Below are 72,089 nucleotides of genomic sequence, written 5' to 3' on the forward strand. Positions count from 1 at the left end.
TCAAAATTATTTTGGAGTGTTTATGTATATAAATATAGGAATATAGCAGGCACATGACCGTGTTTATATTGAAAGTGTGTATGACAGCTAAACTGCACACAAAGTGAAAATTAAAAAACGTTTACAATAATGATCTTTATATAGTCTCGTGTACCTAAGCCAAGCAGCATTTTATACTCCCATGATTATTATTCTTGGTCTCAATTCTACAGAAACATATTTCAGGGTATATACAGCTGTGAGAGGCCGTTTAACCCAAACTCAAGATCAGGCAAATGAACCCTAAAGTCTGGTCCAATTATTCACCAAGCCAGGGAGTAAAAGTGATTTGGAAGAAACATTCCTTGTGTGTAAACTTGCTACTTTTTATGGGAACTGCCCTGCATTTGATTGCACAAAAGAAATCAACAGAAAGTGGAAACTCATTATTCAGTGTCAAGTGATTTTCTCTTAATAGCAACTCATGCTGCAGTTAAGGAGTGAGTGCTTGGCTTGTGTGTTGATTTTGCGGTGGACATTTTTAATTCTTCAACACTGGGCATTCAACCACAGAGATTCATGTAATGATTTTTCCATGGCAATAATTGGTGTTGTAATGGGAAGGTGTTTTATCCTATCTGTCACAGTGCTTAGAAGCTCTGATTAACATGTAGTATGTCTGATTCCCCTATGTTGAATGAATAATTGGAGGGAGCAAGTAGACCGTTTTCACAGATGCGCTCAACTGCTCAGTATGGCTTTGCAAGTACTTAGTGGATTTTAAACAATATTACATCCAAAACTGGTCAGTGGAGTAAACCATTCATTGATTAGCAAGACAGCAGGTGGAAGTGATGTCGGTTGGCAAAACTCAAAGATATCTGTCTGTTTTTTAAGGTAAAGTTTTTAAGGTTAATGCTGTATCGAGTTTTAAATAAACAAAAACCTACCTCTCAAGAATGTCCATAATTTTAAAGGTAAAAGACTGTAAAAATGCTACAGTAAAAAAAAAAAAAAAAAGTGAATTGGTTAATGGGTAGTTACCCTAACATATACGGTTAAAATAATTATATATTTAACAAGACAATACATGTAATTTTACAGTAAAATATAAAAAATAAAAATAAAAAAATAGATGAAAAACGTATGATTTTACCGTATATTAAATGGTAAAAATGTATATATGTTTAACAAGAGAACAATACATTTTACGGTGCTCTTTTACGCACTTTTGCACTTTTAATGCACTTTTTTACGGTAAACTATTGTTAAAATTACAGTGATAAACAATAATCAAGCATTCAGGACCCTATTTTAAGGGCGCTAGCACTAAGTGCTTGCTATGCAAAATCAGTGGGCATGGCCATGAAGTTATCGAATTTTTGAGCAAGCATGCACTAAGTCTTGGCGCAAGTGGGTTTGGTGAAATTGCATGCGCAAAATGCTAATGGGCTGGGTCAAGTGCAATTTAATTTGGAGGTTTTTCTCAGGTTATTGTACCATCTGCATCCTATTATATAGTCCAATCCCTCTCAGGCACCAGTGATATAAACAAAGACAGCGCATTAGTAAGAAGTTGTTAGTGTAAATGGACTGTATTCAATGAATTAGAAGAATAGAAATATGGACTTACATTCTTTTGTGCATTAACTGTGTCCTTGTTAAATGCCAGGCATATATGTATGACAGTGACACACTCTTTTTATATGCATGGAAAATGTGATTCTCATAAGGATTTGGATGTAGGCTCCATTAAATTATAGAGAATGTAAGTATTATCATTTTCATCTACCAACACATTGTTAATGGCTAGTATAATTGATTGTGTATAATATAATATAAGTGATTGTATCGACCTTCCAGGTTAGGCTGAGGATCGAGTGATTTTTGCATGCACTTCACTTCTACTGGTCAATTTTGATTTTGAAAAATGAAATTCATATGTTGAAACACTGAACAATCAACAAAAATATTTCTCAGTACAAATTACATTTTAAACTTAACGAAAATATAATCAAAATAATGAAGTGGTCAAAAAAATCATACCAAATCAAAACATTCTCCTCTCTCCTACTTCTTCCACCTCCCTTATACAATGACTTATAAATCACTCTAGGACAACAGGTAGAAAAATACCAGTATAAATTAGACCATGAATACAATTGTAAATATGAACATAAAATGAATAATAATTGAAAAATAAACCATAACCTAAAGATAGTTCACAAATCTCATAAATGTTTTTTCATAAAATGGCTACAATAGTGATTGTCAGGGACATTATTTGATGTTCCCATATTTTCAGAGTTTAGACATGAACTTTATTACCATATGCTGGTGGAAAACACAACCTGCAAATGCAGGAACTGAGTTTAAATTTTGGGCTGAAAACAGAAACGTCTTTCTGAAACGTCTTTACATATTTCTCAGAAAAATAGCAAATTGCGCTTCGCACCACTTAATTTACATACAATATGTGCACTTGGCACGGTCAAAAAAACAGAGCCCCCTGTGTGACCTATCACATTTTGTCATACTTTATATGCATAGTTATGTTTCTTCTAATTTTTAATGTAAGTTATGCACATTGAGGTAGGGCTGGGCGATTAATCAAATTCATTTTCAATTATGATTTTGGCTTCCAACGATTATGAAAACAAGATAATCGAGATAAAATATGATTATTGTGCCGCATTCCGTTTCGCAATGAAACACCCCGGTGTTATATCTTTAAAGCATCCTTTATTAAAGTTCAAATAATAAGGAAGCGAATTATGAAAAAAAAACTCAGAATCTGGCATTTCTCTGTGCAGTCAGCGTCGCGTCTATGAGTTGCGTGTAGTGACTGGGGAAGAGACTGAATCTTCTCCTGGCTGATGCACACTCTGGCGTGGGGACGCTCATCACTCATGCGCGTTTGCTGCAGCTAGATTATAACATGATGGCTTGCGACATAGTGAATCATAATATATGTGTCACGTTCACTGTGTGTATCTTATCATGAAGAAAATATGCGATATGCAGCTTTATTAAGAAGAGAAAGTTTTTTGTTTTTTTTGTGAGTTAAAGATGGATCAAAGTGAACAAAGGTGAGAGAGTGTAGTCTTAGCTCATTATACACAGAAACAAAATACGTTTTTGATTAGTCTTTTCTGGCTTCTTTCCAAAATAATATCTAAAACTCCTTTAAAACAATGTATATTTAGCAATACTGCAGAAGAAAAAATTATCACCTGAGAATGTTGAATACAATATTTAATCAGGGCTTGACATTAATTCTTGTCCGCTTGTCTGGGACAAGTGGATTTTTGAAGGGGCAAGTGAAAGAGAATTTTACTTACCCGACCGGACAAGCAGACTGATTAAAACATCAATAACGAAAACCTAACAGGCTATAATTGTGATAGCCTAGGCCTGAGTCACTTATTAGAAAGTTCATATTCTTATTCTGCTGTTGAGAGTAATCCAGAGCACGTAATTTTATAATTCACTATCGATCTAGTAACAGCTGTGTGTGTACTGAACATGCTCGTGCTAATGCGCGCTTGAACGGTCAAATACATTTCAAAATTCTGCCAAAATGCCAAAAAGTCTTGGTGAGGTATTCATGTAAACAGAGAGTGATGTCTAAAGTGAACATAAACAACAGAGAAAAAAGTGGATTTGTATTAAAATGTCAGACTTGTAAGTATAAATGTAAGCTAATAGACCTGTTGCTGTCTAGTGTGTCATTATAATAATCAAACAATCATATCAAGAAAACACTCACTGCTCTTAACTGGGTAACTTTAGTAGCTTTAAAAAGTATTCATGTATTATAATCATACAGTAAAGACCAGTAGTAGTTTTATGTTGCATTTCATTCTGAATGTTTACTTGAAACTGCTGTTAAAAACTTTTATGCTGTTGAAAAAAGCACTGAATTATTTGTAATTTCTATATTTGTTCTATTATTTTTAATCTGTTTCTATTCATTGCTGTTTTTTATTGTTATTTTATTACTGACTGTTTATTGGTCTTGAATAATTACTCAAGAACTTGAAACCATTCTTCCATAATTAACATATTAGTTAGTGTTATTACTTGTTGTGGTATTGAAGCTGATATTGAGAATCGTAAAATTTCACTACCGACTACTGAAATTTTGGTATTGTGATAATGTATAGCCTTTATTGTTCATGGCAGATCTTGCTGCAATAACATGATGAAAATATAAATCTCATTCCATAGATGTGTGAGCACCCCTGCTGTTAATGATGGCGATGGAGGCTTTCCTTATTTGTCTAGCATATTTAACAAAATAATTATCATATGACAATAGCCTCCTCCCATACCCAGTGCAGTTTACATTTCAAGTTCAAGGAAATCCACTGTTAAAAAGACATATTTTTTTTTTTTTTTTTAAGTTCAATAAATGCCTGATAAATAGGCATCAGAATTACATCCAGTAAGGCCTGAAACATGGTAGCTGTATTTTTAAACAAAATTTTTGGTAACCACAGCTGCCAGTGTTTTACCATAAATGTAACCTTTTTTTGTACTTACCGTAAACCTTAAACCTAAACCTAACGGATAGTGTCATAAAAATACTGAATCAACCACGTAATTTTATTATTTTTATATGGCACTCATGTGTTGAGTTGCATACTGTTCAGGACTCGTACCCTGATCCTTTGCAACACAATTGCAATGCCCTATTAGTTCAGCTACCATACAATTTTTTCATGGTTGAACAAGCTTGTAAATGTAGTTTGATTATGTGATGCAAACGTTGAAATGTATCACTTTTTTTAAGTCATGCATAGTCAGAAGTCATAGTAAAAGTGTTATGATGTCATAAGATAATTCTTTATGAACTGATAATCTATCGTATTACTCATGATTTGTGTGAAAGGGAATAAAAGTCATTGTTGTTTTAGCACCTCTAGTGTTCATTTAACCAGGAAACTGCCATGATATGTACAATGAGCCACATAAAATTATTTAGAAACAAATTTAGGTTTATTAGCATTCTATAAGACCAGGGTGGAGGTCTTTCAGTTTGTTGATCATAAATAAGGTGTATTTGGTTCAAAATAAATGTTTCAATGTATAAAATCTTTAAAAAAAAAAAAAAAAAAAAAAAAAAGTTCAGATATTAATTCTTTTAAAACTACAAACATTCAATAACACGACTATGTTTATAACACAGAGCAAAGCGGTAATGTAATGTTATCAAGATGTTTGAACAAATGTACTCTTTTAATATTTATTTCCATCAGCATTTGCATTGTATTTTAATACAGGGATTTGAATACATAATCTGTTTGTGCTCATTTTCAAAGACAATAGCTCATTCTTATCTTTCATTGTCATGTTTTTGTGTCACACTTTGTTTCTTGAACTATAAATCACAAAAAATCCAGGTTTTTACATATATTATTTAATGCACAGCACGTGTACTAACCTTCAAAACAACCATGCATATTATGCTAGAAGTCAGTTCTTCAACACATTTAGACTGCTTCACACTCTCCCTAAAAGGGCCTCTCTCTCCTCTCTTCGCATACTTAGGGGTATTTCAGATGCTTTTAAAATAAAAACATAAGTGTGGACATGCCCTGAAGGCACTGACATGCCAGCAGGTTCCAATGATACCCCTGTTTCTCATTTTGGATAAATACAGCCATTCTGAACACCAACATATGGTTCACATTTGAGGAGCACATATGTTTCAAGACTTGTTGAGGCAATTGCCCCACCAAAGCTCTTCAAAACAATAGTTTTTCATGGTGTTTTTATTTTTTTTAAATAATGTGCTGATATAAGAAAAGTATGTGTTTGCTCTGGGAATACTAGTTTTGTGATCAGAAGCAGTGAGGTGTAAAGTCCAATGTTTAAGAAGATTTAGAAGTTTACAGGCACCAGAGATTTGATGTGAGATGTCACATGTGAAGTTCTCTCAGTTGAGGTTTTTTCCTCAGTGATGGAAAATCCCAAGAAAGCCAGGGCTTTTTGCAAGCAGGTGCTGGGTTTCTTATCCACACTAGGAATTAATTGGGCTTCTAGACCTACATCTCGCATCTGACTCATTCAAATAAGTCTAAAGATTCGAGAAAATGGCTTTGAAGTTTCAAATAGTTCGGGAGTGGGCTTCCTGAGGATTAATTTCAGTTTTTGATTTTGTCTCAGCTGATGGTTACAGTAGATCCTAAAAGAGGGTGTGAAAATCCACAAAGAGAATAATGCAAACTGAACATCTGTTTTATATTTGGTGTAGCCAAGGAAGGCTAGATTAAAGACTCTGCAGCAACTCTGTATCAGTGTCAATACTGCAGAAGTCTTGCAAACTAGACTTTTTTTTTTACTATTAACATAATGTTCTGTACTATGCATATTTGAACTTTTCTCTGTCCCAGAACTACCTACTTAGACAGGAAGGTGCCATGTGACAGTTGAAGTGAAGTTTATTGCTATAAATGCCACTTCAGATGCCGCTTCTGTGCCACCTTTGCAGTGTAAAGATGGCTTTACTCATTATTTACCACAATAATAGAATAATATAACGTCATTCGTTCGAATAAATAAATATTTTCCCAAATGTGAAGATGTGCTTCTCTGAGAATTTGTCGAGCTTTATGAGTGCTATTTGGCTCTGGATCTTATTACTTATCGGATTTTCAATCAATTCATATTTTTTCCTGCCTGGAAGCCTTCTCTATTTGATGATTTATCAAGCTCTTCAAAGGGTGAGACTAGGCATGTCACGATTATACAGTTTCATTATTAACCGCAATTTAAAAATGTCATGGTTATTTTAACCATAAGAATTTAGAATCTACAGATCAAAATCATGAAATATTTTATTTACATGTGGCAAAAATATTGTATATTTATATTAAATAAATATACAGTGGGTGGTTAGAGCAGCTGTTACTATAGTTACAGATGAGTCTGAATGAAACTTGACCAGGTATCGTGGACTGAAATTAACATTTCAATTAATGTAAAACTGGGGCTACACACAAACTCCCAACTATAACAGAGGATTTCGATCTACCAGACTCATATCTCCCCAAAAAGCTACTTAAATCAGCTGTTTGGGAGCATTTGAATGACCAAGGGTTACTGAAGACGGTGGATGAAAAACATGCAGACAGAAGTTATTTAAAAGTACAATTTCTACACTCCCACTTTCACTAACTGTCCAACAACAAACAAGTGAGGTTAATATTTTGGTCCCACTTTGTATAAGGTGTCTTAAATTACAGTTTACTAACATTAAAATATATACAATACAATGTACTTTTTGTGTAAGTACATGCTGTTCTGCAAAATTCTCACAAGATTCACATTTGCTGCTTCAGAGGTTGAGGTAAGTGTAGGTTTAGGGGTAGGGTTAGGGTTTAGGCCAGGGTTGGGCAAGGTTTAGGATTGGGGTAAGGTTAACAGTCTAACTACAGATGTAATTAATTGCAGGTACTTTAAATGTAAGTACACCCTAACTGTATGTTTTACCCTATGTTGGAGCATCTCTTATTATATACCTCCTAATTAATTGTTGTGTATTTATCAGATTTCCTTTTCCATATATCCCTTATACATCCCCTAACATGTTCAGTTGTGTTATGATTAGGGTTTTCGATTTAACGCATTAATTCAGTGCGATTAATTATATGAAAAATAACACAATAAATAATATTAATTGAGCTGACTCAAGATGGCGTCGAGTATGGCTGCTGCGTTGCGAGCTCCGACACAACATAGTAGTGTTTTGTTTGTTTTGTTCACAATTCTTATGTTTTTTGTCTTGGATGTTGTCTGCCTTATTGTCTACGACAGACAAACACTTTTGGACATTGGTTCAGCAATTTCACACCGTAAACCGGACTTCAAATTTCTCAATGCCGACCCGCTGTTTACAAACACGCAAGCGGAGCCCTTTGTCTGGGCAACACGGCCGCGGAAACGCAAAAGGAAAAGGGGAAACAGAGCCGGCGTTCTCATCAGAGTAAGACGCCGCGCAAATCGACCCCCGCTACCCACTATTCTACTGGCAAATGTTCAGTCTCTGGATAAAAAGCTCTGCAAGCTGAAAGTGTGGATATCTTTCCAACGAGATACAAGGGACTGCCGCATTATCTGCCTTACGGAAACTTGGATGTCTGTGGAGATTCCAGACTCAGCCATTGAACCCGCAGGGTTCTCCATGCACCGAGCGGACAGAGCGAAAGACCTCTCAGGTAAAAGCAGAGGAGGTGTTGTATGTTTTATGATCAACAAATCCTGGTGTGATCAGAGGAATGTACATTCTATCAAGTCTTTCTGCTCTCCTGATCTGGAATTTCTTATGCTTCTATGTCGACCATTCTGGCTACCGAGGGAATTCACAGCGGTCATTATCACAGCTGTGTACATTCCCCCACAAGCTGACACAGACCGGGCACTCAAGGAACTGTATGGGAGTATAATTGAGCAAGAAACCACGCACCCTGAGGCCGCGTTCATTGTGACCGGGGACTTTAATAAAGCCAGTTTAAAATCAGTCACACCAAAATACCACCAGCACATTAGTTTCAACACACGAGGGGACTGGGTTTTGGACCATTGCTACTCTCCCTTCCGGGATGGCTACAAATTCCTCCCCCGCCCACCATTTGGCAAATCGGACCACTCTTCCATTCTGCTTCTGCCCGCTTACAGGCAGAAACTGAAACAGGAAGCACCCACCCTCAGAACGATCCAGTGCTGGTCGGACCAATCAGATTCCATGCTACAAGACTATTTTGATCACACGGACTGGGAGATGTTCCAGTCCGCCTCTGATGATGACATCGAGCTTTACGCTGATAGCGTAATGTGCTTCATCAAAAAGTGCGTGGAGGACGTGGTTCCGACCAGAAAAATACAGATCTATCCGAATCAGAAACCATGGATAAATAACGATGTTCGCGCGGCACTTAATGTGCGGACCTCCGGGAACGTGGAGGAGCATAAACAAGCCAGTTATGCCCGCAAAACTCCAGTACAGGAGCAAGATTGAAGGACAGTTTAACACCACCAACTCTAGAAGCATGTGGCAGGGAATTAACATCATCACGGACTTTAAAGGGAATAAAAACTCTGCCATGAACACCGCTGCCTCTCTCCCGGATGAGCTAAATACTTTTTATGCTCGTTTTGAGGGAAATAACACCGCCCTTGCAGTGAGAGCTCTCGCGGCTGAAGCTACAGAGGTTAGTTCACTCTCCGTCTCTGTAGCGGATGTAACCCGATCCTTCCAACGGGTGAATATCCGCAAAGCCGTGGGCCCAGACGGCATTCCAGGCCGCGTCATCAGAGTGTGCGCGAACCAGCTGGCTGGTGTTTTTACGGACATTTTCAACCTTTCCCTCTCTTTTTCTGTAGTCCCCACATGCTTTAAAACATCCACCATTGTGCCTGTTCCAAAACAATCAAAAATAACTTGCTTAAATGACTGGCGTCCTGTTGCTCTGACCCCCATCATCAGCAAATGCTTTGAGAGACTAATCAGAGATTACATCTGCTCTGTGCTGCCTCTCTCTCTTGACCTACTGCGGTTTGCTTACCGCAACAACCGCTCCACTGATGATGCCATTGCATCTACAATACACACTACTCTCTCCCACCTGGCTTATCAGCGCCTCTTCTTTCTGAGATGGCTGAGGAAGTTTGGAATGAACCGCCACATCCTCACACGGTTCTACACCTGCACTGTAGAGAGCATCCTGACTGGCTGCATCTCCACCTGGTACGGCAATAGCACCGCCCACAACCGCAAAGCACTGCAAAGGGTGGTGCGAACTGCCAGACACATCATCGGAGGTGAGCTTCCCTCCCTCCAGGAAATATATACAAGGCGGTGTGTGAAAAAAGCTCGGAGGATCATCAGAGACTCCAGCCACCTGAGCCATGGGCTGTTCTCACTGCTACCATCAGGTAGGTGGTATCGCAGCATCAGGACTCGCACCAGCCGACTCCATGATAGCTTCTTCCCCCAAGCAATCAGATTTCTGAACTCTTGATCTCCCACGATCAAAATACATCAGCACTGCACTTTATTACCCTTACTCTTATATCTCACACCGGACTGTCATAAATTATATTATTATTATATTATATTCTCTCTTAACAACTGACTATCAACTGACAGCCTGAATGTCAATACAGTACAATACTGTACATTCTTTATTTACTACTATATATACTTTATTATATATTTTAATTTTTTTATTTTATTGAATAATGTGTATCTATATAGTGCGTATTGTATACTGTACAGTGTATGTTATTATTTGTATATTGTTGAGTGTAATTATGTGTATATCAGATGTTTAAATTGTGCTGTGTTAATTTGATGTTAATGTAAATTGTTACTGTCTCATCACTGTCATGACTGCTATGTTGATTGGAACTGCACCCAAGAATTTCACACACCATTGCACTTGTGTATATGGCTGTGTGACAATAAAGTGATTTGATTTGATTTGATTTGATCCCCTAACCGTAATAAGGAATATTCTTACCAAGGGAGCAATTCAAGCTTGTAGTACCACATGTTTTCTCCAGGGGGCAGTAAGCAAAAACTCAGACTGTATAGCAGGGGTCGGCAACCTATGGCGCGCGTGCCAGCATTGGCACGCGGAGGGGTAATCACTGGCATGCCAGCAATAGTGAGAGAGAAGTAGACTATTTTATTTATATAAATTCCGCACGTGCATTCCAAACTACATCTTGATGTAATCCTTCTCATGATCACGCAGCATGTTTTCATGAGCTGAATGGGAGGCTAAACAAAAAGTAAAAATGTTAAAACACGTTACGTGTGTAAGCCATTCGCGCATCACGAGCCGGCAGTGCTTCACGTTCGGTTAATCGCATGAGTAAACGCGCGCCCACTTTGCTCTGGTCAGTCTGCGTGGATGACAGCCTACATTCCGTGTTTCATTTGTTTCTTTTTGCTTTCAGAGCAACACATCATGTAATAAGGAAAACACCACTATTAATCCTTGAGATTTCCAACCCAGCATACAGGTACAGCCTCCTTAAACCATAGTCACACTCAAAACTACATTAGACGATCCCACATTTTGGATTCAAAAAACATACATGGCAAAATATAAATTATTCAAAATATAAATTAAACCTGGAAATAAAGTTTTAGGATTTTATAGATGCGGCACGTCGGCACAGCCATTGACCAGGAAAAAAAACAAAAATGGCACTCCACGTCAAAAAGGTTGCTGACCCCTACTGAATAGGCAACACGCAGTTTATACAGAGAACAAACCACACTCACTGACAGCAGACAACACAAGATGAGAGCACGATCTTGCGCTTAAACACAGCTTGATGGAGCACAAATCCAAACGCATTAGGTAACTATGGTTAACTTGACACAGCCACCTAAAAATGGCATGTTTATGATGCAATGCATCCACAGTTAGACTCTCAAATGCGTCTGTCTGATACAGGTGTACATGGAGGTGTCCTTAGAAAAGCCCTTATAATAAATCTACCTCGGACAGATTGATGAATTCAATTACAAAATGGATTGCTGTAAACTGTAGGCCAATAATAGGCTTATGTTCAATAATATGAAAAAATAAAATAATTTATTGGATTCTAAAGCCACTTTTTGTATCGTCTTATCAATGCTTTACTCGTCTGTCTCAATAATGTTTTGCATTTAAATTATCTGAATTATATTTTTTTTAATAATATATACGTATATACAGTATATTTTATTTATAATTATTTAAATATAACTGTTTATAAATATTTAATCATGATATATAATTATTTAAATATAACTATTTCTAATTAATTAATCATTATATAATGAATTATTGTTATTTGCTTTCTCGGAAAATATTTACATATGTGATTTAATTCCGATTAGTTTGATTAATTAATCGGCATACCATGTAATTAATTTGATTAAAAAAAGTATTGATTGACAGCCCTATGATATTACTTTTTTGCCTCACAGCTGTTGCATAATAAGAAAATTTGCAAATAATCAAATAAATGCTTAACCATGCTTTTTTTCTCAGACGGAAATATAACCATCAAAAACTCACACTGTTGCATCCCTTGATGAAACTTTGCAACAAATACCAATAATTGAAATGGTGACATGTGATTGACAGCTTATGGAATGTAAAAGCATCGCTGTCGAACACAGTGTGTTTGGCGTTCGGAGATACACACAGTTATTTGCAATCTGACATGACACATTTATTTCAGCTTTCACAATCGGATATTTTGCCTATTTTGTGGCAAAAACAGTTTTCAGCTCAGTTCATTTTTTTATTTTTTTTATTTTTTTTTAAGAAATTCTACTGTTTGAGCTTAGATCTGTTTGATCCACCAACGTGGGGTTACTATAGGTGTCTTGTTCAAGGGCTCAGTGGGTATTGTTCATAAATCAACCATTGCTGGGTTTGAACCAACAGCCTTTCAGTTACCAGCCCAGAAATTTAACCTCTTGAAACACCACCCCTTATATCTTAGATGCTTACTATTAACTGCATCAAACAAAACTTTTGGAAGTTTTTAAAATATCAAATACCATAAACTAAAAAAGGAAGTCACTTGTCAAACAAACTGGAACTGCTTCCCTTTTCCTGCAGGGATGGTGGCGAGCTCGTACAACCCCTGTCACACCCCGTCTCATAATTCACAATGTAAGTTTAGAGTAGCTGGACCAAAACATGTGCCTAGGGGGTGTTCTGACCCACTCAGACTCCATGGGTGCAGAGAAATTGGAAGACCAGCGAGGAGGTCTCTTCTTTGAATCAACAAACATGCTATCTCCCCTCTGCGAGCAGTGGACTAACATGAACTCTATAGAGTATTGTTTTAAATTTCTTCAGTGCTTGGATTTCTGGGTCACTAGATCAGGTGGAAATTGAGACCTTTATTTGGCCTTGGAAAACTGATACATTGGGAGGGACTCTCTGGATCACTCAGTCCAGTGATTTTTTATTTTATTTGTTGAGGCAAATATGTCTGCCTCAATAAATTACTCAGTAACTGTTAAGTACTTAAAAAGTCCACCTGGTCTCAAAGAGTCATGCTACTATACCTACATTTTTGCAAAATGATTTTTAAGTGGCTTGTTGTACATATCACAACAGTTTCCTGCTAGTATAATGAACACTAGAGGCACTATAACAACAATTACTTTTATTTCCTTTTACACAAATTAAAGAGCAGATTATAAATTCATCAACACTTTTCGCACTAAACGTTTGCAATACATTACTAACTACATTTACAAGTTTCTTAAAATGTGATTACATTTTGTGGTAGCTCAACTGATAGAGCATTGCACTTACCATGCAAAGGCCCGAGGTATGAGTCCTGAAGAGCATGCAAGTCGACATATGAGCCAAAAGTGTCATATGTGTTTACCATGGAGACCATAAGTGGACAGCTCATCTTTTAGTCTATGCTTGACTTAAAAAAGCAATTACAATTGGGATTTAATAACTATGCATTTCAGAATTTGATACTATGCACCTATTATGTACTTATATTATATACCGATATGGAAATTCTTGGGCCGAAACGATAACCGATAATTCACAGATCATGCCAAAATTAGGCAATAAACAACATGTAACGAACATTAAACAACAAAACACACAATACAAACACTAATCTCTGCATACATGGTTTAATACACTGCCTGGACAAATAAATAAATAAAAAACATTTGCCATTTGGATTTAAATAAGCAGATACTTATATACTTAAGATACTATGATTGGATCATTATTGCAGTGATTAATATGTTTCAGCTGGCAACAATTCTTTTAACCCTAACTGATGCAGTGTGCATCTTCTCATTTCTTAAACAACCATTTCGGGAGACGTATCCCATGTTCGTGGAAAAGATGTTACTGTGTTTCAGAAGGGACAAATTATTGGCCTTCATCAAGCAAAGAAAACAACTAAGGAGATTGCTGAAATCACTGAAATTGGGTTAAGAACTGTCCAACGCATTATTAAAACCTGGAAGGATAGTGGTCGGGGTAAAATCTTGAATGATCGTGATCGGAGATCACTAAAACGCTTGGTGAAGTCACATCACAAAAAATCAATAGTGGAACTCGTGGCTGTTTAATATAGAAAATAAGAGCATTTCCACATGCACAGTACGACGAGAACTTACAGGACTAGGACTAAACAGCTGTGTGGCCACTAGAAAGCCACTTGTTAGTGAGGCTAATCGGAAAAAAATTACTTCAATTTGCTAGCGAGCATAAAGATTATACTGTGGAGCAATAGGAAAAGGTCATGTGGTTGGATGAGTCCAGATTGACCCTATTCCAAAGCAATGGACGTGTCAGGGTAAGAATGGAAGCGCATGAAGCGATGCACCTGTCATGTATAGTGCCCACTGTACAAGCCTCTGGAGGCAGTGTTATGATGGTTGCTTCAGTTGGACAGGTCTAGGCTCAGCAACGTTATGCGGCAATAAAATGAAGTCAGCTGACTACCTGAATGTACTGAATGACCAAGTTATCCCATCAATGGATTTTTTTCTTGCCTGACGGAACAGGCATATTCCAGGAAGACAATGCCAAGATTAATCATGCTCAAATTGTGAAAGAGTGGTTCAGGGAGCATAAGGAATCATTTTCTAACATAAATTGGCCACCACAGAGTCCAGAACTTAACCTCAGTAAAAGTCTTTGTGATGAGCTGGAGAAGACTTTACTTTAGAAGAGTGGTTGACTCTCCCATCATCAATACAAGGTCTCGACCAAAATTTAATGCAACTCTGGATGGAAATACATTTTGTGACGTTGCATAAGGTTGTTGAAACAATGCCACAATGCTTTTTTTTTTTTTTTTTTTAATTAGGGATATTATTATTTGGTTACCATGAATGTGAACAATAATCATAAGCTTCAAAGTGAAATAAAAAGGATTAGGCTATATTAGTAAATTCTTATGCAGGATGGGAACTATTTCTTCTTCCGCTGATCTTAACATGCATGCTGAAAGACACAAGCAGACAAGCGCTTGCGCCTTCACAAGGCTCGTTCAAACAAGAGGGATCAGTGTCTTGTAGTGATGATAGAAAATCAGAGAAACAGCTTCTGGAGTAAATTCACACAAAATAACAACATATCTAAAGGTGATATTTCTTATAATTAGTTTGTGTGCAATTGTTGTTAAGTAATTAAAAAATAGTTAACCATGGTTTTACTACAGTAATATTGTAGTAGTAACTATGGTTAATTGTGTGGTAACTATTGTTTAACTAAATACCATGGTTAAACTACTGTAGTGAAACCATGGTTAATTTTTGTAAGGGTAAACAAAACAGAAGTCTAATCATTTCTGTTTATGCTCACAAATGTAATAATAATAATAAAAAAAAATATATATATATATATATATATATATATATATATATATATATATATATATATATATAATATTTTAAATTACCCATTAAATCCCAAGAAATAAAAAAAAAAAAAAATTTAATAGAAGTATCGGTATTGGTATCGACGATATTGGACTTAAAATATGCATTTGATCTGCACACGCGTCATTCAGCCACATAAATTCGTGCTTCAGCGCAATTTAAAATTAACGGTCATTCGGAGACATACTCACTGACGAACATTTTTCTATCACTTTATTCAATAAAAAAATATCATGTAGGTCCCCCTCGTGCCACCAAAACAGCTCTGACCTATCGAGGCATGAACTCCACAAGACCAAGGTGTCCTGTGGTATTTGGTACCAAAACGTTAGCAGCAGATCCTTTAAGTCCTCTAAGTAGCAAGGTGGGGCCTCCATGGATCAGACTTGTTGGTCCAGCACATCCCATAGATGCTCAATCAGATTGAGATCTGGGTAATTTGGAGGCCAAGTCAACACCTTGAACTCTTTGTCATGTTCCTCAAACCATTCCTGATTAATTTTTACAGTGTGACAGGGAGTATTATCCTGCTGAAAAAGGCCACTGCCATCAGGAAATACTGTTGCCATGAAGGGGTGTACGTGGTCTGCAACAATCTTTAGGTAGGTGGTACGTGTCAAAGTAACATCCACATGAATGCCAGGACCCAAGGTTTCTCAGCTGAACATTGCCCAGAGCATCACACTGCCTCCGCCGGCCTGCCTTCTTCCTATGGTGCATCCTGCTGCCATCTCTTCCCCAGGTAAACGATGCACATGCACCCGGCCGTCCAAATGATCTAAAAGAAAATGTGATTCATCAGACCAGGCCACCTTCTTCCATTGCTCCATGGTCCAGTTCTGTGCCCATTGTAGGCGCTTTCGGCGGAGGACAGGGGTCAGCATGGGCACTCTGACCGGTCTGCGGCTACGCAGCCCCATACGCAGCAAGCTGCAATGCACTGTGTGTTCTGACACCTTTCTATCATGCATGTTTTTCAGCAATTTGTGCTACAGTAGCTCTTCTGTGGAATCGGACCAGACGTGCTAGCCTTTGCTCCCCATGCGCATCAATGAGCCTTGGGTGCCCATGACCCTGTCACAGGTTCACTGGTTGTCCTTCCTTGGACCACTTTTGCTAGGTACTAACCACTGCATACTGGGAACACCCCACAAGACCTGCCATTTTGGAGATGCTCTGACCAGGTAATCTTGCCATCACAATTTGGCCCTTGTCAAAGTTGCTCAGATCCTTACGCTTGCCCATTTTTTCTGCTTCCAACACATGAAATTCAAGAACTGACTGTTCACTTGCTGCCTAATATATCCCACCCCTTGACAGGTGCTATTGTAACGAGATAATACATTTTATTCACTTCACCTGTCAGTGGTTTTAATGTTGTGGCTGATCAGTGTAAATAGGATAATGCCCGGTCGACCGTGTTGCCTTTCAAAGTATACTCTTTTGACAGCGAGCGAATACTATGCACACAATGACTGCTTTGTGATGCTCTTTTAGTACAGTCCATGGCAAGTTCATGTGCCGATGATCCGCACAGGTGAGGACTGTCCGCGTGTCAAGAAAATCTGGTCCGTGCACAAACTGAGCTGATGATGAAATTTGAATCACGCATAATGTGCATGGACCGACCAGCAACACAGACAGCTGAAATATACTCAGTAGGGATGTCAGTTTTCAGACATTTTCATAATCGGTTGTCGTGGAAATTAACAATAAATTAATCCATTAATCGTTAACATTAATACAAAATGCACATGGGGATTCCAAATAATATGTGCATGCAGCCTACTGTTTGAATATAATTTAAATTAATACACTTAATGAATGCAAGTATTGGGGTTTTCCTCTTAAAATATTCTTAGTTCAGTGTATTTTAATAGATTTGGGGTATGTTTAGTACGAGTTTGTGAACTGTGTAATTACTGTTAATGAATTACTGTTAATAATAACTTGTATAGAAGATACATGTTTTATTTCACCAAAACTTCATGTTGTGGATCGTGTGATATATTTTGGACCTTTGGACTTATTTTTGTATTTGACAGGCTGTATAAACACAGTACATAACTTACCTTCGTGATCTCCCAGTGCATCATTGACGTAATAAGGAGACCAGTGGATCAACAGTGCCTGTTGTCATAACACACTATCACGGTGTATGCAGAAAACATAATGTTAATTTATAGATAAATGCTCCAACACTAATTACATTCAGCCTGCATCATCTTTACAAGAGAGGAAGTGAAGGATGCACATCTGTTTGGTTTTAATTCTGTGTTACGGACAAGGCATGACAATACGCAAGCGGCAGTGTGTCCTCTAGCGGAAGATGACTGTATAGACCATCTTTTCAACATCTCCTGGCATGATTACTGAACACATTTTTTTCTGAAATTGATTAATCGATGATCGATAAGCTCAATTGATCAAATTATTAACAACAATGAATCAAACATTGATTAATCATTAACATCCTTAATACTCATGCCTTTGAACTCATTCTGTTGGTTGAGCAAGTGTTGCTATGTCAGGCTGGTTGGGATGCACATCCAAATGTTTAGAATCTATTGCATGTAAACAACATACAAATGACTTACATTTAAAACTGAAGAAAGAAAAAATAAATGCATCACCTTTAATGTCACTGAGATACAGCTATATGATGACCGTGGTATTAGATTAAATACTTTATTTCACCTTATTTAGGAAAATTTATTTTGTCAGCTCTTAAATACTGAGCATTTTCCTTTTTTTAAAAGCTATAAGGCATTGTGAAACATTGCCATGATGTTGTTCACATTTTTGTTAGCTTCTTGTCCTTTTTCTAAGATATGATAAACTTACTGTTTGTTTCCAGAATTTGGCATTTCTTATGGGAATCCTGCTTTCTGCTACATTTTTTATTTGTTTTTTTCTCAATCTTCAAGTAAACGAAGCTACCCATGGTTTGTTCTCTATTTAGAACAACATAATGCAATCAGTATGGTTACCCAAATGTCTCCACAACCCACAAGTTTGGGAAATGAACATCATTGCCAAACACAATATCCTGATTTTTCATCCCTCAACTCTGATTAAACTCTGTTAGTCCTTCCACATCAGGTCTGTGGGTGTTTCTGGTTCTTCAGGATGCTGAACTTTGTTAGTCAGAGCTGCTTTCGATTCAGGAATTATTCAGTGACTGAGAATGTGGCATATGCTTCTAATTGTTCTCTGCTGTGGTCATCACTTGAGAGAACAAAATGAGAGAACACTGTACACATATCATATTCATGAGTCATTTAATGTACAGTAAGTAGATGGCTAACGTTGCTCAGATGCTCTTAAATCCTTCAATTATCTTTTAAAAAAACAACAACTTTAAGTTAACTTCAACTAAATCTAAACTTAAGATGCCAAAGTTCAGCTAAATATTTAATTGTGCCTCCCACATTCAATTTTAATTTCCCCCATTAAACATGACACTGAACAGCAGTAATGATTGGTGTAATGATTACTTCACACTGTAATCATCATAAAAAAGGATTTAAATACATTAATATGGCACTAAACACATGTTATCATAGGCTAGGCTTAAAATGCAACATTCAGTTTTATACAATATGTAACAGGAGGTTATCTCTCTGACCACCAAGGAGTCCTTGGCCTGGTAAAGGTTTAAGGGCGTTTTCACACCTGGCTCTGTTGGAGCATTTGTTTCAGTATCTGGTGCGGTTTCTCCCCCTTAGTTTGGTTTGTTTAGGCATATATGAACACAGCAGTCACACTCAGATCCACACTAAAACAATCAGTCTGAGACTACCTCGTCCAGGTGGTCTGATTCCAAACAAAGCCTGGAGCAGTTCGCTTGTGATGAGAATGCAGTTTGACCCAACATGAGCATACCTGAATAAACATGATACTGTAAGACACTGTTAGTCATAATCAAAACATGGATTTCCGTTAAATACTGGAAACTATTTGGTGACTATATTAGATATAATTGCCCATTTATTTAAGGTGTTATTTAACTATTCCTTAGGTAATTTCCTATGATCACTTCTCTCTGATGGAAAGCGACAGAACAGACACAGGTATGATGGCATTAGTAACTGTGTGACAGATAAAAAACAAGAATGAATAACATTTAGGAGGCACAGAATATAACTAGCACATTAGTTTTCATTTTAAGCATCTTTACGTGGTTTCACTCTCTCTACTGTGTGTATGTGTGTTTGTGTGTACATGAAAGTGTGGGCAATTGAGAGAGAGAGAGCGTGAATGAGCTCTGTGAGCATGAGAACAGGCATTTTTCAATGCAGAAATAACACAAAAGCAACTAATGACAGATAAAAATAACCATGATGGAAAATGTTCACCTCCTATCCATCCGAATGATGGATAATGTTTATTTGAACTTCATCATTGGAATATGCATTCTGAAACATGAGGTGGCGTTTTGCATAACCGTGACATAAAAAATTCTCGAAAATGTCGATATATGGTATATCAATATATGATCTAAATCCCTGAACAGCGCATAACCATTCTGACCAATGAGGGGACAGTTTGCTCACATGTGACCTTTATTAACACAGTTTTAGTCTGTTTTGAAATGTTCCCATTTTGAAGGAGAAGATGCAACATTGTAACAGTTTAAGTCCCTGTTTTAGGGAACAAGTCAAAAGAGCTACAGGTCTGAAAATGCCCCAAGACTCCTGCACTAGATTAGAAAAAGACTGTTGTTTCAGTACCCCCACAGCAACTTGGTGCTGGCTAAGTCAGTTACTCAGTTTGACATATTGGTCATAGACATGAGATCATTCAGCCATGGCATCCACATCCGTGGTGTTACACTGGGAATTATAACCATCTACCCTCCAGTTAGTGGTATAGAGGGCTTAACCACAGAGCCACAGAGTGACTAAAGCATCCTGTGAGAAAACCAACTGCCCAGAAAACACATGCATCTGATTTTTCACTATCTATATGTCTTGCACTGTAAAAATTATGACACTTGAGGCACTATTTGGGGTTCCTCAGATACCACTCCAGCAGAACCCTCTGGGAATCCTCCAAGCACCCTTTCAGATCTCTGATAGCCCTTTTCCACCGAAATGGTTCTGGGGCAGGTTCCTGGGCCAGTGCGAATTCTCAATGTGTTCTGCACATTTCCAATGCAGAAAAGGCTGTTCTGGAGCAGAAAAATGCCCCAAAAGCTTGCTGGTCTCTACGTAGGAAATGATTACATCAAGGCATGGAGGGCAGGTAAAAAACCAACAAAAATGTCAGATATCAAAATTTGAGAGGAAACGAGCACTCTACTTTATGTTACTCTACTACTATATGGTCTTCTATGGTGATCTTAGATAAACTAGTGCAGTAGTTCCCAACCCTGTTCTTGGAGGCCCCCCCCAACACTGCATGTTTTGTATATCTCCCTTTTCTGACACACCCAATTCAGGTCTTGGAGTCTCCACTAATGAGGTGATGAGGTGAATCAGGTGTGTTTGATTTGGGAGATATCAAAAATGTGTAGTGTTGGGGGGCCTCCAGGAACAGAGTTGAGATCACAAAAGAAAAAAGTGTCTACAAGAAGATAAGGCAATAAATAATGCACACTGGCTTCAATCGCACAATTTACAAAATCATAAACAAATTGAGAAAAACTTAAAAAAGAGGACAGAGACCATAAGAAGAACCTAAGCAAAAGTGGCAGTAGAGGGAGTAAATATTTTTTGAACTCTGTGCTGGACACCGACCAGCCAGCTAACTAAACTCTAATTAAACTCTGTCTGTCATGTTTGAGACATATACTGAATCGCTGGTGTCCTCTGTATCTGATCTTGGTCTATATTACATTTGCCAGCTTTCCTTACACTCTTCTCATCTTATTTTGTTTATTGTATTGTTCAGTAAGAGGACTACTCACATAGGAAGGTTGCTACTATCTGTTAAAAATCCAAATATAGCCATCTGCTTCACCGATGTTAATAAAGTTTCCACTATACAGTTTATAGTACTTAACAAGTTAAGTTAGATTTAAAAGTTCAAATAAAATAATGCACCTACGTTTCCTATGTCATCTTGAGTGTAGATGTCGTCTCTGGCAATCATGTTGAGCACTGTAGTTGGATTGCATTTCTACGTATGTTTAAATATGTCCTCAAAAACAGGAGTAATAGCTGTACACAAACTTTGTGATGTGCCATGTTTGTTTGGGGGCATGTAAGTTATTCACATAAAACTACCACGTAGCCATGTAACCCGTTACGTCACTATTCAATTCTCAAGTCAGTGGAAAAGTGTGGCCGGTTTGCGATAGGCTCCAGATTGCCCCAGCTGTGAACCTGCAAAGCACAGGCTCTGGCACTAGAACTAGTGCCATTTCTATGGAAAAGGGCAATTAAATATTTCCTCATAGTTCCTGCAAGAACTCTAAGGACTGTGTACTGAAGGAACCCCAACATGTGGGAAAGGCTTTGAGGCACTTAAAATGTTGAAGTTTCTTGAGGACATAAGATTTTTAAGGCTCCTTTAAAGGGTGTCTGGAGGATCTCAAGCGGATTCCACTAGTGTGGCAGCTGAGGAACCCCAAATAGTGCCTCCATAATATTTACATTTTAATGGTGTAGATCCCCCAATATTCAGAATATTGGTCAATAAATCTGCATTATTTAATGTCAGATTGTTAAAGTCTTACTTTTGGTCCTCCAAATAATACATATTTTGTTACATTCCTGGTTCCTCAGATGTCACTCTGGTGATATGAGATCTCTGGAGACCTCTGGAGATCCTCCAGGCACCCTTTAAAGAAGTCATCCTGGTTACTTTCGTAACCTCCGTTCCCTGATGGAAGGAACGAGACATTGTGTCGATGTAGTGACACTAGGGGTCACTCTTGGGAGCCCCAAACACCTCTGCTTTTTTGAAAAAAGGCCAATGAGAATTGGCGAGTGGAATTTGCATGCCACTCCTCCGGACATACGGGTATAAAAGGAGCTGGTATGCAACCACTCATTCAGGTTTTGTGCTGAGGAGCCGAGACCAGGTCCTGGCCATTTCAACGGGTAGTTCAGCATTGTGGCAAGAGGGACACAACGTCTCGTTCCCTCCATCAGGGAACAGAGGTTATGAAAGTAACCAGGACATTCCCTATCTGTCACTCACTCGATCTTGTGTCGATGTAGTGACACTAGGGGTCCCTATACAAAACGCCACAACTAGCTGAACTGTGTTACGTGGACTAGTGGTGCGAGACAGGCAGACTTTTGTGTGTCTCGTAGCCAGCGCATCAGGCTGTCACGTAACCTCCCCCAATGCTGTTATGAGCGTCGAACAGTCCTTCAGGAACAATTCGACTGCTCAACAAATAGGGACAGGCTAGCCCAGCCGAGGCCTTTTTCCCTCTTTTTTCTCCCCAAAAAGAGTGGAATTTTGTTAACGGACTGGGATCCACGAGTGTCCACGTTGGGACTCCCAAGGGGACCACACCCTGCCCAGAGAAAAAAAAAGGGGGGGGGGGTACTTCAAGTGGAAATACATCACATGGTCTTACTGAGTCTTGTCGGAAATATGTCATGTGGAGAGTCGCATGGCAGGTCCTACCCAAGGGGGGAGGGGTTTCTAGAAGCATGGTGACAGGAGCAGAGGGCCCTCTGCTCAAGGAAGACAGTTTACCAAGAGGCAAACGATTTTACGGAAGATATAACACATGGGGTTACCTATGGGGAACCACCGCATGCAGAGCACCTACCTCAGTACAGGGCCTTACCTACACACTTACTGAGCCGGCAGCGAGGTTCTCCGCAAACTCGACTGCCACAGGGCTAAGGAGGAAGTCATCCAGGGATCACAGTCTGTGAACACTACTGGGAGTCAAGAGCGCACATCTTCCCCTCAAGGGAGGGGAAAGGCGCTATGCGCAAGTGGTACACCCGGCCAGCTGTCCCAGAACTTACCTGCTTGTGCCTGCCACTACACGGGACAAAACTGACTCAACCCAGAGATTGTAGAACCTCGCAAAGGTGTTGGGTGTTGCCCAGCCCGCTGCTCTGCAGATATCTGCCAAAGAGGTGCCACTGGCCAGGGGCCAGGAGGTTGCCACCCTCCTGGTAGAGTGGGCTCATAACCCCGCAGGGGGTGGCAAATCCTGAGCTTGATATGCCATAGTGATGGTGTCAATGACCCAGTGGGCGATCCTCTGTTTGGAGACAGCACTTCCTTTCCGCTGTCCACCAAAGCAGACAAAGAGCTGCTTGGAGCTTCTAAAGCTCAGCATGCGATCCAAATAGATGTGTAAAGCTCGCACCGGACACAGCAACCCCAAGGCTGGGTCTGCCTCCTCCTGGGGCAGCGCTTGCAGGTTCACCACCTGATCCCTAAAAGGGGTCATGGGAACCTTGGGCACATAGCCCGGTCGGGGTCTCAGGATCATGTGAGAGTAACCCGGACCGAACTCCAGGCACAATTCGCTGACAGAGAACGCCTGCAGGTCCCCTAACCTCTTGATGGAAGTGAGCACTGTCAGGAGGGCAGTCTTGAAAGAGAGTGCCTTAAGCTCAGATGACTCCAAGGGTCAAAGGTAGCTCCCTGTAGACCCTGCAGGACTACAGAGAGGTCCCAGTGGGGAACGAGGCGCGGTCTAGAGGGGTTCAACCTCCTAGCGCCTCTCAGGAACCTGATGATCAAGTCGTGCTTCCCCAAGTACTTACCATCTACTGCATCGTGTTGAGCCGAAATAGCGGCTACATACACCTTCAAGGTGGAGGGGAAGGAAAGGAAATCACCGATCCGACTGTGCATCTCTGGGGGTCGCCCCAGGAGCCTCTGAAAAAGTTTCAGTGGAACCGCTGTCCTCCATCTGAACGCATTCAGACAGTTTGGCACCGACTGAGCACTTTCGTTCATGAGATGCGCTGTCATCGAGACTGAGTCCAACTCCAGACCGAGAAAAGAGATGCTCTGAACCGGGGAGAGCTTGCTCTTTTCCCAGCTCTTTTCCCAGCTGCCCCAGTCGGCTGAGGTGTCAAAGCACGAGGTCCCTGTGTGCGCATAGCAACTCTCGAGAGTGAGCTAAGATCAGCCAGTCATAAAGATAGTTGAGAATGTGGAAGCCCACTTCCCTTAGCGGGGCAAAGGCTGCCTCCGCGACTTTCATGAAGACACGAGGGGACAAGGACAGGCCGAAGGGGAGGACCTTGTACTGGTACGCATGGCCCTCGAAGACAAACCACAGGAAGGGTCTGTGTCAAGGTAGGACCGAGATGTGGAAGTACGTGTCCTTCAGATCTACCGCCGTGAGCAAATCTAGATGTCGGACACTCGCTAGAATGCGTTTTTGCATCAGCATCTTGAACGGGAGTCTGTGCAAGCCCGGTTCAGTACTCGCAGGTCCAAGATTGGTCGCAACCCACCGCCTTTCTTTGGTACGATGAAGTAAGGGCTGTAGAACCCTTTCCTCATCTCGGCTGGAGGGACAGGCTCTATCGCGCCCTTGCTCAGGAGGGTCGCAATCTCTACACGCAAGGTAGCGGCGTTCTCGCCCTTCACCGAGGTGAAGCAGACGCCGCTGAACCTGGGTGGGCACCTGGTGAAATGAATCGCATAGCCGAGTCGGACAGTCTGGGTCAGCCAACGCGATGGGTTGGAAAGCACAAGCCACACGTCCAAACTCCGGGCAAGGGGGACCAAGGGGATAATCATGTGGGACGTACCGGCGGGTGGGGCCTCGCAGCAGGGCGGAGCTTGAGGTGCCACATCGAGGGGACTCGAGCCCTGTGGCCGTGCTGAGTTGAGGGACATCAAAGCACTTACCTGGCTCCTGCCGCCCACCATGAGATTGGCCGAGGAGGGGGGAGGAGGAGTCTCGTCCCGAGGTCCATCGGCACTAATCCCGTGTGGGGGTATTCGTGCCACAGCTGGGCGCGCAGGGGCGGGGGGGGTCCACGGCTGGAGCGCCAACCCTGCCAAAAATGAACGATGGACGGCAGTCGTGATGACAGCCGTGCACACCAGATATGTGACCCAGGAAACAAGGAAACTGCTCTTTTGCTGAACCTTTGGGTACCGCAGCCTCTGGGGCATGCGGCGAAAAAAGAAACAAAAGATTCTCCTCCCAGCCCTCCACTGGGGGATGGAGTGGTCTGTGCACCAGCTCCAGAGAGATGGGTCTCCTTGCCCCTGGGTCACCCATCTCAGGGGCGCTTCGAAGCCTTCCTCGGGTTCTTGGCGGCTGGCTGTGAGACGGGGGGCATCTGCTTCTTGCGATTGGCTGCACGCCGGGGCCGGGCCACGGGGGCGGGCTTCAGCAGAGCCGGAGATGTTGCTGCAGGGAGACGCCCTTGGCGACGAGCAGACGGGGTGTGGGATCTTGAGCCACGCCGGGGCAGGATGTGCTTTATAGTCTCCGTCTGCTTCTTCACCGTCGAGAACTGCTGGGCAAAGTCCTCGACGGTGTCACCAAACAGGCCAACCTGGGAGATGGGAGTGTCAAGGAACCGTGCCTTGTCGGACTCTTTCATCTCTACCAAGTTGGGCCAGAGGTGGTGCTCCTGGACCATGAGAGTGGACATCGCCTGCCCGAGAGTGACCGCACTGTGACCTTCGTCGCCCGGAGAGCGAGGTCGGTCGCTGAGCGCAGTTCCTACATCAATCCCGGGTCAGAACTACCCTTGTGCAGTTGTTTTAGTGCCTTGGCTTGGTGTACTTGCAGGAGAGCCATGGCAGGCAGGGCGGAGGTGGCTTGTCCAGCAGCACCGTAGGCCCTAGCTGTCAGAGACGACGTAAACCTACAGGCCTTGGACGGGAGCTTCAGGCACCTGCACCAGGTGGCGGCGCTCTGTGGACACAAGTGCACCGCAAGTGCCTTTTCCACCTGGGGGATCACCGAATACCCCCTAGCCGCTCCACCATCGAGGGTTGCGAGAGCGGGGGAGCTAAAAGATCAGGATCGGGCAGTAAAAGGTGCCTCCCACGACCTTATCAGCTCCTCATGCACTTCCGTAAAGAAAAGAACGGGGACCCAGGAACCAATCGTCGAGTCGCGAGGGTTCAGGGGAGAGCGGAGGGTTCCACTGTAGCCCGACACTCGCGGCCGCCCGGGAAAGCATGTCCGTCATTTCTGCGTCGGCCTGAGACTGGGTGACCATTCCCGATGCTGCGCTCGATAACTCATCATCTTCCGGGGCGCCCGCCCTGAGGTGAACCGGCGATCTCGTCCGAGCACGCAATCGGGCAAGCGAGCATGCTGGGGAATGGGAGGTCCATGGGGGGATACCTGGCGGGGTGGTTCCATTGAGGTCCCCAAATCGCCCCCAGTGCTAACGGGCATGGCCTCATACCCGTAGGTAGAAGGACCAAGGCGGTGAGCTGCTGGGGTGGCCTGCTTTCTTACAAGTGCAAGCCGTGACCGCAACATTGCCATGGTCATGTTCTAGTAATGAGGACATGATCCATCCACGAATGATGTCTCTGCATGGGCAGCACCCAGACACGTAAGACAGCAATCATGGCCATCGGAAGTGGAGAGATAGCGAACGCAACCAGGAATAACACACAAATGGAAAGGCATCTTTAAAAAGACATTCTGTGTGTGCCGCTCTTTTATGAATAGAAAATATACTCTTTTCCGAATATACTCTTTTTTTGCTCTGCCGAAGCGCCCAGGGGCATTCTCTGCACTGCACAGGCACAGAGGGGGAGAAGCCGCTGAAATGCGCCGTCAAATCCAGCAGTCTTTAGCGAGGTGAGTTTTTCTAGAGGAATTGTATTCAGTGTGCTGAATGCAACCGCTCGGCTCCGAAGAGAAAATCTGAATGAGTGGTTGCATACCAGCTCCTTTTATACCCGTATGTCCGGAGGAGTGGCATGCAAATTCCACTCGCCAATTCTCATTGGCCTTTTTTCAAAAAAGCAGAGGTGTTTGGGGCTCCCAAGAGTGACCCCTAGTGTCACTACATCGACACAACGTCGAGTGAGTGACAGATAGGGAACTTAAATTTCTTATTTGTGAATTCAAGGAACTTACAGTATAAATTTCAAAACATAACCTTTCCTGTGTGATGAAGTTACTGAATGAACTGTTGAGAGTTTTTGAAGTTGCAGGAACTGAGAATAGGTTTCTTTGAGAACTGCAAGCATGCTTGGAGGTAGGAACTCCAATTGATGGAGGACTTCAGCAGACCCAAACCAAGAACACCATAATGTATATATCCATTTAACCATTTGTAAGGCAATCAGATCTGAAATAACTGCCAGTCTGAGTGCTGGCCTGGCAGATACCATTGGGAGTCAGATGGGATTGCAGTGTTTTGGGTTGTGAAAATCTTTGTTTAAGGTTAGGGTTGATGAATGGCAGTGTGTAAAGGGTTTCCTGTGACCGCTGGATATGGGTGGGGGAAGTGGGTGGGTAAAGCGTGAGTTTAATGAAGATTTAATGGAGGTTAAGGGCTACTGGGGCAATGTGAATGAACAATAGTATGAAGAAAAGATTTAAGACTTATTCCTGGCATCTCATTTGGTACGTGTTAGGACATTCCATTCAATGTCAGTTCTGATAATGAAATGTCTGGGCATTAGATTTAAAAATGGGACAGACAGTTTACCCAAACACATTTACATAAAAAGCACTGAATGCATGCAGTGTATACACAAATTGATTGCAGGTTATAATTTTTTATTCTGATAGTGTGCATAGATTGTTAAGAAAACATTATACTTTCTTGATTAGGTTGAATAGGTATGATTTCACAACAAGCAGCTACAAAAACAATTGCAGGGTAAATGCATACTTTGAAATCATGGTGTTTGTCAAGAAAAATCCATCATCCCAGACAGGTCTGATTTTTTTAATTTTTTTATTTTTTTTTTAAGTTGAACAGCCAAAGTGGGATGCATAACTTGCGTTTCAGATTTCACCATTGACGTAGTATGTTGGGACATTGTTTTGCAAAGACTTGCAGCCTGTGAAAATAAAGCTGTGTGCCATAACTTCCTTTTTTTCTGCTAAAGCTTGACAGGCTGGGAATTAATCTAAGTAGCATTTATGGGAAGTTTTACTGCTCTGGATCTCTCTGTTGACATCTGTACCCACAGTCCACAAGCAGTGCTGCTGATTGGTTAATTGCATCTGTTCCTTTCCATGAATCTGTCATTTTATTGATCCAGAACTGGGAAGCCTTGCATGTCCCATTCATAAGGTCCAGCTGTATACAATAGTGTAAACACAATCCAATTACACTCAGGAACATCTTGTACATGGCTGCCAGTGGTGATCAAAATAAGCCGCAGCATTGCACGTAGGTCTCATCAACACATTTCAACTGCGAAAAACAAAACAAAACAAAACAAAAAACAGATATTTTAGTGACAATTCCTGCCTTTTGGAGATCATTAGATGAAGTCATGCCACATTGACTAAGACCAAATAGACCATACACTCTTCCCCTTCTCAAATTCTACATGTAAGTACTGAAGCTGTTTTCTATATACAATATCATTTCTTCACTTGATTTGCCAAGAATCCTTTTTGGTGCTGGAACATCATTGCTATAAGCCTATGGATATAAAATATAATCATATTTTTACACAGGGTTAGGATTAGGTTTGGGGTTGGGGCTAGGGCTTCACCAACATTCTTATCAACCAATCATTTCTCTCTGGTTTTGGAGATAGTTAAGGGTTGGGGTTAAGTTTACAGTTAGAAGTTAGGACTATGTTTGTTTGACAAGAATGTTGTTCCAGGACCAATAAATGATGTTAATCCAGGAACATATGCTTCTTTATCATTAAGGTGTTTTACCCAAGAAGAACCTCTTGGTTCTGGAACAACATTGCTTTCAATCATTCAGATTAGGGCTGTTGTTAGGGGGCTTGGACAACATTCTTATCAATTAATCATTTCCCTCTGATTTTTGGTTTAGTTTGTAGTACGGTTAAGGGTTTAGACTAATGATTGCTCCAGGAACATGTCTGACTTAAATCACATCATGCCAAAGTCCCTTTAACCCTTAAAAGCATACCTCGGGTTAGGGCTGGGCGATATGGCCAAAAAAATTATCGTGATTTTTTTGTTTTTATATATATCGTTTGATATCGATATTTATCACAATATACATTTCATACCATTAATGGGGGCAGAACTACATTCCACATGTTTGTTAGACCTCAAGAATAAATATAAACATAACTTGTTTGTGTACAAGTAAACCCCAGAGGGTAAGCTATGTTTAAAGTATACTCAGTTTAGGATTTAATCCTAAATAAGGTGTGTGACCTCTTTTTGATTAAATTTAGCCAATCATCTTCAGCTGACGTTTGACTCCACCGAAAGACTTTCTTGTGACGCTCCACGCTACAGCTCAGAAAATGGCGGTAATGCACCATAAACTGGATTGCCAACACTTTCTTGCCTGTGATTATGGATCATGAAAAAACATTTAACTACACAGTACATAAATAAACAGCAATGGTGTTGATGTGGAGTTGTTGTTGTGTTCAGTCAATAGCTGAATTGCAATGTCAATGCTGTCTTGTTCGGTACACAACTATATTAAATTAGCCGGAAAGCTATAGCTGCTAGCTAGCGGCTACTGAGCCTCATTGCCAGTTTCCATGACAGCAGGGCTGCCTGCTAATACATCCTAACTGGCTTGATTTCATGACTGGGATTTGGTTAGCTTGTTGTGTGTATAACTTTGCCAAACTGCTTGCGTTTTAAGCAACACATACCTGATTAGATCATCTAAATGTAGAACATAGGCTTAATATCAAAATTTACTCAAAAGTTTATCATCGGTATCAAAAATGATTTTTTTCTTATAAATATCTATATTGTTTAATCGCCCAGTCCTACCTCGGGTCTTTAGTGACCTGGAACCTAATTCCACCCCCTATACCTCATCCATGTTATGGAGTTGTGCCCACACCTCTTTAGTATTCCTCAATATTTCTCTTATAAATAGTGTAGCACAAAACAAATGCTCAAATTTAAATAATAATAATCATAATAATTGTATAATGGCTTAAGTAACAGAGGTGTAGATGATCATTAAAGACCCTAGATATGTAATAATGTCTGTTTTTTTGTTTTTGTTTGGTTTTTTGCACTTCCATAAATTATATTTTTATAATTATTTCATATGTAAGTTTAATATCACAGGATGTCTATTTCTTTGTTTATTACAAGAGACTATATTCGTACAAATAAATACTATATCACATTAATTTTCTGTGCAACAATAGTGAATAATCAGTATTCCATATGCGTGTACGTATTGCCTGATAAAATACTAATGTGTAAATTATGTGTAGATTATGTTATGTGTAGCTCAATATGTGTTTGACAGACAGTTGCATCTTATTAAATTTCAGAGTGAAAGTAATTAATCCTGTTGTAGATTTGTCCTGATTTGTTGCATTATCTCTTTGATATGTGAAAAATTAAACAGCAAAACAGATCAAAAGTATATTTTAATATATTTTTTTCTAATTGTCTTAAAAAATGTTTTTAAAATTTTACACTGTCTGGGCATTATGTAGATCCATTTGTAATAGAAATACCTATGTGCCGGTTCTCTAAAGACCCGAATATGTCAGAGTGTTTGGTGAAATTCCCATGCATTTAAGGGTTAAGGCAAGACAGTTTAGGCAGCATCCATCTTGATAATGCCCCCTGGCAGCTTTTTTTTTTTTTTTTCTGTGTAAGCAATTGTCATACAGATACACGTCCTATTTACTTGAATGAGTAAAGACCAAAAGATTACATTTCAATAATACATTTCAAATAAGCAATAAAATCTAACTACAATGGTATAATACATTTGCTTCATTTGCTCAAGTCATGCATAAACAACTGTATTTTTCAGGCTGGTCCAGCTAATGTGCATACACATTTTCTATGAGTGTTCCATCTCCTCCCCCTTATTGTCTGTTCATGCATGTAGAATGCCCACTGAGATCTGACTAGTAATTTAGTTTAAAGCTGTGTGTTGTGTAGTACATCAACTATATTGCTGTAATTCACATTTTTTACAAGAGGAGACAGATTTACTTCCTTGGAAAATCATAAATCATCTGAACAGCAGAGTTCCTTGCAACTTTCAAAAAACATCTAAATACTCTTCTGTAAGCAGCTGACACAGTTGCCATGTGTGACTGTTTTAGAGAACAAGGAATCGAAGTGAGAAAGCTGTTAAACATTAGGGAGACATTTAGAGCCTGACACTTATGAGATAGAAAGTTGAGGAAGGACAAGTGCAAAGTGTACATTGTTGTGTTTTTGTCTGTACAGAATGGCTTCTATTCCTCCAAAAGTTCACACCTTTGATTAATTACACAACCAGCACTACAGCACACACGCAGTCACAGATACCTATAATTTAGAATCGCCAGAAAAATAAAGCAGTGTAGTTCAACCACTACAATGTGTCTGCAGTCGTTCTGAATAGTGTAAATAAAAAAGTTTCTATGGAAACACTTATTTCACCTCACTGCTGCCTGACAGCTCTTCCTGTCCTAATGAACATTTTTGTAAAAGGGCTGTCAGAACAGGGCATAGTCCACCACGAATGTTAAGATGGTAGTATGCATAAGCTCTCACCTTCGGAAATAGTCAGGGGCGCTTTAAGGTACCTCTGGGCCCATGGGTTCGCAGGGATCCCCTTCCAGTTGTTGGGGGGGGGGGGGCTACACTGAACAAGCACTACACGGACACCTTTAATGGTTGCGCACTGTCACCATGTCAACAACCGTGTCTCCTGCTGAAAGTATTTAAACTTGCTCCTCCCGTGAAAATGGATAGGGGAAAATGGGCCTCATGGGAGTTGTAGGCCCCTGGGCTTCAGCCCGTATAAACCCGTGTGCTAATGCGCCCCTGGCAATAGTATAATTACCGTTTTCCCTGAAATAAAGGAAGGAAACCTGAGTGTATACATTTCTTTCTTCTTTAGAAGAATATCTCAGCTCTGTCGGTCCATACAATGCACGTTAATGGTGGCTTGAACTTTGAAGGTCCAAGAAGCATATAAAGGCAGCATAAATGTAATCCATAAGACTCAAGTGGTTAAATCCATATCTTCAGTGATATGATAGGTCTGGGTGAGACACAGATTAATATTTAAGTCCTGTTTTACTATAAGTCTCCACTTTCACTTCCACATTATTCTTTTGTTTACATTATTATTTGTTCATATCACCACCTTCTGGGCAGGGAGGAGAATTTATTGTAAAAAAAAAAACAAAAAAAAAAACAAAAAAGGACTTAAATATCGATATGCTTCTCACCCACACCTATCATGTTGCTTAAGAATATATGGATTTATCCACTGGAGTCATATGGATTACTTTTATGCACCCTTTATGTCCTTTTTGGAGCTTAAAGTTCTGATCACCATTCACTTGCATTGTATGGACCAATAGCAGAAGAAAGAAATTCATACACATCTGGGCTGAAATGAGGGTGAGTAAAGGATGAGAGAACTTTTTTAATAGTGTATCAATTCCTGTAATTTAAAACCTGAAAAACTTTAAGTGTGCATGTGCTATCTTTTACCTGGTTTTGATATTTTATGTATATTATATTCTAATGCAATGCCATTCATATGTTTTAAAGTGTGTCTTGGTGCAAATAGTTTTAAGGGGACACTGTAAATACACTAGCCATCCTGGAATTTAGATACATGTATATCTCGAAAGCTCAAAAACATTAGGTTTGGATATGCTAGACCTCAGTTCAATGATGTTTTGGATTTTCTTTTGACATTGTGTAACTGTAAGCTTGATATTAAACTAAGTTTGTTTTTGATTTTATTACAATTTAAATGTGTTGATGTTTCACCATTCTGTTTCAGATGTACTACATAGCAGAGCTTGATCAAAATGAATCAGCTAAATTTGTTTGTGAAGAATGTTCGAACTTTTCAAAAAGAGAAATGAACAAACAAGTTGCAGCTGCCTGCTTTGAGTGTTTCCTGGGTTTGAGTGTTATTTAATGGTGTCAGCTATGGCAGCTATGGTTCAGTGTGTATGTGTGTGAATGCAAGTGAAAGTTAGCCCAGAGGATATGAGCCGTTGGTGCTATCTGAGCAGACAGCAGAATGATGAGCAGGGGTCTGTAGGTTTCCTTGGAAACAGGAAGATCTGCTGATTGATCACAGCCTGGGGAGTTCAGAGGGTACTGACAGTATGTGTGGGTGTGTGTCTGTTTTTGTGAGGTTTGTGTGGCATTTCGGTGGTGGGACCAGATCTCTTTTGGAAGGTTTGTTTTAGTATATAACAGTGAAAACTGTTGGAATACTGGTATAAAAAGGAAAAGAAGCTTGAGCATCGAGTAAAATGTTACCAGTTTTTGATACTTCTAAAAGCAATCTTTCGCTTATGGACCTACAGAGCTGAAATATTCTTCTAAAAACCTTCATTTGTGTTCAGCAGAAGAACGAAAGTCATACACATCTGGGATGGCATGAGGAATTTTCATTTTTGGGTGAACTATCCCTTTAAGTATTTCGAATCAAGATTATATGGTATCATGAACCTTTTATCACACATCAAAACAAATCTTGGGATAACAATATCACCCAACACTTATTGCTTAGCTCAGAGTTTCAGTCTATTGATAGTGCTTCTCTTGGCCTAAAAGGGATTAAAAATAGGTTGGTATGTACTGTACTTAGCATGATGATCTAACCTCTGCAGTCCTACCTGAGCCTCTCTGTCTAGCAGACCCTGTAAGACTAAACCATCTCTCCTGGCAGGGGCCATTTTGGTTTGGCTGGCACAGACCTTTGTACAAACAGGAAACTGGTCTGCAGCTGTAAATCTGACTGTTGCCACAGTGACTAGGTTGTGACCCTTGACACTGACATTGGATAGGCCATACAGAAGCTCAGTGTGGGGTGAGAAAGGCAGGGCGATCAGCCAGGTAATCCATTGACTGTCTGTGATATCATTCACATCACCCAGTATTTGATTGGCTGAAAAATAAATAGAGGGCTAATGCATTAGATTTCAGTACTTTGGCAGACATTTGATTGGCACTTGTGCTTAGGTTGAGAATGGACTAAGACTTTCAAGTGATGTTAGATTTGAGTGCTGCTTAGCTCTATAAGCAGTTGATATCAAATTGACTGTGCACCAGTTTCACTGTCCTTACACTTGATCAACTGGCATATACTAATGATTAATAAAATAAATTAAGTTGGACCAACATAAGAAAATTAATTAAATTAAATATTAGTTAATTTAGTTTGACAAACCTAATAAAATTGAGTTAAAACTAATGTAGTAATTGATTTGATCTAATACACCTAAATTATGTTGGCTGAATGAAATTTGAATTAAAGAAATTAAATATCTTGTAAAAACTTTCCCAAATTTGATAAAGTAAGGATAATGACACGCCGACCCTGCACATCAATATAATGATGCTTGCTTTTAACACCTGCTCCATAACATCAAGTGTGAAATGTTGGTCTAGTCCTAATTCCAGTTAGCAATGATGATGACCTTCATATTATTCAGTGTTATTTGTCTCAAAACACGCTCCAAAGTGATTTGTAAAAACAAATGTCTCATGGTTTATATCTTTTAGCACTCATTGAAGAATTTAGGAAGTGACGATGACAGACAGAGTCATATAATTCCTCTGAGTAATGCTTCTGGCAGATCATTTAAACTAATCTGCATGTCAAATTGTGCCGTTTTCTAACAGAGTGCACTATTGTGAGTGTCATCACTTTGGAATTCCAAATGTGAAGTAATAAAATCGGGGTTCTGTGAGCTAACTCATTTTGATTCACTTTTCACTCTTGCCAAAGTTTTAGACGAGAAGTACATTGCTTAACTCTAACTTGGTATTTAGTTCATGCTGTTCCAACATGTTGTATTTTGCTTAATTATAGATAATAGTAAATACATATATATATATATATATATATATATATATATATATATATATATATATATATATATATATATATCAGTGTTGGGAGGGTTACTTTTGAAATGTATTCCACTACAAATTACAGAATACATGGTGTAAAATGTAATTTGTAACGTATTTCGTTAGATTACTCAAGGTCAGTAACGTATTCTAAATACTTTGGATTATTTCTTCAGCACTGGTAGATTTTTTCATTTCCTTTGACTATAAAAACTCTGCCAGTACAGTAAGACAATATACACATGTTAAAAATACATTCTCTGAAAAACCTAAATATCTTATGCAGTCAAATTGATCTTATTTTAAAGATTTTTAGATATTTTTACAGGAAAACAATACAAAAATTATAATCAAGAATACTTTTTATTTGCCCTAATATCAAAGGTCTTACTATAAAAAAATAATTATGATCTAACGTGAATTTTCTTGATAAAAAAAAAATATGATCGTTCTGTAACGATTAAGACAATGTATTTACATGCATTCTATTAGTATGCAGGGTACCTTTAAGACGCTGAACATGGCTGTGTCTCATTTGGAAGGCTGCATCCTACGCATTTGTCAGCCACATACATCATCGAGGCTGTCTCGTTTCAGAAAAGCGAGTAGGACACTTCGAATGCAGCCTTCGAATGCGACCTTCTTTCACGGGAATTCGGAGGATGCATGAGGTGTATCCTTTGTGGGCATTCACAGCCCACAATTCTTTGCTTCAATGGATATGTCTAAAAAAAAAAAAAATAACAATGCCAATTTGCCCGTAAATATGATGTTCAAACGCAAGTAATGTTAATTCCCAAGTTGAAGTACCTCAGTAGATGGGTGCAGAGTATATAATATGTATTATTATATTAATATATAATTAAAATAAAGTATTAGAACAAAAGTACACATGTAAAATCTATTTTCTTTTCTCTTTACATCTTTATAACTCTCCTAAAATGTACCTCATACATTACCTTCTAAAGGGACTTTGTTACCGTCTCACTCAAAGCGTTAGCGCTTGTTAAAGAGTGGCGTGCTGTCATAGCAACCATGTTACCTTCTGTTTCCGTTTGTCCAATGAAAGCCGTCTCGTTTAAACGAGATTTGTTTAAAGGAGGACGCTCGGTATACTGCAGCCTTCAAAGGACGCATCCTACCTAGCACGCAGCCTTCGAAACGAGACACAGCCCATCTCATTTGCATATGCGTGTGATTAGAGAGCTACTACTCAGTCTGTGTGCAGGTGCAGCAGGATGATGACCGATCTACTCTCCCTGACCTTTATTATACTTTTATGTTTTGTGATGCTAATGGTTTGTTAATTTTCTCATGTATGAGAAGAGGGTGCAGCCTTTGTATCTGCCATTAAATGTGGAATACAGACTTTTGCTGATTTGTCGGACTAAACCATTTATCTCCGGGGAAAAGCATTACAGTTCCTGGTAACTTGTGCATGTGAAATGGCTAGAAATAGCATTTTAGCTTAGCGTAAAGCTGACAATTTACACAAGGTTTATTTATATTTCTGCTGCTCCAAACTTACTTCAAACTTACTTCTCTGTCTGCTCGTATGAATGTTTTCCATCTGAAAGGACTAAATATTAAATTAAACAAATGACAATAAAATGCAAAGTAATCTCTTCAGTAATCAAAATATATTTGAATGTAACTGTATTCTAAATACCAATGATTTAAATTGTAACTGTAGTGGAATACAGTTACTTATATTTTGTATCTTAAATACGTATTCCCATTACATGTTTTTCGTTACTCCCCAACCCTGTATATATATATATATATATATATATATATATATATATTAGTTATTGTACTTAGACCCTACAACATTTCACTTGTTTTGTATTACCATTTGAAACCAGCTGTATCCTTTTATTATAAAAGGCTTACTTAAATCACATTTTCCCACTTTAGGCTCATAGTATCAGGGCTGTATATTCACTCACCATAGACATTGGGGGAAACCATAGTGGGCCACACCCACTCCTAATTCAGATTGTAGGCAAACAATTATTAGGTTTTCAACTATTACCCCCAATCCTAAATATATGGTTACAGCCTTGTAAATTACCAGTACTAACCATAACTCGAACCATAAAGTGTTACGTTATTTCAACTCCATCACATTAAGTTATAATTTCAATAGGTACGTAATGAAATTCTAGGAAAATTACAGTTTTGTGTGCCTTATTATAAATCACAAATTGTAATTAGGGAAAAATAGCCCATGAAATTTGTCTTTCAAAACCTATTTATTGTAACTAGGCCTACTATTCAACCAAGCTACATTCACAATGTTTCAGGTTTAAATGTTTTGGGGTTGAAGGTCAGTGAAAAAAATGGCTTTAACTTGTCATCACATCACATTATTCACATTGTTCATTTTTATACTTTGTGCCAAGAATGAATTTCTGTGATATTTTTCCCCATAACATATTGAGCTTGATGAGGCCAATACAAGTGCAAACATAATAGTGAAAAACTGAATAAGATTGTGAGAAAAACTTGTTTGAACCATGAACAATGCATTATTTATGCATTAAATTTTTATTTAAAATAGGGAAGGGGGCATAAAGCATTTTAGACTATAAAACTACATAGTAAAATAATGTTTTATTATTATTATTATCAATAAAAACAAAAGCATGTGTATATTTTTATTCTATATAACCCATTCCAATGAAAACGAATAAATATATTACAGTATTTATTTATTTTTTTACTGCTTTACAAATTGACTAAGTTCAGTATATGTGATTTTTCATGTTAGTTATAGCAAGTCATGGGTACACACACACAAACACATACACACAAATGAGCCTTGTAGCCGTAAGATGGGACTCATAATCATTACCCATGAAGTGTCTGCAGAGGTTTGGTACAGAGATGACAGTGTGTTTTCTAGGATGTAGCTCAAAATAGTCTAATTTCTAAAAAGGGTCAAGTGAGACAACACCAAATTGAGTTGTCAAAGAAAGCTACTTTTGTTTGAGTGCACAGAGCTTCTTTTATATCTTCCCTCTCATCCTATTACGCCCTTCTTCCTGTCCTCATTTAGCAGCACCCCTTGAGTACCCAAACAGCTAAAGTTCAGAGGTCACGGTCTTATGGCTGAGTAATGTGTGAATTGTATCATCTCTAGATAGCTTTGTATGAGGAAAAAGTCAAAATTTTTAACTTATTCACTCATAATCTGTGTTTAAAGGGATAGTTCACCCAACCATGAAAATTCTCAAAATGTACTCACCCTCATGACATCTAAGAAGTGTATGAATTTCTTTCTTCTGCAGAACGCAAATATTTTTAGAAGAATATATCAGCTCTATTTGTCCTAACAATGCAAGTGAATGGCGACGAGACCTTAGAAGGTCCCAAAAAATCACATAAAGGCCACATAAACGTAATAAATAAGACTCCAGTTGTTAAATCCATATCTTCAGAAGTGTTATGATACGTGTGTGAGAGAAACGTCTCGGTTACTGTCGTAACCTCCGTTCCCTGATGGAGGGAAAGAGACGTTGTGTCAATGTAGTGACACTAGGGGTCGCCCTTGGGAGCCCCAAACACCTCAGATCTTTGAGAAAAGGCCAGTGAGAATTGGCGAGTGGAATTTGCATGCCACTCCCCTGGACATACGGGTATAAAAGGAGCTGGCTCGCAACCACTCATTCAGGTTTTGTGCTGAGGAGCCGAAACAGGGTCCCGGCCATTTCAGCGGGTAGTACAGCATTCTGGCAGGGGGGACACAATGTCTCATTCCCTCCATCAGGGAACGGAGGTTACGACAGTAACCGAGACATTCCCCTTCTGTCACTCACTCGACGTTGTGTCGATGTAGTGACACTAGGGGTCCCTATACGAAATGCCACAACTAGCTGAACTGTGTTACATGGACTGCCGGTGCAGGTGCAAGCAAGCTGCTGCATGCGTAGTAGCAGGTGCACCGGTCTGCACGTAGCCTCCCCCAATGGCCCAAAAAACGTTGTATAGTTTCCCACATCCCTAGGGAGGGGAAGAGACGTATCTAGTATGGAAGCAGGTCGCGCCAGCCATGGCCTTTTCTCTCTATGTTTTCTCTCAACAGATTATTCAGTTATTCGGCTGGGGCCATTTTAATGCTCAATACATGCACCGGGGAAGGTGTTATTTTCCTATCCTATTCTTTCAGGGGGAAAAGACCCCGCGGAGACCACATCCTGCCCGGAGGGGAGGTAACATGTGGCAAGCACATCATGTGGGCTCAGAGCCGCACATGGAAGAGGCGCGGTGGTAGGTCCTGCCTGAAAGGGGAGGAGCTCTACAAACATGGCAACCAGGACAGAGAGGGCTCTGTCGAAGGGAGATGCAGGTCTGCCGACAGGGAGACTGTACTGCGGGAAATACATCACAGGGGGTTACCGGAGTAACCTGCACCTGTAGAGCATCTACCTCAGAAGGGCATATTAGCACACGTACTGGTTCCGGCTGTGAATTCCTCCACTGAATTTGCAAGCCACAGGGCTAGGGAGGAAGGACATCCAGGGTTCACGGGTTCGTGAACTCGCATGGGGAAAAAACCGCACATCTTTGCTTCTTTGGAGGGGAAAGGCGCTATACGCAAGCGATACACCCGGCCAGCTGTCTGTATTCCCGAACTTACCTGTTCGTACCTGACAGAACACGGGACGAAACTGGCTCAACCCGGAGATTGTAAAATCTCGCGACGGTATTGGGTGTCGCCCAGCCCGCTGCCCTGCAGATATCTGCTAGAGAGGTGCCATAGGCCAGTGCCCACGAGGATGCCAGACTCCTTGTGGAGTGTGCTCGTATTCCTGAAGGGGCGGGCATGGCCCGGGCCTGGTATGCCATAGCGATGGCATCCACGATCTAGTGGGCAAGCCTCTGTTTGGAGACAGCGTTCCCTTTCCGCTGTCCGCCAAAGCAGACAAATTCTCTGGCACCTCTCAGAAACCTGATAATCAGGTTGTGCTTCACTAAGGGCTTACCGTCGACTGTATCGTGGTGTGCCGCTATGGCGGCCACATACACCTTCAAGGTGGAGGGGGACAGCCGTTCCTCCAGCCTCTCCTGCAGGAAGGAAAGCAATGACCTGACTGTGCATCACTGAGGGTCTTCAGCTCGGGAAGAACACCAATTCACGAACCGACCCCACTTCAGGGTATAAACCTGCCTCGTGGAGGGAGCTCTGGCCTGAGTGATCGTGTCTACCACTGCTGGTGGTAGGCCACTTAGGTCTTCCGCGTCCCATCCAAGGGCCAGACGTGGAGGTTCCAGAGGTCTGGGCGCAGGTGCCAGATGGTGCCCCATCCCTGGGAAAGAAGGTCCTTCCTCAGGGGAATTCACCAGGGAGGGGCTGTAGCGAGGAGCGTGAGGTCTGAGAACCAAGTCTGGGTGGGCCAATATGGGGCCACGAGGGTGACCTGCTCCTCGTCCTCCCTGATCTTGCACAGGGTCTGTGCAAGTAGACTCACTGGGGGAATGCATACTTGCGCAGCCCCCGGGACCAGCTGTGTGCCAGTGCATCTGGGTTGAGGGGGGCCCCCGTCGGAGAATACTAGAGCGGGCAGTGGGAGGTTTCTCGGGAGGCAAATAGGTCTACTTGTGCTTTGCTGAACCGACTCCAAATCAGCTGGACCACCTGGGGGTGGAGTCTCCACTCTCCCCTGAGCGTCACCTGCCGTGACAGCATGTCCGCTGTGGCGTTGAGGTTGCCCAGGATGTGAGTGGCCTGCAGCGACCTCAGTCGCCGCTGACTCCATAGGAGGAGACGGCGGGCGAATTGCGACATGTAACGTGAGCGTAAGCCACCTTGGCAATTTATATACGCCACTGTCGCTGTGTTGTCCATCCGGACCAACACATACTTGCCCTGGATCAACGACAAAAGCCTCCGCAGGGTGAGCAATACTGCCAGCAACTCGAGGCAGTGATGTGCCAACACAGTCGCGGTCCTGTCCAGGAGCCAGCGGCTGTGTGCCCATTGTACACGGCGCCCCAGCCTCGCTTGGAGGCTTCTGTTGTAATGACGACAAGCCTGGACACTTTCTGTAGGGGAACTCCTGCCCATAGAAATGCAAGGTCTGTCCAAGGGCTGAACAAGTAGCGGCAGATCGGCATGATGGCCATGCGATGTGTGCCGTGGCGCCATGCCCATCTTGGGTCTTGAGTCTGAAGCCAGTGCTGAAGCGGTCTCATATGCATCAACCCTAGTGGCGTGACTGGTGCCGAGGATGCCATATGCCCCAGGAGCCTCTGAAAGTGTTTCAGTGGAACCGCTGTTCTCTGCTTGAACGACTTCAGGCAGTTGAGCACCGACCGTACGTGCTTGCTCGTGAGGCACGCTATCATCGAGACTGAGTCTAACTCCATGCCAAGAAAAGAGATGCTCTGAACCAGGAAGAGCTTGCTCTTTTCCCAGTTGACCCGAAGCCCTAGCCGGCTGAGGTTCCTGAGCATGAGGTCCCTGTGTGCACATAGCAACTCTCGAGAGTGAGCTAGAATCAGCCAGTCATCGAGGTAGTTGAGTATGCGGACACCCACTTCCCTTAACGGGGCAAGAGCTGCCTCTGCGACTCATGAAGATGCGAGAGGACAGGGACAGGCCGAAGGGGAGGACCTTGTACTGATACACCCGGCTGTCGAAATCAAACCATAGGAAGGGTCTGTGTTGAGCTAAAATCGAGAAAGTATGCGTTCTTCAGTTATACCGCCATGAACAAATCTTGATGCCGGACACACGCCAAAATGTGCTTTGGCAACAGCATCTTGAACAAGAGTCTGTGCAAGGCCTGGTTAAGAACTCGCGGGTCCAAGGTTGGCCGCAACCCACCACCTTTCTTCAGTATGATGAAGTAAGGGCTGTAAAACCCTTTCTTCATCTCGGCTGGAGGGACAGGCTCTATCGCGCCCTTGTGCAGAAGGGTCGCGATCTCTGCACGCAAGGTGGCGGCATTCTCGCCCCTCACTGAAGTGAAGTGGATGCCGCTGAACCGGGGCGGGCGCCTGACGAACTGAATCGCGTAGCCGAGTTGGATGTTCCTGGCCAACCACCGCGATGGGTTGGAGAGCGCTAGCCACGCGTCCAAGCTCCGGGCGAGGGACACTAAGGGGATGATCGTGTTTAATGTACCTGTGCGTGGGGCCTCGCAGTGGGAGGGAGCAGGGGATCCCCTCGCTTTGTCTCGAACTCGTGTCTGCGCTGAGGGGACCCTCGAAGCACTTACCTTGCTCCATGTACCCGGCGTCAGAGGGGTCGGCAATGGGGGAGGAGGGACTTTTTGACCGTTCTCATAGTCCGTCTCAACCATCTGGCCGTGGGTGTGAGTGTGGTGCGGTTGCCGTGATAACGGTGGTCGTAAACACTGGCTATGTGACCCAGGGAGTGAGGAAACTGCTCTTTTGAGAATGTGGGTACCGCAGCCCGTTCGAGGTGTGGTGAAAGTAAAAGAAAAGGAAACCAAGGATTTACCTCTCGGCCCTCCACCGGGGGATGGAGTGGTCTGGATACCAGCTCCGGGTTTGCAGCAGACATCTCACTCCCTGGGTCGTCTGTCTCAGGGGTGCTTAGGAGCCTTCCGGGTCCTTGTGCCAGCCTGTGAGGCAGGGGGCATCAGCTTCCTGTGGGGGGCTCTACGCTGGGGCCGAGAACTGGGCTCGGGCTGAGGTGGAGCCGCCTGGGCTTTCGCTGCTGCAGGGTGATGCCCTCGGTGAGCAGACTGGATACGGGATCTTGAGCCGCGCCAGGGCGAGATGTGTTGTATAGCCTCCGTCTGCTTCCTCACCGCCGAGAACTGCTGGGCGAAGTCCTCAATGGTGTCGCCGAATAGGCCGATCTGGGAGATGGGGGTGTTGAGAAAGCGAACCTTGTCCGCGTCCCTCATCTCAACCAGATTCAGCCACAGTTGGCGTTCCTGGACCGCGAGGGTGGACATCGCCTGCCCGAGTGCTCGCGCCGTGACCTTCGTCACCCAGAGGGGGAGGTCGTTCGCCAAGCACAGCTCCTGCATCACATTGGGATCAGGACTACACATGTGCAGTTCCTTTAGTGCCTTGGCCTGGTGTACTTGCAGAAGGGCCATGGCATGCAGGGCAGAGGCGGCCTGACCAGCGGCATTATAGGCTTTGGCTGTCAGAGACGACCTTGTCCTACTGGCCTTTGAAGGGAGTGCCGGGCGATCCCGCCAGGTGGCTGCACTTTGCGGGCACAGGTGCACCGCAACTGCCTTATCGACCTGAGGGACCTCTGTATACCCATCGGCCGCCCCGCCATCGAGGGTAGTGAGAGCGGATAAGCTGGGTGGTCGGTTTCAGGCAGAAAAAGGTGCCCTTCATGACCTCGTCAGCTCGTTGTGCACTTCCGGGAGGAAAGGGACCAGGGTGGGGGGGGCATGGCTGTGAGCGGCGCCCCGAACCCAGGAACCAATCATCTAACCACAAGGGCTCTGGGGAGGGTGGAAGGTTCCACTCCAACCATACACATGCGGCGGCCCGGGCAAGCATGGAGGTCATCTCGCCATCAGCCTATGACTGGGCGGGCCGACCCGAAGGTGGCAGCCCACTCGAGTCCTCTGCATCTGACATCGCCAGTACGCCCTCCGATGCAGCGATCGAGCACTCATCCCGCTCCAGAGCTCCAAAAGGGACACTAAGCTGGCCCTGGGGCAAGCTGGTCTCCTCTCGGAACTCGCCGGGGGCAAATAAGCGTGCTGGGGAATGGGAGGTCTGCGGGGATTTACCCGGCGGAGCTGCACCCATTGAAGCCCCCAAATCACCTCCAGCGCCAGTCGGGCTGGCCACGTACCTGGAGGTAAAAGGCGAGGCACGGGGGGCGGCTTGAGTGGCTTTCCCCCGGAAGAAGGAAAGCCGCGACCGCAACGTTGCCATGGTCATATTCTCGCAATGAGGACATGAACCATCCACGTCCGTGGCTGTCGGAAGCAGAGAGATAGTGACCGCATCCAGGAATCACAAAAAGACAGAAAGGCATCTTTATAAAGATGCGTCTTTAAAAAGACGTTCAACATCAATGTGTGTGCTCTAATAGAGAAAATATACTCTTTAGCAGGAATATACACTCGTCGTGCAGAAGGAGAGAAAGCCGCTGGAAATGCGCCGTATATTCAAAAGCATACGCTTCTTAAGAGGTGAATGGAACAGCAGTAGTATTCAGCTCGCTGATAGTACAACCGCTCAGCTCCGAAGAAAAAAGCTGAATGAGTGGTTGCGAGCCAGCTCCTTTTATACCCGTATGTCTGGGGGAGTGACATGCAAATTCCACTCGCCAATTCTCATCGGCCTTTTCTCAAAGATCTGAGGTGTTTGGGGCTCCCAAGGGTGACCCCTAGTGTCACTACATCGACACAACGTCGAGTGAGTGACAGAAGGGGAACAATATTTAAGTCCTTTGTTTAACATAAATCTCCACTTTCACATTCACAGTCTTTCACATTAATATGTTTCTCACCCACAACTATCATATCCCTTCTGAAGGGATGACCAGTCATATGGAGTCATATGGATTACTTTTATGTTTCATTTATGTGATTTTTGCAGCTTGAAAGATCTGATCCCCATTCACTTACACTGTAAGGACCAATAGAGCTGAGATATTCTTCTAAAAATCTTAATTTGCGTTCTGCAGAAGAAAGAAAGTCATTCACAGCTGTGATGGCATGAGGGTGAGTAAATGATATTGAGGGTGAGTAAATGAAATAATTTTTGTTATTGGGTGAACTATCCCTTTAAGAAATTAAACCTTTAGATGCATCACAGATTTTGTTTGTTTTGGAAAATATTTCTCCTTTACCCAGCAGCTGGAATAATTTCCACTATCGGGCCAAATAAGGGCGTGCTAGTGCGTGCCAGGGCCAGTTGCGTTCCCGCTGTCACTTTCTGGGCTAATTAGTGCCACCTCTGGGCTTTCTTGAGGCAACGGCCAATGGCCTTTGGCCCGCCGATTACCCTTAGGCCAAACAAGGCCAATTGTGGATTGAGGCGGGTCAGTGTCAAAGGCAGAGTGTCACCGAGTCAGGTCAGATGTATCAGCACCAAAATAAAAAAACTTGCAAGTTGTGTATCCAGTGCACAACGGTACAAGTTTGTGAAAAAATAAAAAACTTGTGGACACAGTACAAATCCGTTAAATGGACAATGGACAAAGCGTTGCCCAAAGAAAGAACTTTCCATGGTTTGAGATCATGGACGGTGAGCTTGGATATCATTCCGCTGTTATTGGAGAGACCACTCGGGACACCATGGCAGTTGCAGTCGGTGCTTTTTCAATGCTAACTTATCTTGCTAGCTAGCTAATGTTTACAAACGATATAAACTCGATATTCTAGATAACTAGATAACATGATACTTGAGCTTGAGCTTCCCATTTGTTTATGAAATGGGCCGGGTATGTGACGTTGGCAGCAGGACCGCATATTAAAGGTGGGTTTTAGTGCAACGCTCCGGGCTATTGGCCAAATGATGGGAATGCAGATCCCTAGCCCTTGCTCACACTGGCCTGATAGTGGAAAAGTGGCTATTGTGAAAGTACACGTTATACCAAAATCCCTCACCTAGATTCTCAAATACATATGATGTGGGTGCTTGAGCATGTGTGTGTTTGGCATATGAGTTATTATTATATCACCAAATTCATAAATAATTTCTAACGAGGTTTGACTAGATATCCTGTATGTGTTTAGTTGAAGAAAGCACAGGATTTACAGAGTGGCAGGGATCAAAACCAATGTTATAGGGCCAAAATTGGGCAAAATAAGAGTCTAAACCAGTCTTAACCACTAAGAAAATGTTAATTTATTCATTTGATAAAATGTGTTGGTACTAGGTTACATAAGTCATATGAGTCATTGGTCTTGTATATGGGGGTGAGTATCAAAAATTCATAATATTTTCCTATAATATTCATGAATCGTGACCTCTGTGTGCTGTCTTTGGGTAAATAAAGCCATCAGCTCTGAACACAGATGTGCAGGTGGGAAATGTTCCTCCCATGCTTGCCTAGAGCATCAGAACAGCAGTTTGAAACTGAAAATATTTTAAAGGCAACTGAAGGAGAAATAATCATCCATCCAATATTATGGGCACTTTCTTAGAGGAGTCTGTGAAGAGAGTCAAAGTGAAATGGCAAAAAAATAACAATATTCACCAGAGGGATTATTGGATCCAAGAGACTGACATATTTAACCTAAAGTGCAGTTTAATGGTAATGTCCACACTGTGTGTTCTAACACTTAGCTTTCAAATTGATCATGATTGGAGATTGGCTGTACTTGTGTTTGTGAGAGTTTCTCGGAATACAGAAGTCACCGTAAACTGAGGTTACATAAACTATTTTTGTCGATGTAGTGTAATTTATGGGAGGAATGAAACAGAATGAAGGATTTTCACATTCCACATCACATATCCAAAATAAGATCTTTTGCTTTGTCACTCTGTTAAGCTTAATTTAACAATGTATCCAAGTGTGGTAGTGGGGGTGTGGTCAAGCGCCGGCTTGTGAATGGAGAGTGAGATGAGAATGGTAAGGATCATCACATGTCAGTGATACAGCTGTTGTCTCTTACATGGAGTTAAAAGCAAGCCAGACACCAGTAGAGGAGGAGAGAGACCTGCACACACATCCGCTTAGCCTGTGTGGCATGAGAGTGTTGCGAGAGAGTGTTTTTGTTTTAATGAATAAATAAACATACCATTTGAGTTGAAGTTCACCATTCCCGATTCCTCCTTTCTCACCCCAAGAACCCGATTCTTTTACACTGGTGCCGAAACCCGGGAAAAAGGAGGAAGAGTATCGCCATGGAGTCCTCCCTGTTGGGTGAAGTCATCCGTGCCCTTGTGGAGATTCAGGAAACTCACCTCCAAGCCCTGCTGGCTCAGGAACAGCGATTCCAGGAACTCCTCCAGGCCCAAGTGGAGGACCAGTGGGCGTGGCGGAGCTTGGTGGCCCAGGATCGATCTTCAGCCGTGGCTCAATGGCTGGCCGAAGTCTCAATGGGTACTTCGTTTGATGCTGCTGCTCTCCGGTGAGTCACAACTCAGCTTCCAGTGGAAACTCATCTGGCCTATGAGGACCTGAAGTAGGCCATCCTTCAGTGGGTTGGATGTACACCGGAACAACACCACCAGCAGTTCCATTCCCTGAGGCTGGAGGATGTCGGCCGCCCGTTTGTGTATGCTCAGCTGCTCCATGATGCCTGCCGGAGGTGGGTTCTGGCCCAGGAGGGTCGCGATGTCGGAGGTGTGATAGATCTTGATGGTACTGGAGCAACTCACCGCCCATTTGCTGAGGAGAACTGCGGAGTGGGTCCAGTGCCATCGCCTGGCGTCACTGGATGACACCATCCAGCTGGCGGGGGACCATTTGGCGGCCTTTCCGGGGGCCAGCGAACCCCCATCTTCATCTCTCTCTTTCCCTCTGCCCCCTCCTTCTACACCTTCTGTTTCCTCCCATCCAACCCCTCTGTGACGAGGAAGAGGGCATCAGCGCTGAGTCAACTAATCAGCAGGAGAGAAAGATAAAGGGGAGCCAGAGACACCAGTTCAGCAGAGAGAGAGACACACATGGACACTGTGTGTGTGCGTCTATGTGTTTTATGTTGTTTTAAGATAATTTCTGTCATTAAAGTTTACGTTGACTGTTCTGCCAGTTTCCCCCTCCTCCTTGCCATCCTTTACCCCATTACACCCTCCTCCCCGGAGACGGGGAGTTCCCCCTCCGAAACTGGCTCCCCAGTTGCAGAATCTGCACTGCCTGCCGGTTCATCCTGTCCTTCCTCACTCTCACTCACAGGTCAACAGATCCGCCGCTGTGGGTGTGGGTGTGGAGTCTGGGCCGGTTTGCTGGTGCTGCGGGGAGCCTGAACATTTCCAGGACCAATAACCGCCGATGGAGGTGGGGACCGTGGCCTGTAACAAAGAGTCTCGTGTAGGATTTGTGCGCTGGCTGGGGAGGTGGAGCCAGGGCCATCTATGTCAGCTCCATGTCAGGATGATGTAAGGGAGGGGGAAGTCTAGACTTCCCCAGCCCTTAGAGGATTCCCTACCAGGGATTTCCCTCTGGAGCAGACACGAGACGAGTCCCTTAGGCACGCCTTCGACCAAGTGAAAGTGATTGATGGTCAGCGTCTTCAGCCAGACATCGCACTCTCATATCCATATTTCTCTATTATAAATGATCGGTTGTATTGAGTGATGCAGGACGCTCAGACAAAAGAGCATACAACCCAGTTGTTGATACTAAAGAGCCGTCGGGAAATGTTATTCCAGATGGCGGTTCACTTAGGGGGAGAAAAAACACTAAACTGTCTAATGGCCCGTTTTTATTGGCCGGGCATTCATGGGGATGTTCGCAGGTGGTGCGCGACATGCCGTGAATGTCAGCTAGTGAATCCACTGGCCATCAAAAGAGCACCACTGCACCCACTCCCTTTGATCGAGGTCCCCTTCGAAAGAATTGGTATGGACCTCGTCAGGCCATTAGAGCAGACAGCATGTGGACATCGCTTTGTGTTGGTTCTGCTGGACTACGTAACGTGATATCCAGAAGCAGTGCCTTTGCGCAACATTTCAGCACGAAGTGTTGTGGAGGCACTCTTCAGAATTATCTCCCAAGTGGGGATTCCAAAAGAAATCCTCACTGATCAGGGCACTACTTTCATGAACACTACGCGAGCTGTGTGAATTACTGGGCATTAAATCGATTTGGACAAGCATGTACACACCCGCAAATGGACGGCTTGGTTGAATGGTTTAATCAAACCCTGAAAAACATGATTCAGAAGTTCATGCACGTAGATGCTCGGAATTGGGATAAGTGGCTTGAACCCTTGTTATCCGCAGTTCGAGAGGTACCGCAAGCCTCCACAGGGTTCTCCCCATTTAAATTATTGTATGGGCATAAGTTTTACGGAGTCTTAGATGTCATGAGGGAAAACTGAGAGGAGGGACCTTCAAACAGCAAAAAGGACATTCAGTAAGTTTTTGACCTGAGAGCAAAACTCCACACACTGGGGCAATTAACACAGGAGAATTTGCTACAGGCTCAAGAACGTCAGTCCCAGCTGCATAACAGGGGAGCTCAGCTACGGGAATTCACAGGGAGATAAAGTCCTTGTAATACTACCCGCATCGAGCTCTAAATTACTTTCAAAGTGGCAAGGGCCCTTTGAGGTCGCACAGCGAGTCGGGGAAATCGATTATGAGGTTAAACAAACAGATGGGGTGGAGCACAGCAAATTTACCACCTCAACCTCTTAAAACCGTGGAGGGAGGCGGTCCCTGTGTCTTTGGCAAAGGTGGTTCCAGAGAGGGAGGAGCTCGGGCCAGAGGTGAATGTAAAAGCCAATCGAGGCACCCCACTTGCGGAGACCACCTCTCACCGTCGCAAATCACGGACATGGCCCGGTTGCAAAAGAATTCTCGAACGTGTTCTTGCACCTTCCCGGTCGTACGAACCTCATAGAACACCATATCGAAACAAACCCAGGGGTAGGGGTATGCAGTTGTCCCTGCCGATTACCCGAACACAAAAAAGGTGGCTCGGGAAGAATTAAAGGTCATGCTCGATATGAGGGTAATAGAAGAGTCCAACAGTGACGGGGCCAGCCTGGTGGTGCTGTTCCGAAGAGCGATGGCTCGGTCTGGTTCTGTGTAGATTATAGAAATGTCAATGCAGTGTCTAAATTTGACGTGTATACAATGCCTCGTATTGATGAACTCCTCAATCAGTTGGGCGCAGCTCATTTTTATTCGACAATGGATTTGACAAAGGGATATTGGCAGATCCCTTTAACACCAATGTCCCATGAGAAAACAGCCTTCTCCACACCGTTTGTCTTACACCAATTTGTGACCCTTCCATTTGGTTTGTTTGGGGCCCGGCTAAGTTTCAGCGCCTTACGTACCGAGTTCTCAGACCGCACTCCACGTACGCCGCTGCCTATCTGTATGACATCATTATATATAGTAATGATTAGCAGCGGCACATGCAGCATCTGAGGGTGGTTCTGAAGTCGCCTGATTTCTCTCTCCCTTTTGTTTTACAGACCGACGTGTCGGACAGGGGATTGGGAGACGTGTTGTCCCAGCAGGTTGAGGGGGAGGAGCGCCCGGTGCTGTACATCAGTCGGAAGCTCTCGGCAAGAGAGGCGAGATATAGCACCATTGAGAAGGAGTGTCTGGCTATCAAGTGGGCAGTCCTCACCCTTCGGTGCTACCTCCTGGGATGTGCTTTCACCCTCTGTTTGGACCACGCCCTGCTCCAGTGGCTCCATCACATGAAGGATACCAATGCGTGGATCACCCATTGGTATCTGGCTCTTCAGCCGTTTAAGTTCGAGGTGATCCACAGGCCGGGGGTGCAGATGGCTGTTGCGGACTTCCTCTCTAGGAATGAGGGGAGTACTGGGCAGGCCGGATGGCTCCCTGGCCTGAGTCGGGCGGTGGGGGGATGTGGTAGTGGGGGCATGGTCGAGTGCCGGCTTGTGAATGGAGAGCGAGATCGGGAGATGAGAATGGTAAGGATCATCACCTGTCAATGATTGTCTCTAACAGCTCTTTGTCATTGCAGTGAGAGTGGAGACAGAGTTAAAAGCGACCCAGATGCCAGTAGAGGAGGAGAGAGACCCGCACACACACCCGTTGAGCCTGTGTGGCATGAGAGTGTTGCGAGAGAGTGTTTTGTTCTAATTAATAAACATTCCATTTGAGTTGAAGTTCACCATTCCCGATTCCTCCTTTCTCATCCCAAGAACCCAATTATTTTACACCAAGTAATTTAATTATTTATGGAACCCATCGTGTTGTAAACCCCCTTACCACTCCTGCCAAAAAAAAAAAAAAAAGAGCCTGCAAATTCAAATAAATAGACAAAAGCAAAATCAGCATGTATTTATCAGACCTGTTGAAGGTGGTCTTGGAGATTTTAGAGAGTGAATACATTAGCTTTGGATTTTTACTGCACTGCTGTGTGGCTCAGATGACTCAGGTGGTCTCAGACAGGCCATGGGGTGATTTAAAAGCCAAGTTTCCTGGAAGTGTCTACTACTAACAGCAGGAATGGAACAGCAGCCATTGTGAGGTTTGCATCGCCAACAGGAGACAACATAATCCAGTTAAAGATGTGGAATAAAACATGGAACAATGAAAATTACAGAGCCAGGAGAGAGAGACAGATAAGGGGGATAAAGAGAGAAAGAGGGGAGATTTGGGAATCTTACAGCAATTACACAATTTACAGTTACAGTTAAAGGTCTGTTGATACTGCTCAAATTGCTTGCAGAACAGAACTGGCTCTATGTGAATGCCATGATGTCAGTCATTAAATGAGAGCTGGTGATTAAAGGAACTGCTGATTAAGCAGACCCCACCCAGAGAGAAGCAGAAGGGCCAATACCCCTGTTGAGCTGGAGGGATGAGGAACCAGGGAATAAGACAGCTCCCAGAGCCATAATTTTTTGAAACTGCATAATGCAGTTTTCTGGGGAATGTGTTAAATCTGGTTCTGAGCTCAGAAGATGACAGTGTGCAGCTGTGGACCAGAACATTTTATTTGAAATACATTTATTTGGTGCTGTCTGTGATAGTCACACATCAAAACAAAACATTTATTCTTGTGCAGTACGTTGCCCTATAGATTTCATTGTACATTACTGTAAACACAATATACAATGTTTTTTACAAACTATAATTTATAAGGCAGGAAGCGCTTTTTAAAAGCTAATAACATTTTAATTATTGATTTATTTTTTACACAAACATATCGATTTGCTTCAGAAGACATTCATTGATCAACTGGAGTCATGTGGATTACTTTATTGCTGCCTAAAAATGACTTTTGGACTGGCAAAGTGCTGGCACCCGTGTACTTCCATTATAAGGACCTGACAGAGCTCTATCTTCTTCTAAAAATCTCAATTTGTGTTCTGTCATACACATCTGGGATGGCAACAGGGTAAGTGAATAATGAGATAATTTTCATTTTTGGGTGAACTATTCCTTTAACTATCACTAAAACACAGAATGAGATGTTTTTGTTTGCAAGCGCTGTTCATGTGAAGTTTAAAGCGGAACTGGCGTTGATGCCCTGACACAAATTATGAATCACGGCTTCAAGAATGCAGTAGTAAAGCGAATAGCCACAGTCTATTGGCAGATTAATATTGTGGGGGATGAGAGTTTAAGAGATTTAATGCCCATTGCAATGAATATGCAAACTATGTGGGGATTATTTCTTTCAATTAGTCAAACTCTCACTTAGACTTTGGGAGATGTTTAATGTTACTTGAATTGGTGATATTTTAGTGCATTTCTATCTTTATACTGTGGAAGGCTTTGTTTGGAAAATGTTAATAAAGCATTATATTGCTACATATTCTTTTGTTTTCTAAGATGGAAATAAATGCATTTTGACAGGAAAAGAAGTATATATATTGACAAATTTCAGCACTTTCAAAATCTGTGATTAATCGTGATTAACTACGAAAAATTATGCGATAAATTACGATAAAAAAATGTAATTGTCTGACAGCACAAGTAATTATACATTAAACACACTAAAATCATTTTTAAGGGGCATGCATTTAAACAGAGCACAACTTTACTGGAGCACTTCATTGTGGCTTGTAAAATCTTGCCTGCTGCTATGATTTATTCTGTATCATAGCAAGTATTTTTGCAGTGGGGCCTCTGCGCTAACAAAAGCCAGATCTGAGTCCTCACAATGAAGCGGGTCCCCTTATCCTGTGATCGTTTGTCCAAAGGTGACATAAGGGGTTGGAGCACAGCCAAAGTTCCTGATGTAAGTGCAGTGAGTGTGTGTGTGTGTGTGTGTGTGTGTGTGTGTGTGTGTGTGTGTGTGTGTGTGTGTTGTGTGTGTGTGTTGTGTGTGTGTGTGTGTGTGTGTGTGTGTGTGTCTCAGGGTGATTGCAGAGCAGATCCCCAAAGGCTAGCTTTATTTTTCACTTTGTCATTTAAGCCAATGTTAATATCAAGCAGAAATAGGGAGAGTTAAAGGTGTGCTCTCTCAGCTGGGACTTTCTAAAGGACTTCTGTCATCATACGATCATTGAGTGGGTCAGATTTTCCTGCAAAAATAAACACAGATGCACACTGGCAAACACACTCACACAGGGCTCTTTTAGAAAGCATTCATCAATCTTCTCAACAGGTCTCCATATACGGGTGTCAGTGAAAACTCAAGATCATCTATCAGTACAGTGACATACCATTGTACCAGAAAAAAAAGTCTAAAGCCACATTCACACTAATCCGATTTTTAATGTCATCGTTTTCCAGAGTATGCGGTTATGGAGAGCTTTTTTGAAAGTCTCAATTTTCGGTAGAGGAAAATGGTGTTCTAGTGTGGATGAGTGGTGTCAACATGTAGCTTCAGAAATGTAATGTACCCTAATTACTAAATTACTGACAAGCGGCATTCCTTCATCTGACATTTTTGCATCAGCCAATCAGCGTTTCCATGACATAATTTTCCTGCAGCTCCTTAGTCACATGGCATTTACACCTTAGATGACTGGCTATTTTTATTTTGTATTTTGTCTAGAAATGAGTATCAATAAGCAAAGTTGGCAGTATACATGTTGTGTACTTCGAGGGCTGCATGCACAAACCAAGCAATTGCCTTTTAAGATAAATAGGAATTAAACATTAGGCCTGTCGCGATAATTAAATAATCGTCTGATCATGGTTATTTGATCTATCCATGATTATTTTGCTCTTCAAATTCAAATCACATTTAACTGTCCAAATAAGGGAATTTCCAGCGAATATATAAATGCCATTAATGCCATGTTTTTGTGTCTCATTTTATGGCGTTATGTGAGGTGAGCACTCCAAATGAACTTCACCTGTCTCACTGACTAAAACCCCGGTCCGAACTCTGATCCGCTCCTGAAGAGCGCATGAAGATGAACCACTTCTGAAGCACCCTGATGCATGTGCCGTCAGCTGTAGGCATGTAATGATCAGGGTTGGAGAGTAACGAAATACAAGTAATGAGAATACGTATTTAAAATACAAAATATAAGTAACTGTATTCCATTACAGTTACAATTTAAATCATTGGTATTTAGAATACAGTCACATTCAAAAAGTATTTTGATTACTGAAGAGATTACTTTGAATTTTATTGTCATTTGTTTCATTTAATATTTAGTCCTTTCAGATGGAAAACATTTACACATATAAATGATGCCATCCAAAGTGCATTTGAACAACGGTGAAACACTTTCTTATGAAATGTCACATTTATACGAGCAGACAGAGAAGTAAGTTTGAAGTAAGATTGGAGCACAAGAAATAGAAATAAACCTTGTGTAAACTGTCAGCTTTACGCTAAGCTAAAATGCTATTTCTAGCCATTTTACATGCACATGTTACCAGGCACAATCATATTTTTTTATCAAGAAAATTCTCATTGGATCATAATTTCTTTTTTCTAGTAAGACCTTTGATATTAGGGCAAAAATCGTATTCTTGATGATAATTTTTTTATTGTTTTCCTGTAAAAATATCTAAAAATCCTTAAAACAAGATCAATTTGATTCATCTTGTTTTAGAAACAACACTGCATAAAATATTTAGGTTTTTCAGAGAATGTATTTTAACATGTGTATTTTGTCTTACTGTACTGGCAGAGTTTTTGTAGTAAAAACAAGTGAAAAAATCTACCAGTGCTGAAAAGTAATCCAAAGTATTTAGAATACGTTACTGACCTTGAGTAATCTAATGAAATACATTACAAATTACATTTTACAGCATGTATTCTGTAATCTGTAGTGGAATACATTTCAAAAGTAACCCTTCCAACCATGGTAACAATACACAAATTTCATGATATGATATTATAAGATGCAGAAACCTCACGATACAATACGATATCATAATAAAAAAATTAAAAAAGGCGCCCACATTTTTTGGATTAAATTTATTCAAGAATTCTACATAAATGTATTTTAAATCTTAAGTGACACAACAGTGTCTGACACTGGCAACATAAATCAGAGCTCTATAATAAAGTAACTTAAAGAACAGCACTGCATTTGTCAGCATATTGCTATGAGAAAAACATACACAATTTCCATGTTTTGTCTATATTCATGTCATTTTAATTTGAATAGCACTTTTCACAACACACATCGTTTCAAAGCAGCTTTGTAGAAAATCATGCCTTAGTCTTAAAGCCCTCAGTGAGCAAGCTAAAGGTGATGAAATACAATATGATATTTGTTTACAACCCTAGTCTACAGAGGTTTGCAGCAAACTAAATGATTTTAACCCTCTGGAGCCTGAGACGTTTTTTTGGATCCTGGAGATGTTTTGACATGCCCTGACATTTGTGCTTATTTCAGCTACATATATAATATTAATGGCAAAAGTCTCATTGTACTGTATTCAGCACAAATTGTGTTACAATAATATGTGAGCAACGTGTGTACTCGTTTGTATTTCTGAGAAAAACAACTTTAAACTTGGTTAGTAAAAATAAAAATAAAAATAAGCACATTGATATAGGGCCATTTTTCACAAGACTTTGAGTGCTGAATTTTGTAGACTAGAGCCTTTGCTACAACATGTTGTGAAAACCATCCTGTCCATTCATTCACATAAAATACTAAATTGATTTAACTTTTGTGCAAGGGAATGTCAATGGTCATGAATAATGATGTATTTCACACTAAGGGTGATAATGGCCCACCCCCTAATGGGGCTCAATGTGGAATGCCACTGTGAGAAGACTGAAGAAAGAATGTTTTATTTTTTTAAAACATAGTTCACAATATAATTTATATAACTATTACTTACAATATAAAATGTTTTTTTTTTTTCTTTTTCGTGAAATAGTGTAAATACTAGGGAAATAGATAAATGGCATAATGTTTCAAATATTGCAAATATGTTTGAGACAGAAAGATGCATTTAGAGTAACAAATGCTTGTTAGAGTAACAAATGAGTAATGCTTGTTCAAAAGAGAACTTTAGAAAAGGGAGCGCCCTTTCTTGTTAATTTCAATTTAACATTTCATTACCTCTGAAGTATTCTATAAACAAATAAACCTCCATTGTGATTGGAAATAATACATAGTATAGAATAAAAAAATATGCTATTTAGTTTTTTTGGGAGAAAATTGAATCAAAGGAGCATTTACCCTGCAGAGCCTTTTGCCCCATTATACCCTATTATCACACAGTACGTAAACAATGAATAGATGAAAAAATGACTTACTCATCAGAAATTGTATCCTATGCTGGATCAAGTCAATATTTAAAATGCAAGCATTTCTCATCAGAGTCGCAATCTTTTTCTGAGGAAAATTAGAATTCTTCCTCACTGTTCAGAATCATCTGGAGAGCTTTGTTGGAGCAGAGTGATGTTTCTCTTAAACCAGAAGAAGACATAAGAGGCCGAGGATGAAGGGCTCCAAAGAGTGGCTTTTATTAGAGCTCAAGCAAGCACCGGTTGATATACAAATGAAGAGAGATATGCAAAAAAACAGCTACTTGTATTTTATACCCTCTAAATGGGTCACGGGTGTGACCACACAAGTCATGAGATGTCTGTTTGCACATACACACACACACGATTTGTCACACATCAGCACTTCTTGCAGAAACATGTTTCCACACCTCACTTATCTAAGGCAAACACACACAGAGAATGCCATGAAAAGGTCAATGCATGGAATGACAGCAAAGTAATAAGAAAACATGTATCAATATATTGATTATAGATCTCACAGCTTCCTCACGTGAGTAGCGTGCCATCATCCAAATGCAATGAAAAATCAATGAATCCGATAAAGCTTGATGCCACTTTTGTAGCATTGATGCCATATTCATGAGGATCATCCCAGATCATTACTGTATGAATAGTGCATTCTGCTAATGGGTGTTCCTAAACTGCTCTCTCATGAGATGAGACCGAAAAACTGTACCTCTTGTTAGGTTCCTACTCATTCCATAATCGGAGAATATTTGTTTTGGATTTTAATTGGTTCATTTAAAAGTTGGTTCATTAGACATTTCAAGGTTTCTATAGACATATTTATCACGTCTGTGTGACAATTATAAGCAGAGTTTCCATTCATTTTTGTGACGTGCTCTAAGCAAGAGTTCACTGAGATTGACGCAGCAGAAAATGCATCCTGTTTGTTTTCTGTATTTTACAAAAGCACAGTGTTTTGTTTTTATTGTGAGTGGACACAAAGAAAAGTAGACTCTTTACAGTTTCGAATTATGTATTCCTCTTATCTGTATGACCATAAATGATGGAGTTTTTAAGTCGTTGCCATTGTTATAAGAAAAAAAAAAAAAAAAAACAAGTGATTGCGCCAGCGCCTCTGTTGACTCCAGAGGATTAATAGTGTAAGCAAAGTGCTCCAGTGTCACTTTAATTTAATGTTCGTGTAATGCAAAATGTGGTCATTACGGGTTCATACACAGGGTGTTAATGACACGCAGTGACACAGAAGAGGAGGCATCTGCTTATTCTATTCTATTTTCTTTTATAATATAATATAATTTATATCACAGGTCTGTTGAATGCTTGATTCTGATTGGTTGACGGACGTTCTAAGGTGTGCATTTATTTTTCAGGTAAACGCACAGCTATGAAGTAGTTCCAGGTCTTAACCACATAACAGTTCCATATCACTTCGCTAAATTATTTCAGTTATTTCTATGAGCCCTACAGGCTACCACAACAAAATAACCAATTAAAACAAAGACACTGGTTAAGTACATCAGATAAGAATGTCAAACAATGTCTATAATTCTAAATTTATTTCAATTTTGATTGAAAAGCGGCTTGGGCTCCCTCTCTTTCTCTTTCTCTTTTTTGCTCTCGTCTCACCCACGCGCACACACACACACACACACACACACACACACACACACACACACCATACATGCTACCACAGCAAAAGAACCACATAAACAAAGACATTGGTTAAAGTAAATTGGTTAAGAACGTCAAACAATGTCTATAACATCCTAAATTTATTTCAATTTCGGTTGAAAATCTCACACACATACATACGCATGCGCAAGCCTGCACACACACACACACACATTGAGACTTGTGTCGCGACCAACAAATAGAGCCGCAGCCCCCGCGACTTGATTAATATAACAGTTTCTATGATCCAAAATAACTTTTTTATATATATATTTTTTTTTAATTTATTGAACAAAACTCAAAAATTAACAAGACATAGCAGCTTATACAAAGTAAGAGACCAAAATAACTTTTAATATGTGAAACGTTTTATGTTTCAATGTATTATGCCCTAATCAGCCTCACATAGCTATAATGGAAAGCACCGCACTAACCCTCCCCCTCTCTCTCGCACACATGCGCACACACGCTACCTTGTTACTCCAATGCCGAAAAGCAGCGCATCCTCCGTTGCTAGTTCTAAAGTGACATTTTCAAACTAACATCGAAGGCTTGAGCTGTATCAGAGTTAGATACTCTTGATCAATACAACAGTTACTATATTATCTGAAATATCTGTAACCACCCTTGCACTCCCCCTCCCCCTCTCTTTACACACTCCCACACACATGGACACACATACGTTATACACATTACGCACACACTCCTGAGTGAAAAACAGAGATGTCATGTGAGCGCACACCTCCATCTCATTTGGGTTGAAAACAGTTGTTAAGGTTTACAACGGAAATATGGTGACACTCGCTGCTGCTGAGAAGTACTTAAACGTACATCTTGGCAATTTTTAAGCAATGTTACTTCTGACGAGAGCTGCAGCAAATAAAGGAAATCCCACAGGTGATCTCTCTGAGTTTCTAAGCTTCTCTCTTTCGATCCCTCAAAAATAAACTCACACAAAAAACTCACACACACACGCATGTGTAAGTTTAAGCACTTCTCAGCAGCAGCAAGTGTCGCAATATTTCCGATGTAAACCTTAACAACTGTTTTCAACCCTACTGAGATGCAGGTGTGCGCTGACATTACAGCTCTGTTTTTCACTCACGAGTAAGTGTGTGAGTAATGCGCATATGTATGTGTGTCCACATGTGTGAGACCTTAAGACAGGGTGAGGGGGAGCGCGAGGGTGTTTCCCACAGATATTTCAGATAATATAGAAACTGTTGTATTGATCAAGCCTTCGTTGCTAGTTCGAAAACATCACTTTAGAACTAGCAATGGAGGATGCGCTGCTTTTCGGCATTGGAGTAACAAGGTGTGTGTTTGTGTGTGCATGCATGCACGTACGTATGTACGTGTGTGCTAGAGAGAGAGGGGGGAGGGATAGTGTGGTGCTTTCCATTATAGCTACGTGAGGCTGATTAGGGCGAAATACATTGAAACATAAAAAGTTTCACATATTAAAAGTTATTTCGGATAATAGAAACTTGTATTGATCAAGCCACGGGGGGTGCGGCTCTATTTGTTGGTCGTGACACAAGTCTCAATGTGTGTGTGTGTGCATGCACATGCGTATGTATGTGTGTGAGCATGTGTAATTGTGGGGAACACAAGGGAGCTTTTCAACCAAAATTTAAATAAGTGTAGGATTTTATAGAAATTGTTTGACGTTCTTAACCGATTTACTTTAACCAATGTCTTTGTTTATATGGTTATTTTGCTGTGGTAGCATGTAAGGTGCATGTGTGTGTGTGTGTGTGTGTGTGTGTGTGTGTGTGTGTGTGTGTGTGTGTATGTGAGAAGAGAGTGAGAGAGAAAGAGAAGGAGCTCTAGGATGCTTTTCAATTGAAACTGAAATTAATTTAGGATATTATAGACATTGTTTGTTATTCTTATCCAATGTACTTAATCAATGTCTTTGTTTTAACTGGTTATTTTGTTGTGGTCGAATTTGGCAAAGTGATATGGAACCGTTATGCGGTCAAGACCTGGAACTACTTCATAGCCGTGCATTTACTTGAAAAAATATTGCACACCTTAGAACATTCGTCAACCAATCAGAATCAAGCATTCAACAGACCTGTGGTATAAAATATAATATAATAGCTATTCAGGTTGGCTGGTTTCCAAAAACAACAATGTAAATGTAAAATGGACCAACACTAAAGTTGACCAAAAAGAGAGACATATTTTAAGTATTTGGAAATATTTTGCTACTTAAAATATATCTTTTTCATATAATATATATAATAATCACCAGTCAAATTTCATAATCATGTAAGCCCTAGCTAACATATAACTCTCTCAATGTATTACTTGGTAAATACCATGGCACTGTATATGAATATGGTAATCATTACTATACAGTACATCAAATTACCATCTGATTCCATAAGTATACCATTGTACTGCTACAGTAGATTTTTGTAAGGGCAATAACTGTTTTGAATTTGTGCTGGTGTAGTTCGGTTTGAAAGTCGGATATCAGGCTAATTGTATCAGCAAAATCTTGGTCTCATGGCAGAGCTGATATCTGGGTCAGAGGTTGCGATATTGCTGTTTTGTTTGTTGAAAAAAAAAAAAAAAAAAAAAGGTTGAGTGATGTTCTTTATGGTTTTATGTGGGTGCGTGCTGAGTAAGAGAGTCCCACGTTACATTTTAATTTCTTTGGACATGCATTGTTTCATAATCATTCCAAGGGGAAAACTATGCTTATTTTGGAACATATTTGAAATTAGGTAAAATCATTTTACCAGATGAGAGTGTGGGAATGTGTGGTAGAATAAAAAGATATATATTTTGAAATTTTATGTTCCATGCACTCTAACTGCCCCCCTCACCTAACCTCCACAAGGCTCTTAGAATGAGGACTGGGATTAGCCCTTCTTCACTGGGTGGATACATCTACCCTCATATGAGGGTCACATGGGCCACAGGATATGAACCTTTGTGACTCACATACTTAATTTACTGGATATGATCAGATTTTTCCCAGTCCAGCTGAGGTAGGGGAATGATTTTTGGAGAATTATGTATTATGGAGCCCTAGGTGATTGCAAGCAAACCCTTGGACTATAAATCGTCATTTAGCTGCTCTAGCTTTTGCTATTTTTACTCTGAACAAACAGTGATGCAGTGGAGTTTGGGCTCAGTTTGATGACACCTGAACTAAAGATCAACTAAACTCCAACTCTATATGAGGCCTGAAATTAAAATCACACACTTGATGCCTTATCCACTTTGTACATTTGGACGAAAATTTGCCGTGGGTTAATTTAGTGTAGCTTATAGGTTTGCTTTTGTATGTGGATGTGCATTTAAATTTTTTTTTTTTGTTATGACTAATATAGCCAGAGGTTACGTTTTTTTTTTTTTTTTACATAGGTTAATTAACCCATTATCTAAATTGAATCTGTTCCCAGTTGTTTACGTAACTAATTCTTGTCAGAAAATGAACAGCAGCACTGATCTAATGGACGTTGCTAATTAATCAATGTAGGGGTTGCCTGTGTAATAACCCAGACCAAGGAAGTGATTTAATGCTTTAGTCGTCAATATACTTCAGCTCGCTTGTAATCAGCTTTGTTTAACAGGCAACAAATGCTATTAATTCTGCAATATGGTTCAGTTTTATTTAAAACGTCATTCATGTATAATTTGTTTTCCTACATGCCCCGTCCTTGGGCCTGTTTCTTGGAATTATTTCAGCTTTAACCTGACATTGTTTCGAAATCCTCTGTAATGAAGCATATAGAATTGTAGTTCTGGCAGCATATTGTTCTTTTGTTGTATAATAGCTGTTCTTAAAGTTGGGAAGCAGAGGGTCTGACATAATTACAAGGAACATCAGTTTCTAATGAACCAAGTTTAGTTCACTCATTTAGGCATTGGGACCCTTTATGTGGTGGCCTGTAATAATGTTACACAGCTGTTTGTCATCTTTGTTTCTCTTGGAAGATCCAGAACAAAACTAAAGGCCTCTGTGACAAAAAGACTCGTAGTAGGGGGTACATAGTTGTTCTTTGCCTGTTTTTCAACCCAGCAGAGATCAGAATAGCGGAAGTAAGCTTGTTAGCACACTGATTGCTGACCAGGCTTCAATTACACTCTGTCAAATGGAGCCAATGAAAAGACTTGGTTCCAATTTCGCCCCTCTACCTTTGCTCTGTACACCCTGAAAACCTTACAACCTTAAATGTCAGTCTCCTCCCAACAGTGACTAATGCAGGATGGAATAGAGGAAAACAATCTCTTCAGTAAGCATTAAGCAGATCACATATGCCCCAATGGAGAGGATGGAAGCCCACTGGAGGTCTTAAAACAAGCCAGCCCTGGTCTCGCTGCCTCAGCATGGATTCTGTTAAGGCTGCAAAGGCTTACCACCTCCAAGGTTGTACAGTGCATCCCTACAAATTAGTTTACTATTCATTAGAGGCTTATAACAGTATATAGAGCTGTTCAGTTTGTAGTCGCTAAATATGGAGGCAAACTAAGATTTTCGAGCAATGGGTTCTCTCCATAATTTCCAATCGATTTTTCAAGTAGGGATTTTAGATTTATGAGTAAAATAAGGTTTGTGGTTAACAGAGACTTTGTTGTTTTATTCTACAACATAGATTACATATAATAATACCTAATATGTGAATTTGACTAAAATGTCAAATGTGTATTATTATTATTTTTTTAATTTACAGTAAGTTGCTAACAAGTTGCTAAATAAGAACTACAACTTCCGCAGCCCTGCTTAAAAAAAAAAAAAAGCCTAAGCTGGTCTCCAGACTTTTAAGGCTAGTTTCGTCGCTGGTCCTCAACCACTCCTCGGTGGACAGCAGCGAACCCTCCGACCCCTGGCAGACGGCCACGGTGAGGACTCCGTGACAGTGCATCCCTCCTCCCTCCTGGTTTTTGCAGCACTGTAACAGATAAAGGACGGGCAAGGAGGAGGCAGGAACTGGCTGAACAGTAAACATAAAGTTTAATAAGAAACTCAACATAAAACAAACATAAACAAACACAGACACACATGCAACGCGGCCACATGTCTCTCTCTCTCTCTCTCTCTCGAACTTGCGCCTCCGGCTCCCCTTTATCTCACTTTCCCACTTATCAGCTGATTCAGCACCGGCTGTGCATCATGTCGGCCTGGCCACGCCCTCCTCTTCGTCACATACACATATACAAGCTGATGCAAATATGTCTGATGGGAGATGGAGCTTGTCAGTGAGTTGTTACATTTACATTTAGTAATTTAGCAGACACTTTTATCCAAAGTGACTTACAAATGAGAAACATAGCAAGTAAATTTTCATACAAAATTCAGCAACATCTGCAGTGCTGTACTGCCAGTTTTTCAAGGTGGCTAGAGTAGTATAGGCACTAGCACAGGAGAAAGAGACAATACAGATTTTTTTTTTTTTTTTTTTTTTTTTTATTAGGATAGTAAGCGCAAGTTCAATAGTAAGTGCAATTAGTGTAGACTGGTTAAATGCTCGTGGAACAGATGTGTTTTCAGCTGGTTCTTGAATGTTGAGATGGTATCAGCAGATCGTTTGAAGTTTAGAAGCTCATTCCACCACAGAGGAACAGAGATAGTGAATGATCGTGAAATAGACTTTGAGCCCCTTTGTGATGGGACAACTAGGCGCCGCTTATTCATAGACCACAGAGAGCGAGTTGGAGCATAGACCTGTAGAAGTAAGTTGGTATGGTTTCATTGGCTGTCCTGAATGCCAGAGTCAAAGCCTTGAATTTGAGGCGGGCAGCTACAGATAGCCAGTGGAGTGAAATCAAGAGTGGAGTGACATAAGCCCTTTTTGCCTGATTGAAGACCAGATGAGCTGCTGCATTCTGGACTATCTGCAGTGGCTTAATTGTGTTAGCTGGTATGCCAGCCAACAAAGCAATACAGTAGTCCAGTCTTGAAATGACCAGAGCATGGACCAGAAGCTGAGCAGCATATTCAGATAGAAAAGGTCTAATTTTTCTGATGTTATAAAGCGCAAATCTACAATGTTGGGCGGTGGATGAGATGTGGGTGGTAAAGTTAAGCTGGTCATCTACCACCACTCGCAGGTTCTGAGCTGTTCTGGTTGGTGTGAGTGTAGTTGAACCAAGATGAATAGTGAGGTTGTGGTCAACAGATGGGTTGGCTGGAATCACAAGGAGTTCTGTCTTGGCAAGGTTGAGCTGAAGGTGGCATTCCTTCAACCAGGCCGAAATGTCAGAGAGGCAGGCAGAGATACGAGCTGAGACAGTAGGGTCCAAGTGATGTTGTGTACATCGAGAACAGGAGGTGTCCAAGCACTAATCCTTGAGGAACACCAGTGATTAGCAGGTGTGATTTGGACACCTCTCCTCTCCAGGAGACCTTGAAAGATCTGCCAATGAGGTATGACTCAAACCATCCAAGTGCAGTTCCTGTAATGCCCAGGTCATAGAGGGTGGACAGGAGGATCTTGTGGTTCACTGTGTCAAAATCAGCCGACAAGTCAAGGAGGATGAGGACAGATGATTTGGAGTTAGCTCTCGCCAGTTGCAGGGCTTCAGCTACTGACAAGATGGCAGTCTCTGTTGAGAGAGGGCAGTCTCTGTTGAGCTGGTTGGCTGTTACATTGTAAGTGCCTCACTGTAACGTGGCACGTGTCAAAATATTTTTTTGTGGTAATCAACATTATTTCAATAATGCTGTCAATTGAGTTTAACTTGTTAACTTAACTTGCTAACTTTTTGAAGCCAGAATATTACTTTAAAAACCTTTTGAAATTACAAATTGAAATCATGATTAAGCAGCTCTTTTGCTGATGTATCAAAAAGTAAAATGGAACAAGGGGTGTGTTTCCCATAAGCATCGTCAGCCAACTATGGTCGCAAGTTCCATTGTTACCAACATAGTTCAATTTGGTGTTTCACAAAATCTTCCCGGAACTACAGCTGTGTTAGAAGCATAGTTCATTGTTAGTTTGCTGTGTGGACATCATTTCACTTCACTGAGGCTTCTATATCTTTTATTCCATATATTTCATTCTGTCAAGACTTTGACAACATTAACATGCACTTAAAAAATGGCTAAATCCATGGTTTTGCCAAAAGCGGCGATCTAAAACATAATGTAAACACAAGTGTAAACAATTTGAGGGATTAAAGGCTGTTCAGAAAACGCTTTCTGTCAGAGAACACGGCTAATGTGTCCATGTAAACGCATACCGGTAAGTGAAGTTCTTATATAATTTTGAAGAGTGCAGATGTGCATCGGGGGAACCCCGAAGTCTGAGGTAAAGGGAAACACCACTATTGCAGCATTGTATCTGTTGCATTACACAGTGCATGACACATTTGTGTCTTCAGTGCCTTTATCGCATTAAACAGCCTTCTGGAGTACATGTAAATGAGCTTTTATAATTTCATTTCCACATAAGTTATTACTCCACCCCCTGCCTAATGTCATGAATGACAGCTCTTCATTTTTAAACCAACATGGTTAAAACGATGGATGTGCGACATAGTTACTAAGGTTTCTGGAAACAGTTGTGACTACCTGGTTAATTTCTCAAATGATACATCATACTGTGGTGGTTCAGCAGTGAGTTTGCAGCACACATTTACAAATTTCAAGCTTTAAGGATGGGTGAATTATTCTGTAAATATCTGAACATCCTTATGTTTTACCATGTCGTTCTAAGCCTGCTAATTGGGTTTTAATCATGTAGTAGCGATGTGTGCACATAAATGTGTGTATGCATGTGCTTGTGTAAATTTCTCTTCGCTGTGAGAGGCTGTTTAACGCTGAGCTCACAGGAATTACATGGTGGCTGTGAACGCTGCTCTGGCAGGAAGTTCCCACTGCTTTTGCTATCAGACCGGAAAATGCATGTTTGTCAGAGATTCTAAACCTGGCATTGATTTCCACGCCATGTCATACCTCAGCCCTGGCTCCAGCTCAGTCATTTTATCTATATCCTCTCCTCGCCCATCCATAATAACACAGATTAGGAGAAAAGCAACTGCCAAAGGAGTTTGATTTGTTTTATGTGAACCTGTTTTAACAGTAAGCCCTATGACTAATTTGGAGTCTGTCTGTCAAAACAGACCCATTGTTCATGGTATTATATGTACTTTCAACACTTTTGTAACTGGTCTGAAAATTGACTGTTTATTTAAGATTTCTCGAAATAGACAAGCCTCTCAGTGATGTAGTTCAGAATAGGACATCAAAGTAAATTGATAACTTTGTTTCATTGTCTTGACAGGAACTTGTTTGGTTCATCTTTGGTGTGTGATGGTGTGTGAATGACAGCATAAATTCCCAGCAATTATACAAGAAAGACTTGGAAAACTAATTTAAAGTAAACAAGATGGAGCATTGTAATACAGATATAAAATCTGTAGTGCAGTTACACTGGCCTCACAAGGGAATCCTGAAACAGGCATGCAAGGAGCTTATGTAATCCCTGGTTTACACCTGGTATTGAAATCTGTCGTGTTACTGCAAGTCGATAAGGCACAAAAAAAAAGCACCATTTCTCCCACATATTCTTAGCACAAACATGATATTTTGAGATGGATTGACAGTTATTTTAGTTTCAATGTGCTTCTTATTATCTGTGTCACTGCATGATGATATCAAACAAACAGAAGAAGTTTAATGTAGTCTTGTGTGCATGAATTAAAAGGCTATATTGGTGTTTCTTCAACTAAGGGGCACTTCCATGTCCCAGGGGTTGATTTTTAATATCTTTTAACTTTCTGTTTTAACAACAACAAACAACTTTTTTCACAGTTATCACATTAAAACAGACTTGGAAACTTTTTACCAGACGTACATCATTTATTTTTAGTAATTTTTAAATGCCATTCATTTATATAAGTTTTATTGTTTTAACCTTGTCCCAGACCCAGTCTCTCAATAGCCGCTTTCCACTATCTTGCCAGAGAGATCCATGGCTATAAACTGGTCAGCCAGGGCCAATAGCCTCAGACCTTGAGCCGCGAGACCAAAATCAATCTGCATTCCCACCATCGGGCCCCGCCCTTAATACGCTGCCCTGGTACAAATGTCACACACCACACATTTCCCAAGCAAGTGGGAAACTCTGGAGTCTTATTGATATCTTTTATGCTGCCTTTATATGCTTTTGGAGCTTCAAAATTTGGGTACCCATTCACCTGCATTGTGAGGACCAAGAGAGCTGAAACATTCTTCTAAAAATCGTTGTTTGTGTTCAACAGAAGAAAGAAAGTCATACACATCTTGGATGGCATGAGGGTGAGTCAATGATGAGAGAATTCTAATTTTTGGGTGAACTATCTCTTTAAGTGCTGAGCATTTGTGATTTGGATCGCTTGAAACAGATCTTTATACCAGGTGTAAATCAGATCAATGTGAAAGTTGTCACTGGAATAATGGCTGGTAGGATTGGACTAGTCTCTATTTGCTTGAAAAATAAGAGACAGAAAAAAAAGGAGACATGGAGCACTAATGACTATAATATGAAAGCAAAGCCTCCTGACCAAACATTCTGGTCAGCCCACTCTACTAAACCTATGAGTGATGTATCCTCCCACTGTCTCATGGACTTAAACATTATGACAACAACCAACGCTAATGTCTGTAGCAGAAAGGCCTTTCAACTCAAAGCTCCAGAGGTGACTGGAAATATTTCAGCACCTTTGCCTATAAGTCGCCTCCCAATGCGATCAGAGCCGCCTCAATACACTTTCACTGTGTTAACGGCTGGGATTGCAACACAACCATTCCAACCTTTGGATCCTGTTGACGGAGAGCTCCTGAGTTCAGCTCAGCCTCTGGCCCAGCAAGCTGCCTTAGCCTTCCAAAAATCAGGAGCTCTAGATTGGGTTTCCTATCCCGCAAGCCTGGGGCTCAGCTTCCTATCCCTGGAGCTCTTAAGGCTGCAAGGGCTCAGGCTAGAAAAAGAGGAGGTATGCTCAGCCAATATCATCATCAGGACAAGTGCTTTGATGATGGGTTTCACTGGCTGTGAGCACATAAAATAGCCCAGGAATAACAAACTCTAAAGTTAGACTAAAGGGGCAGTCACACTAGGCTTTGAACATGCAACATTTTTTCAGACAACGCAACAGATCAGGATATGATGTCAAACGGGAGGGCTTCTGGTTTTAGTAAATAACACTTCACAAATAATATATAATATAATATTCAAAATTTTAGAAAGTACTGTCTATTTACTTTCCAGCAACAATAAAAACACGCAGCTCTGAAATATGTAACCTATTTCAAGAGATCAGTGTGTTCACCAAATTTCAACTTTGGTATGCAGCGTCGCACAACATTTCTTTGCATAATCCATGGGTTCAGATGCATTTGAATGGGAGCAAACAGAGTCTGAAGTGTAGTGTGACCGCCCTTTAATGGAGAATGGATGTCTACCTTTGCATTCTAACAAAATTAAACAGATAGCTCACCCAAAAATGAAAATTCTGTCAATTACTCACTCATGTCATTTCAAACCAATATCACTTCCCGTTGAAGAACAAAGGAGTCATTTAGCAGAATACAAAAGCGACTCATTTCCAAACAATGAAAGTGGATAGAGACCAGGGGCTGTAAAGCTAAAAAAAAAGTACCTTAAAGCATCCTGAAAGTAGTCCATAAATCTTGTGCACTATTTATATTCCAAGTCTTCTGAAGACATAAGATAACTTTGCATGAGGAACTGTAATTGAAATCATTATACAATGAAAATCTTGACAGTCGTGGTCACCATTCACTTTCATTGTATGGAAAAGAGCAGCCTGGAGATTGGGCTATAAATAACTCCTTTTATATTGTACCGCAGACAGTAAATGCAGTCAGACACTGGAAGAGAAGCACCACGCCACATCGCGGGTAGGACATGGCAAAGGTTTCAAACAGAGGGCTTCAGGTGACAGAGTGTACATACGAAAGTTAACAAGGTTTTTCCCTTCTTCAAGAAAGAACAAAGTGACGTTAATGATAGGGTAACCAGATTCCTGTTTGTGGAAAACAGGACAGCCCCCCTCCCAGCTAAAATTAAATGTATGTATCCTTACCTAGGTGCAGATCAATGCGAAGTAGAGGGTGCATCCGCATCTGTAACTGTTGTGACCTTGCACTTTTCGCTGGCAGCAATTTTTCTCAGTGTGCACTTGTCTTTCAAGTGTTTATCGTAAAATGCAGAGCAGTCTAGTACAAAATTAAGACATACGAAAAGCATTGCCTTCATGACTGTTACACTGAGTCGATATTTATTCGGTGTCCATGCTGCGTTCATTAATAAAGATCACACACTCCACAGATGCAGATGTCCTAGGCAGGCATAAAACAAACTCCACAACCTTGGCTAATGCTCAGAAGTTGATGGTCTTGCTCTCCAGTACACAAAAAACGTCTGTCCATCTCTCATCAAAGAGCGTGGTTTCATCAATCAAACTGAGAGTGGGGATTCTGAAGTGTTTGAGGCTTCTCTGAATGTCTTTCCACTCTGGGATGTCTCTCAGTAGGGCCCACTCAAGTTTTTCTGTTTTCTCCAGCAATGAGCGGCTCCAATTTTGGAGGTAATCCACTGATGCTGAATAAAAGTTTCTGACTGCACAAAAGAAATCACCCGCTCCATTGTCACCAGCTTCAACCAGGGCATCCAAATGCCTTTTAATGTCAGAGGATATGAATGATTCCTCCAGCCTGGCCTGCAAGACTTTTCTCAGGTCATGAATGTGCAAATCTATGGCCGTGCACAACAGAATGATAAGCAAAAAGTCCTTCACTTGCGTGCACCTTGTCAGGTTCGGAACTTTGCTTCACAAAAAAATCGCTAACACTTGGTGTGGCACACTTACTTTTAGCAGCATCCACATGCTCTTTTGTATGAACATGCTGCGCGATGTCGGTGCGGCCTCCGTGGGCGATGGAAAAGTGAGCTCCACAAATCTCACACCTCACTTTACTAGGCTCTGTCTGTGACTCCTTTTTGAGAAATGTAAACTCTTTTTGAAGATCCTCATTAAAGTACATGCACGCTTCTTTGACATTTTTCCAGCCGCAATTTCATATGTGTGCTCTTTCAAACTGACTCTTCAATCAGTTCACTAACTGAACATCTACTGATAGGGGATTGTGATTGGATAGTTTAATCCAATCATGTACTTTAAATAACATGGTGTGATTTTATTGGTTTAACAAGCCTTATCCTTGGCTACCTTTGATTAGAATACTCACGTGACTGAGAAAGCCACATAGGCGATAGAGACATATTAGGAGAGGGGAAATATGGGACAAAACATGACTTTTCAGAATAAGTCGGGACACTAGAAAAAGTGCTTAAATACAGGACTGTCCCATGATAAACAGGACATCTGGCCACCCTAGTTAATGAGTTTGCAGGTTAGTGAATGAAACTGGTGTAACTGTGCAAACTAAACGATAAGAAATTGGAAAGTTTGTTATACAATTTCTCTGTCTGTAGCACTGAATGGGCTTCATTCAAGCTGTCAAACCACAAGACATATTTGTGACTGAAAATATATTGTGTTGGCTATATGAAAAACATATACACAATATATCATCCAGTGATGGCTAGAGTAAATAATCTATGTCCTTTGATAATGATTTGGGTTGAATTTAATGGAAAACTATGTGAGTTGCGCTCCATGGCGTGGCAGAAATTTGAGCAGCCTCTGGAGTCGTAACTGGGCTCCGGTGTGCGTACATTCATAGAAAACAACTGTTTAAAATTTTAGAATGTGCCATCACCATGTCGTCTGCTGCGTCTGGCAGTCATAGTTTTGAAAAACAGTGTGTAAATGATGAATTTCTTTCATTTTTTGTTAGCTGTGATCTAAAAGGATTTTGGTCACTTGTCACTAGTAATATCTAGACTGTCAACATTTCCACAAAGTGGCTTTTACTTTAACACACATGCTGTTTTGCTTGTTTATCAAATGTTTCAAACTATTGCTGGTCTAAATGTCAAAGAAATGAAATTTGCCTTTGATCACATTCTCAACTGTTGACACAAAAAATATTAATTCTAACTTTTGATGCATGTTGGAGGAGACACCAGAGCATTTATCTTCTATCCTGGAGCCACAGAGGCAGCAAAGGGTTGTATAGAAGTAAATAAACAGCTTCAAATGAAAATCCAAACCAGTGATGAACTATCCTGGCAAATCCACAATGCAGCACCAGAACAAAATACAAAAGAACATGAGTTCCCTATCTGTCACTCACTCGACGTAGTGACACTAGGGGTCACTCTTGGGAGCCCCAAACACCTCTGTTTTTTTTTTTAAAAAAAAGGCCAATGAGAATTGGAGAGTGGAATTTGCATGCCACTCCCCTGGCCATACGGGTATAAAAGGAGCTGGTATGCAACCACTCATTCAGATTTTCTCTTCAGAGCGGTTGCATTCAGTGCACTGAATTAAATTCCCTCCAAAGACGCACCTCAAAACTGCTGGATTTATGGCGCATTTCAACGGCTTCTCCCCCTCTGCACCTGTGGAGTGCAGAGAACATCCCTGGGTGCTTCGGCAGAGCGAAAATAAGAGAGTATATTCTCATTCACCAAAAGTGGGGCACACACACGGAACGTCTTTTTAAAGATGCCTTTCCGTTTGTATGTTATTCCTGGTTGCGGTCGTTATCTCTCCACTTCTGATGGCCACGGTCGCTGTCTTACGTGTCTGGGCACTGCCCATGCGGAGACATCGTTTGTGGATGAGTCACGTCCTCATTGCGAGAATATGACCATGGCAACGTTGCGGTCACAGCTTGCTTTCGTAAGAAACCTACAGGTTTGAGGCCACATCGGTTAGCA

General features: G+C 41.3%; 1 long non-coding RNA gene across 1 annotated transcript; it reads right to left on the bottom strand.

Annotated features, from left to right (window-relative positions):
- Positions 1-28,249: 28,249 nt before the first annotated feature.
- Positions 28,250-56,834, bottom strand: LOC127410420 (uncharacterized). The gene is made up of 3 exons (XR_007892118.1): positions 56,605-56,834; positions 35,853-36,073; positions 28,250-28,731 (listed from the first exon to the last, which is right to left on the bottom strand). It is a non-coding gene; the product is annotated as an uncharacterized LOC127410420 (long non-coding RNA).
- Positions 56,835-72,089: the final 15,255 nt, after the last annotated feature.

The sequence above is a fragment of the Myxocyprinus asiaticus genome, chromosome 19 (assembly GCF_019703515.2).
Source record: "Myxocyprinus asiaticus isolate MX2 ecotype Aquarium Trade chromosome 19, UBuf_Myxa_2, whole genome shotgun sequence".
Taxonomy (NCBI): domain Eukaryota; kingdom Metazoa; phylum Chordata; class Actinopteri; order Cypriniformes; family Catostomidae; genus Myxocyprinus; species Myxocyprinus asiaticus.